A 72,089-nucleotide genomic window follows, 5' to 3' on the forward strand; every position below is an offset into this window, starting at 1 on the left:
GTCTGTGGCTGGTTGGACTCATTGTTGGAATATTCACTATTGTAGTGTTGGGCAGTTGGATGTAAACAGCGCGGAGCGTTGTGCAGTTGGAGGTGAGCCGCCGGCAGTGGTGGATGTGGAGAGAGACGCCAGAGTTTTGAGAGGTTACCATAAGCGGACGATCTGGACATGTGTCCGCCAGGAAAAGGAAATTTGTAAAGATGAATGTCATGATGACTTTCGAACATTATGAAGGTCAATACATTGTTTGTTCTCTATCAAAATCTTTCATTTGCTAACTATGCCTATCAGTAGTTAGTGCCTTCATTATTTAGCTGGAAGTATTGGCGCTCGCTGTATTGCAGTAGTTGGAGTAACGAAGATTTTTTTGAGGTAAGTGATTCATGAAAGGCATAGATTATTGTTAGTCAGGGCCATTCTTTTGTAGGGATTATTGAAAGGCAGATTGAATTGCGCTAAAAAATATTGTCAGTTTAGCGATGATCAGAATGAGTAAGAGAAATGGGTGAGTACGTTCAGTTTGGCTCAGCTGTTTGAAAATCAAATAAGAGTCCAGAATGAGATTTTCACTCTGCAGCGGAGTGTGCACTGATATGAAACTTCCTGGCAGATTAAAACTGTGTGCCCGACCGAGACTCGAACTGGGAACCTTTGCCTGGCAGAAGTAAAGGTGTGAGGACAGGGCGTGAGTCGTGCTTCGGTAGCTCAGATGGTAGAGCACTTCCCTGCGAAAGGCAAAGGTCCCGAGTTCGAGTCTCGGTCGGGCACACAGTTTCAATCTGCCAGGAAGTTTCAAAGTAAGAGTCTTTCCAGCACTGTCATTAATCATTTTTCAAAGGAGACGTTTGAACTTAGCAGTCTCGATGCATGAATAAAAATATTGCCAATAGTAGTGTTGGTGGTTTCCGTAGCTCTTGTTGCAAATTTTACGAGGGAAATTAGGTTACATGAAATGAGAATGGACGCAATTATACACCCCCCCCCCCCCCCCCCAGACCACACCAATGAAACCATCTACCACAAACGCTCCACTGCATCCCAAAACTAAGTTTCCTTTCGCAGCTCCAACACTTAGTGCTAGTGTATGATTACAAACAGTATTACCGAGCGACTGGTTAGCACACTGAATTCGCATTCTGGAGGAAGACGACGGTTCAGACCAGCGCTCCGTCAATCCTGATTTAGGTCTTTCGTGATTTCCTTCCCCTCCCCCAAATCAGCCAATAAGACTGAAACGCCCGCTAAACCCGCTGGGCAGAACAGATGATTAGGATTGTGGAAAGGGCAAATAAGGTGTCGCTCAGGTTCACTCAAAATTGTAATTTATTGCAATTTAATAACACCTTTAAACCAAAACGGCACATAGGCGAACCTTTACAACTACCAGTTTCAACAAGGCAATTATTTCATACACAGTGAGGCTGAGAGCCTCAAGGCAAGGGTGAATAAACAAGATGCAATACAAACGGCTGAAGGCCCACAATGAATTTTTCAAGATTTTAAAATAAATTACCATAACCTTTCAAAGTCAGAAGGGCGCACTTTTTTTTTTTTTTAAGAATAAGGATTTTAAGTGGCTGAAGGCCCACAATTGATTTTCCAAAATTCAAAAATACATAAAATCCACTAAGAGCAAGAATTTTTTAAATCATTGGCTATGATAGATTATAAACAGACAATTAATCACCAGTGAGACGGACAATAAAGAAAACGGCACTCAGAAGCGTCCAGGGAGGTCGGTCTGCCGTCGTTCACTTAGGTGAGACAGGTGGTGAGCCCAACTACACTTGATCCCTCGAAACCCAACCTGGTAACAACCACGGACCGACCGACACGACGATTTGCTTGACACCAATCAGTCCATGAGAAGTCACACAAAAGGTTACGAACGTAATTATCCACAATGAAATAAGTATTATCTGTCAAAACTACACACCATGTTGGACAGCGACAATAGGTGACCAAAGGACGCTGCCTGAAATTACGTTAGTAGCCAGGGCTGGTAACGAAAACACTAACGGCCACAAGGCAGAAAAAACCGCTGGTGCACTTGAATTGTAGTCATCCAATATAGTTAATTCCACCACATGGCGGCTAAATTTCAAAAATACAATCACTCAGTGTTCACAGGAAAACCTCCACAACAGCGAACCACCGAAACGAACCACCACAACATGAATGGACGTGACTTGGGTAGTTGAAACCTGGGTCGGTGAACCACGAAGCTCGCAGCGATCGGACAGCTCCACACACACGCTCCGACACTGCGCAGGGGCTGCCAGCAGACCCAGCCGACTGCACCGCGCGGAGATAACTTCCCTGGTCCGTAGCAACCGACCGGCAAGCCGCAGAATGCCGACAACATCAAATAGTCGTCAGTGTAAATAACGCCAACTACACACACAACCTGACAAACACTGCACGAAGACCTGAACGATACCCAACAGTAACTAAGCACGCACGAAGACAAATCTGGAGTCGATGCACACACACACACACACACACACACACACACACACACACACACACACACACCCGCGCGCGCGCGCACACACACACACACACACACACACACACACACACCCGACTCGTGAACGATCTGCGAGCCGACCGACGATCCACCAAGACCGTGGCCCCCCCTGCGGGTCCGGGGATTAGAATAGGCCCGAGGTATTCCTGCCTGTCGTAAGAGGCGACTAAAAGGAGTCCATCCCCCTCACGGGGGTAGTTAGCGCCTGCGTCCGGAGACGGACGGTTTCACGACCTATAATCGTGGTCTTCTTGGTTTTTCACTTCTCGTTTCTTCCTTCCTTTTGTTGGTTCCTTTCTTTGCTCTTCTCCACTTCACTGTCTTCCTTACTCTTTCCCTTGACTCCTCCTTGCCTTCTCATTGCCTTTTTCTCCTTGCCTTCTCATTGCCTTCTTCTCCTTGCCTTCTCCTTGCCTCCTTCTCCTTGCTTTCTCATTGCCTTCTTCTCCTTGCCTTCTCTGGTCTCCGCCTCGGCGTTTGAGACAGTCTGTCCTCTTTCTCCCTCTCTCTTCTTTTTCCTCTTCTTCCTTCCTCCCTGTGCGTGTCTGAAGGCCGACCCACGCGTTCACACGCGTAGCCGGTGACGGGGTAACGCGTAAGTCCCCGCCCTGGGTAGACATGTAAGGCACGCGCGTACCCCCTGGTAAAGGCCAGGCCCGGGGAGGGGTGATTGCCTGAGCTGATACCTTCTGTCCATGCCGATTGGTCCCTCCGTCTGTTTCTCGGGAGGTGTGACCTGAGGTGTAAACATTCACCTAAGGCGGGAGTGCCCTCTGAGAGGGTCCCCACAAGGAAGGAGCGCGCCATCGGAGACGCTGGCAATCATGGGGGATTCCTCCGCAATGGATTCTACTCCATCGCTTTCGACTTCGACCCACAAACGGAAACGTGACCAGCCAACAGTGACAAAAATACTACCGCCTGCCCCACAGTTCCTCGTAGTTTCTCGATCTGAGGACGGAAAGGATTTTTCCTCTGTCAACCCTTTCGTTATCCAGAAGGGCGTAGATGCCATAGCCGGATCTGTCAAATCTTGTACCAGGTTGCGTAACGGTACCTTATTACTAGAAACTGAGAGTGCCTTTCAGGCACAAAAACTGCTTCGGGCCACACTCTTGTACACGTTCCCTGTCCGGGTGGAGGCCCACCGCACTTTGAATTCGTCTCGTGGTGTAGTCTATAGTAGCTCTCTCGACGGATTGACTGACGAGGAGCTTCAATCTTTCCTCGCTGAGCAGGGCGTGACGGCTGTCCATCGGGTCATGAAAAAGGTCAACAATGACCTTGTACCGACCCGGACACTTTTCTTAACCTTCGATAGTGTTAAGCTGCCATCGCGCATCAAGGCGGGCTACGAGGTTATTTCTGTTCGCCCCTATGTCCCGACACCTACGCGCTGCTACCAGTGTCAGCGTTTCAATCACACTCGACAGTCTTGTTCCAATGCGGCTAAATGTGTCACTTGTGGCAGGGATGCCCATGAGGGTGACTGTCCACCTCCGTCTCCTCGTTGTGTGAACTGTCAGGGTGACCATGCCGCATCCTCCCGCGACTGTCCTGTCTATAAGGAAGAACGCTGTATCCAGGAAATTCGAGTCAAAGAGAAAGTGTCCACCTCGGCTGCTCGCAAGCTATTGGCTAGTAGGAAGCCCACGCTGCTCCCAGCGGGGAAATACAGCACTGTCCTCGCCTCTCCTCGGACTACCCGGGAGGTAGCAACCCAGACATGCGATCTGACCTTCAGCACCACGGTCGTCCGTTCGGCCAGTGCTAAGGTCGCGCGGTCGACGTCTCCTCTTCCTCCCATCACCCCACAGACACCAGCCACTTCCTCAGCTTCTGCTCAGTCGAAGACCCCGAAGTCAGATGCCCGGGCCTTCAGGAAGGAACCATCCCGTGCAGACTTCCTCCGTCCCTCGACCTCCCAGCCTTCGACCGGTACTTCCACCAAACGTCCTTCTAAAAAGGCGCATAGGAAGCACAGTTCTCCTTCTCCGCCGCGGCGCCTTTCTTCTCCTGCGCCACCCAGCGGTTGCCGCCCCAGGCCGTCATCCGTTTCGCCTGGCCGCACCGCTGGTAGCCGAACATCTGGCCGTTCACCGGCGGAGGCAGCTCCCCCTCCCGGCCATCCTCCTGAGATGGCCGATGACCCTATAGACCCCATGGACGATGACTGTCCGCCTCCTGCTAGCGGCGGCAGTGCTCGCTCGAAGCCAGGCCCTAAGCGGCCTTCGAGGTGACCCCTTCTCTCATCTTCCTTTTCTTACGATGGCACTTATTAACTGGAATATTCGCAGCGTTCGCTCCAACCGAGAGGACTTGAAGTTGCTGCTCCGCTCGCATCGTCCGCTCGTCGTAGCCCTCCAGGAAACGAAGCTACGCCCATGCGATCCAATTGCCTTGGCACACTACACCTCTGTGCGTTTTGACCTACCCCCTGTCGTAGGTATCCCAGCTCATGGAGGGGTTATGTTGCTGGTCCGGGATGATATTTACTACGATCCCATCACGTTGCACACCGGCCTGCAGGCAGTTGCCATCCGCATTACTCTCCCCACTTTTACGTTTTCCTTTTGTACCGTTTACGCTCCATCGTCATCTGCCGTTACCAGGGCAGACATGACGCAACTTATTGCTCAGCTACCTGCACCATTTTTGTTAACTGGAGACTTCAATGCCCACCATCCTCTTTGGGGCTCTCCAGCATCCTGCCCGAGGGGCTCCTTGTTAGCAGACCTTTTCAACCAGCTCAATCTTGTCTGCCTCAATACTGGCGCCCCTACTTTTCTTTCGGACACATCTCATACCTATTCCCATTTAGACCTCTCTATATGTACTCCCCAACTTGCACGCCGGTTTGAGTGGTATGCCCTTGCTGATACATATTCGAGCGACCACTTCCCGTGTATTATCCATCTCCTGCAGCATACTCCCTCTCCGTGCTCCTCTCGTTGGACCATCTCCAAGGCAGACTGGGGCTCTTCTCTTCCAGGGCGACCTTTCAGGATCAACCCTTCACAAGCTGCGATCGTCAGGTCGCACACCTCACGGAAGTCATTCTCGCTGCTGCTGAATATTCCATCCCTCACCCTACTTCTTCTCCACGTCGCGTACCGGTCCCCTGGTGGACCGCAGCATGTAGGGACGCTATACGTGCTCGTCGACGTGCTTTACGCACCTTTAAACGCCACCCTACAGTGGCGAATTGTATTAATTATAAACGATTACGTGCTCAGTGTCGTCGTATTATTAAAGAAAGCAAGAAAGCCAGCTGGGCTGCTTTCACCAGCACCTTCAACAGTTCTACTCCTTCTTCTGTTGTCTGGGGTAGCCTGCGCCGGCTATCTGGCACTAAGGTCCACTCCCCAATTTCTGGCCTGAAGGTCGCGAATGAAGTCCTTGTGGCCCCTGAGGCCGTCTCCAATGCCTTCGGCCGCTTTTTCGCCGAGGTTTCGAGCTCCGCTCATTACCACCCTGCCTTCCTCCCCCGCAAACAGGCCGAGGAGGCTAGGCCACGTGACTTCCGCTCCTCGAATTGTGAAAGTTATAATGCCCCATTCACCATGCGGGAACTCGAAACCGCACTTGGCCGATCACGGTCCTCCGCTCCAGGGCCTGATTCTATTCATATTCAGATGCTGAAGAACCTTTCTCCTGCGGGTAAAGGTTTTCTTCTTCGTACCTACAATCGCATCTGGATTGAGGGACATGTTCCCGCATGCTGGCGCGAGTCTATTGTTGTCCCGATTCCTAAGCCGGGGAAGGACAAGCACTTGCCTTCCAGTTATCGACCTATCTCGCTTACCAGCTGTGTCTGTAAAGTGATGGAGCGAATGGTTAACTCTCGATTGGTTTGGCTGCTCGAGTCTCGACGCCTACTTACCAATGTACAATGTGGATTTCGAAGGCGCCGCTCTGCTGTCGACCATCTGGTTACCTTGTCGACCTTCATCATGAATAACTTCTTGCGGAAGCGCCCGACCGCGGCTGTGTTCTTTGATTTGGAGAAGGCTTACGACACTTGTTGGAGGGCGGGCATTCTCCGCACCATGCATACGTGGGGCTTTCGCGGTCGCCTCCCTCTTTTTATTCGTTCCTTTTTAATGGATCGACAGTTTCGGGTACGTGTGGGTTCTGTCCTGTCCGACACCTTTCGCCAGGAGAATGGGGTGCCACAGGGCTCAGTTTTGAGCGTCGCTCTCTTCGCCATCGCGATCAATCCAATAATGGATTGCCTCCCAGCTGATGTATCAGGCTCCCTTTTCGTGGACGATTTTACCATCTATTGCAGCGCGCAGTGTCCACGTGTCTTGGAGCGCTGTCTTCAGCGTTCTCTTGACCGTCTTTACTCCTGGAGTGTCGCCAATGGCTTCCGTTTTTCTGCCGAGAAGACGGTCTGTATTAACTTCTGGCGCTACAAAGAGTTTCTCCCACCGTCCTTACGACTCGGTCCCGTTGCTCTCCCACTCGTGGAGACAATCAAATTTTTAGGCCTTACCTTTGACAGGAAACTTAGCTGGTCTCCACATGTGTCATATTTGGCCGCCCGTTGTACCCGTTCTTTAAATGTCCTCCGTGTTCTCAGTGGTATGTCGTGGGGAGCGGATCGAACCGTCCTACTTCGTCTATATCGGTCGATCGTCCGCTCCAAGCTGGATTATGGGAGCTTCGTATACTCCTCTGCACGGCCATCCATCTTACGCCGCCTCAACTCCATACAACATCGGGGTTTACGACTTGCGATCGGAGCATTTTATACCAGTCCCGTAGAGAGTCTTCATGCTGACGCTGGCGAATTGCCACTCACCTACCGGCGCGATATACTGCTTTGTCGGTATGCCTGTCGGCTACTGTCAATGCCCGACCATCCTTCTTATCGTTCCTTTTTTGACGACTCTCTTGACCTTCACTACGGGTTGTATGTCTCTGCCTTGCTACCCCCTGGAGTTCGCTTTCGTCGCCTCCTTCAACACCTTCATTTTTCACTCCCTGCAACCTTCCGAGTGGGCGAGAGCCGCACGCCACCTTGGCTCCAGGCTCAGGTCCGCGTTCACCTCGACCTCAGCTCGCTCCCAAAAGAGGTCACCCCCGGTTCGGTCTACCACTCCCGTTTTTTGGAACTTCGTTCGAAGTTCAACAACATGACTTTCATTTATACAGATGGCTCTAAGACCAATGACGGGGTCGGGTGTTCCTTTATTGTCGGGGCACAAAGTTTCCAATACCGGCTCCATGGCCATTGTTCGGTCTTCACAGCTGAGCTCTTTGCCCTCTACCAGGCTGTTCTGTACATCTGCCGCCACCGACATTCTGCTTATGTCATCTGCTCAGATTCCCTGAGCGCCATCCAGAGCCTCAGTGATCCGTACCCGGTTCACCCTTTCGTACACCGGATCCAACGCTCTCTTCAGCAGCTGGTGGACGTCGGTACGCCGGTTAGCTTTATGTGGGTTCCTGGCCATGTCGGTATCCCTGGGAACGAAGCTGCAGATGCCGCGGCCAAGGCTGCGGTCCTCCAGCCTCGGACAGCTTCTTGTTGTGTCCCTTCGTCCGATTTTAGCAGGGTCATTTGTCGGCGCGTTGTGTCGCTGTGGCATGCCGATTGGGCTGCACTTCCCGACAACAAGCTTCGGGCCTTAAAACCTCTTCCCGTGGCTTGGACGTCCTCCTCACGCCCTTCTCGGCGGGAGGAGGTCGTTTTAGCAAGGTTAAGAATTGGACACTGCCGGTTCAGCCATCGCCATCTGCTGACGGCTGCGCCGGCGCCGTTCTGCCCATGTGGGCACTTGCTGACGGTTCGTCACATTTTAATGTCCTGTCCCGATCTTAAAACACTGCGCCTCGATCTTAACCTGCCTACTACTTTAGATGCCATTTTAGCGGATGACCCACGAGCAGCTGCTCGTGTTCTTTGTTTTATCAATTTGACAAACCTCGCTAAGGACATTTGATGATGTTTTTTAATGCTATGCCTGTCAGTCTGTCTTTTATTGTGTTTTCCCTTTTAGTTGTTGTTGTCAACTTGTGCCTCGCGGTGCATTCTTAGAGTAGTCAGGGCGCTAATGACCATTGAAGTTGTGCGCCCGAAAACCACAAAAAAAAAAAAAAAAAAAAACCGTGGCCCGGTTCAAGTGAAGCGTGGCGGCAATGGTCGGGCTAGCCGTGTCGTCGCAGAACTCACTGCTCCAACCCGACTGCACCAGTGCCGCATTGCAACTCCCCGACTGGCAGGTCCGGACTGCGCTCCAGACGCGCTCTAACTCACTGTCAGCCCAAACTCGTGACACGAACTTGCCTACGATAGACAACGACCGGGAAGTAATAGCAGCCGAGCAAAGATACTACGAGAGTGGATATATCGATACGCGCTGCTAGCGCCGCTCACGGTCAGGCAAAGCAGCAACTCAGTGACAGTAGTAATTTAAACTAACGTAGTGAGCTGGAAGGACGTTGAAAACAGGGTGTAAAATACATGATGGCGGGAACACGAGCCATGCACGGCCAACAAACAGTATTGGAGAACTGGCGACTACTAAAAGTAAACTCTTAAACAATACAGTTCTATATATAAATTATATAGTGCGGTACATGTACAGTTATCAAGTCACGGGACAAAAAACAAAGTACAGTTGTGTTCGAATTAATTACTGACCGGAAAGCGAAAATTTAGGCGTTAAGGTGTATACAGGGTGAGTCACCTAACATTACCGCTGGATATATTTCGTAAACCACATCAAATACTGACGAATCGATTCCACAGACCGAACGTGAGGAGAGGGGCTAGTGTAATTGTTTAATACAAACCATACAAAAATGCACGGAAGGATGTTTTTTAACACAAACTTACTTTTTTTAAATGGAACCCCGTTAGTTTTGTTAGCACATCTGAACATATAAACAAATACGTAATCAGTGCCGTTTGTTGCATTGTAAAATGTTAATTACATCCGGAGATATTGTAACCTAAAGTTGACGCTTGAGTACCACTCCTCCGCTGTTCGATCGTGTGTACCGGAGAGCACCGAATTACGTTGGGATCCAAAGGGAACGGTGATGGACCTTAGGTACAGAAGAGACTGGAACAGCACATTACGTCCACATGCTAACACCTTTTCATTGGTCGCTTTCACTGACGCACATGTACATTACCATGAGGGGTGAGGTACACGTAGACACGTGGTTTCCTTTTTCAATTACGGAGTGGAATAGAGTGTGTCCCGACATGTCAGGCCAATAGATGTTCAATGTGGTGGCCATCATTTGCTGCACACAATTGCAATCTCTGGCGTAATGAACGTCGTACACTCCGCAGTACATCTGGTGTAATGTCGCCGCAGGCTGCCACAATACGTTGTTTCTTATCCTCTGGGGTTGTAGGCACATCACGGTACACATTCTCCTTTAACGTACCACACAGAAAGAAGTCCAGAGGTGTAAGATCAGGAGAACGGGCTGGCCAATTTATGCGTCCTCCATGTCCTATGAAACGCCCGTCGAACATCCTGTCAAGGGCCAGCCTAGTGTTAATTACGAAATGTGCAGGTGCACCATCATGCTGATACCACATACGTCGACGCGTTTCCAGTGGGACATTTTCGAGCAACGTTGGCAGATCATTCTGTAGAAACGCGATGTATGTTGCAGCTGTTTGGGCCCCTGCAGTAAAGTGAGGACCAATGAGGTGGTCGCCAATGATTCCGCACCATACATTTACAGTCCACGGTCGCTGTCTCTCTACCTGTCTGACCCAGCGATGATTGTCCACGGACCAGCAATGCATGTTCCGTAGATTCACTGCCCCGTGGTTTGTGAAACCCGCTTCATCGGTAAACAGGTAGAACTGCAACGCATTCTCTGTTAATGCCCATTGACAGAATTGCACTCGATGATTAAAGTCATCACCATGTAATTGCTGATGTAGCGACACATGAAACGGGTGAAAGCGGTGACGATGCAGTATGTGCATGACACTACTTTGACTCAGTCCACCAGCTCTCATAACTGAACGTCGGAGGTTTCAAGCGTCAACTTTAGGTTACAATATCTCGGGATGTAATCAACATTTTACAATGCAACAAACGGCACTGATTACGTATTTGTTTATATGTTCAGATGTGCTAACAAAACTAACGTGGTTCCATTTTAAAAAACGTAGGTTTGTGTTAAAAAACATACTTCCGTGCATTTTTGTATGGTTTGTATTAAACAATTACACTAGCCCCTCTCCTCACGTTCGGCCTGTGGAATCGGTTCGTCAGTATTTGATGTGGTTTACAAAATATATCCAGCGGTAACGTTAGGTGACTCACCCTGTATACACACTGCGTGCTCAGAAGTATCTGAAATTGACCACTAGGTGGCACGACAGGCTGACCCGCCAATACAAAAGCAGGTGAGACGGAGTACTGTACTGTGCTGTGCTGTCAGCAGAGGAGCAGAAACAGCAGCGTGCATTGGTCTGGAGAGCTCAGAGACATCGCACGGGGGCTAATACAGTCACTGCGTCTCATGTGACTAACATAACCGTGAGGGACATTTCAAACATTCTAAAGCCGCCCAAGTAAACTGCTGGTAATGTGACTCTGAAGTGGAAACGCGAAGAAACAACCAGTGCTAAGCCAAGACCACGCGCACATCATGTGCTAATGGACACAGACAATCGAACATTGTGGAGAATGACTCAAAAAAAAAAACGCGAGAAATCATTGTAAGGAATCACTCGTGATTTCCAAACCGCTTGTAAAATTTTTCCTATAAAAGAAATTGTAATTATTTTTCTATTTTCCTGATTGAAGACGTACGGAAGTGTGTAAAGGTTTCTCTCTGGCAATATTATCGTTATCATAAAATCTTATTAGCAGCTGCACGACTTGTATCATGAAAATCGTTATTCCGACATGTGAGTATTCAAACATCTTCTGGAACCTGCTACTATCGCACATGTCAGTATTGTTATTGAGAACAAACAAAATTAATTACCCCCATAAATCATGGAAAATCAGTTCTCTCGTGTCTGACCAAGATTTTTAAAATATTCTGTAACATCTCCTAACACTAATTGTTGTACTGTAATGCTGCCGCACGCAACGTAGCAGAATTCCTTAATCTACTTCGTGACCATCAATCCTCATCTTAAGTTTCTCGTTGTTCTCATTTCTGCTACTTCTCATTACTTTCGTCTTCCTTAGATCTACTCTGTCCATATTCTGCACTCATTAGATAGTTCATTCCATTCAGCAAGATTATATACTTGAAATGACTGCCTATATTCAGCTCATCATCCCACAAAAATTCTATAGTTATTTATGAAATACACGGTATACAACCTCCACATTAATGTGGCATTAATCTGCTACAAAATTTTAATTGTTCGCTGCGTCTGCAAAAATACATTTCACGTACCTTCACAAGACTATCTTACAATTGCTCTTCAAAACGAGAAAGACTAACGATTACATTTGAAGGCAAAGAATCTAAATATTTATACCTCTAGCAAAGACAGTATTTAAATTGACTCTTAAATATTCTCACCATGCACGCGAAACAATGTTGTAAGCAGTACCAAACTCTTGGGGTTTCATTCGTCACTCTTCTTCCAGTTCCCCAATGATTCTTCCCTGTGTGAAGTAATCCAAATGTCTTCGAGCCACGTTGTAATGAACACCACGACAGGGCACAGTAAATACTCGCTAACTGACGCACACTCTCTATTTTCGCGTCCCTGCAGCTGTCTCATATTGTGATGCCAGCACCATTTGGCGCTATAGTCACGCGGAAAAAAATAAAAATAGTGCACCCGGAAAGACGACGATTTTGATCCGATGACGGCATATGCAACCAACTGGATGGAAATGGAAATAAGCGTTACGGGGCAGGACCGGCCGCCTTGGTGCAGGTCTTATTACATTTGACGCCACTCTGAGCGACCTGCGTTCCGGATGGGGATTAAATGATGATGAAGACAACACAACGCCCAGTCCCTGAGCGGCGAAAATCCCCCGACCCAGCCGGAATCGAACCCGGGCCCCTTAGGACGGCAGTCCGTCACGCTGACCATTTGTCTACGGGCCGGACACTACCTATTGGATAGTAAATGTACTGATAATGATTTCAAGGTCGTCCGCTAACAGATAGCATAGTGGCACAGCTGCTAGAGCGCCATCTGAGTCTACCTTTTAATAGGGAAGGTCCACAGCCAGAAGGCTCAGTGTGGCGCAAACGTGTGAAGCAAGCAGGAAAGCATGCCACGGAGACGCACTCGTGCTTCCTGCAGCCAAATGAGGGCGTTTGAAGGGGGTCGAATTGCGGCCTTCCGAGTGGCGAGACGCCACTTTCTGAGAACTCAAAAGCTGCTGCACCAGTTGTGCTACCATACTGGTACCAGTGGCCACGAGAACATTCTCACACCGGCAGAGGAGGTACTGGACGTCCGTGCAGGTGGCCACCAGGCTCGTCATGTTGCAAGTGCAGCAGTGGCAGACCGTACAGTACAGCTACCACAGCACGTACAAGAGCTCTTGTGAACACACGCTCTCGTTACGAACTCATTATTAGCAGTGCGACTACGGGCGCACACTCTTCTCGACCGTCTTCCGCTAGCGCCACAGCATCGACGTGCACAGGTCCACTGACGCCGTCAGAGGATCACTTGGATGATGGAATGAAATACTGTGGTCTTCAGCGACGAAAGTAGATTCTGCCTGACGACAAGTGATTATTTGAACGTACGACGTAGAGCTGACGAGCGCTGCCACGTAGAGTGCATTCGTCAGAGACACACACTGGTCCCACGCCAGTCCTTATGGTCTGGAGTGCGATAGAACTGTCGAGCGGGGGCTCCAACTAGCGTTCAGTACGTGCAGAATGTTGTTAGACACGGTTTTTTGCCCTTCTTGCAGAGGAAGTTGATGCGTTGTTCCAACAGGATAATGCTCGCCCACACACTGCTCGTGAAACACAACGTGCTCTTCAAGGCTTGCAGCAACTTCCCTGGTCAGCACGATCTGCAAACTTGTGTCCGGTCGAGCGCGGCTGGGGTCTGATGGGATGAGAAGTGACTCGCGCGACTTGCCAACCGGTAACTCTTACAGAGCAGGCCTGGATACGCCATCTGTGCGACCGACTGGAACCCGGAGTCAAAGCCTGCATTGCCACCCGTGGACGCTGTACCACTTAGTAATATGGATGCTTCAGCATGGGTTGCTCAGAAGAGCTTGTACTATTGATCTGTAAATGTAATCATTTCATGTACTCCATGTGCATTGTTGCGACAATAAATCCTAAGTGTTTCTTTAAAGTCAATACCGCCATTAGACTGTTGTTTATTTGCAGTGTTACATTTACACTATCATGATTTCGGCTTCAAAGTGTCATTATCAAGTGTTTTTATACAGTGCCCAAGATGGCATACTCTCGTATTTAAAATACACTATTAGACACAGTGTCTAAGGGTCGATATTTCTGCTAAAGCTTATTGCTTTGTTTCACCACTGAGTATACCATCTTGACTGATTCAGTCAAGACTGAATGATTTAGTCAAGATGATATACTCAGTGGTGAAACAAAGCAGTAGACTTTACCAGAAATATCGAATATATTGACTGATTTAGTCAAGATTGTATACTCAGTGGTGAAACAAAGTAGTAGGCTTTACCAGAAATATCGGCCCTTAGACAATGTGTCTAATAGTGTATTTTAAATACGAGAGTATGCCATCTTGGGCCCTGTATAAAAACGCTTGATAATGGCACTTTGAAGCCGAAATCATGATCGTGTAAGTGTAAATGTAACACTTCAAATAAACAACAGTCTAATGGCGGTACTGACTTTAAAGAAATATATAATGACTGTGACTCCGCATTATGAAGAAATTATTAAATCCTAAGTGAATTGCGCATTATGAAGAAATTATTAAATCCTAAGTGAATTGGGAACCTACTGAGAGGGTGCACTAATTTTTTTCCGGGTGTTTATGTTATGTTACTTTGTATATCTCGTTCTTACCCTTTGCACTTGTGTAGTATCTTCAGGACATCCTGCTTTCTGATCCGCGTGTACAGACGTGTAGTAAGCAGACCCTGCGCACACTGACCATTGACCTACCGGCGCGACGTACTGCTTTGTCGGTATGCCTGCCGGCTGCTGTCAATGCCCGACCACCCCTCTTATCAGTCCTTCTTCGCCGATTCTCTCGACCGTCAGTATGGGTTGTATGTGTCTGCCCTGCTGCCCCCTGGAGTCGGCTTTTGTCGCCTGCTTCGACAATTGGATTTTGCCCTCCCTACCACCTTCAGAGAGGGTGAGAACCCGACACCACCTTGGCTCCAGGCTCCGGTTCATATTTATCTCGACCTCAGCTCGCTCCCGAAGGAGGGTACTCCGGCTGCAGTGTATTGCTCACGGTTTGTCGAACTTCGTGCGCGACTTGCCAGTCACACCTTTATTTACACTGATGGCTCCAAAACTGACGATGGTGTCGGCTGTGCCTTTGTCGTCGGAGCCAGCACCTTTAAATACCGGCTCCTCGACCAGTGTTCCAGCTTTACGGCCGAGCTTTTTGCTCTCCACCAGGCCGTTCAGTATGCCCGCCGCCACAGCCATTCATCGTATGTACTCTGCTCTGATAGTGCTCTTCAGAGCCTTGGAGCTCCATATCCGGTCCATCCCTTGGTGCAACGGATCCAGCAGTCCCTCCATTCTTCTGCTGCTGAAGGCTCTCCTGTCAGCTTTCTGTGGGTTCCCGGCCATGTAGGAGTGCCTGGGAATGAGGCTGCTGATGCTGCAGCCAAGGCTGCAGTCCTCCTGCCTCGGCCAGCCTCCCATTGTGTCCCGTCATCTGACATTAGTGGGGTTGTTTGTAAGAGGCTTGTGTAATTGTGGTGGGATACTTGGTCATCCCTTCAAGGAAACAAGCTCCGGGCAGTAAAACCGTTCCCAACTGCTTGGACAACCTCCTCCCGATGATCTCGGCGAGAAGAGGTCCTTCTGACCAGGTTGCGGATTGGGCATTGCCGGTTTAGCCACCGCTACCTGCTCTCCGGTGATCCAGCCCCGCAGTGCCCTTGTGGTCATGCATTAACAGTGCGCCATGTTTTATTGTCGTGTCCCCGTTTTAGTCAATCTCGTGTTGTCCTGTCTCTGCCATCTACTTTACAGGATATTTTAGCTGATGACGCTCGAGCAGCTGCTCGTGTTCTTCGTTTCATTACTTTGACTGGTTTGTCCAAAGACATCTAACTGCTTCACTTATTTTATCTGCATCTTTGTAAGAACTTTCTGGTGTCCCCCCCACCCCACTCCCCTGGAGTTCTACTAGATTCTATGTGCTCTAACAATTGTGACTGGGCGCTAATGACCTCAGTAGTTGAGCGTCCTTAAACCCCAAACAAAAAAAAAAAAAAAAAAAACTGCGCACACGGAACTTTGGACAGACGGAGTGACGGTCGACGAAGCTGAGGAGGGGGGAGGGGGGGGGCAGGTGGGAGGTGATATCAAAGCGAGAGGTAGTGCTGCGTGCCGGACATTGCGGGATGTCGGACAGTCGCCACGTGACTGTGTTGCGGTTAGCCGCCATATTGATCCAATTCCGCTTGCGGCATCGTCCCCCTGGGGACCTGTGGCACCTGAGCAGCGTCTGAGGCCCCTCCGCCACTCCGTTCCATCGCAGGGCCTCTGCCAGTCCAGAGGACTCCTCGGTATCGGCCCCTTACTTAGCCTGCGCCTGTCGCTAGTATCTCGCCGAACGCCAAGTCCCAGGCGACTGGAAAAGAACGGACGCGCAAAGTTGCAGACCAGTATCCTTAACATCGGTGTCCCGCGTAATTCTTGAGCATATTCCAAGTTCGAATACACTACATTGCCTTGAAAGAGGAAAGCTTTCACCCACAAAGCACAATGGATTTAGAAAGCATAGCTCCCGCCCAAACTCTGCTTGCCCTTTTCCCATACAATATCCTGCTAACCACGGATAGAGGGCAACAGGCAGACTCCATATTCCTACATTTCCGAAAAGCGTCTGACTCTGTGCCACACTGCAGACTGTTAACGCAGGTACTAACACGCAGTATTGGTACCCACACATGACCGAAGACCGCTTAAGTATATCTTCTTTATACTTTTAACAATACTGGCTGCAAACTGTTTATTTCTTGTTGCTTACAAAAGTTCGCCACAACCTTTTTTCGACATACGTGCCATTAAGAAGCCTTCCTGCTGGCATTACAATTATATATCATTTTATTCTACATTCATTCGATAGCACTAAGAGATTTTGTCTTAGGCCAGTGAACCCTGCAATGCTTCACAGTTGCTAATACGTATTTGAATGGTATATACGTCCTAATATCCTTCATCCTCTCTCTGTCCATCTCTACCCCCTCTCCCCACCCCTTCCCCTCCCTCATCACACTCCCCCCTCCCCACCCATCCCCTCCCCCATCCCCTCCCCCACCACCCCTGCCCCAACCCCCTCCCCCATCCCCTCCCCCACCACCCCTGCCCCAACCCCCTCCCCCAATCCCCCATCCCCTCCCCCAATACCCCCTATCCCCTCCCCCAATACCCCCTATCCCCTCCCCCAATACCCCCTATCCCCTCCCCCAATACCCCCTATCCCCTCCCCCAATACCCCCTATCCCCTCCCCCAATCCCCCCTACCGCCCTACCACCCTACCACCCCACCTCCCTACCACCCTATACCCTCTCCCCCCTCTTCCCTCTCTGCCCCCGCTCTGCCCCCCCCTCTGCACCCCCCCCCCCCATCGGCACACCCCCTGCTGCCCCCCCTCTGTGCCCCTTCTCACCCCTGCAGGTTTGGGGGTAAGAATAGGCACGCGGTATTCCTGCCTGTCGTAAGAGGGGACTAAAAGGAGGCTCAAACGTTTCGGCCTTATGTGATGGTGTCCTCTTGGGTTTGAACTCCATTTTTCCAATTTTCCATTGTTAGTGCATGCCACTTCGGGAAGGACGCCTCACGTGGTGTTTTTGTATTGGTCCATCATGCACCACCATCTTGCATGCTACCTATTGTCGTGTGGCGGGATTTACACCCAACGTCTTCTGGGTTGCCTCCTTCTCATCTTGTGTGCAATCCCCTTCTTAGCGCCCACGACAACTGTGCACCCTTTCAACACCTAAAATCCAGCACGGTAGCCAGTCTGTTGTGGTCGGGTCGGCCGTGGTGGTCTCGCGGTTCTAGGCGCGCAGTCCGGAACCGTGCGACTGCTACGGTCGCAGGTTCGAATCCTGCCTCGGGCATGGATGTGTGTGATGTCCTTAGGTTAGTTAGGTTTAAGTAGTTCTAAGTTCTAGGGGACTGATGACCAAAGCAGTTGAGTCCCATAGTGCTCATAGCCATTTGAACCATTTTGTTGTGGTCGGGTCGTCATGTACCCTCTTGGTGGTAGCCCCCTGACCACGCAGGGATCGCACTACAGATCCCGGAGCTGTTTCTTCCCCATGCATGCCAAGGAGTATGTGCCCATCTTGTCTGGGGCACAGGGACTCCGGGCAACGGGATATCATCCAGGTACCCGTTGCTTTGGCTGGGTGGCGCCCTTGGGGAGAGCCCTCGTTCGGAGTAGGTGGCATTTGGGCGGATGTGGCGCAATGAAGCGCAATAAATCGCACGGCCACCAGCAACTCTAAGTGAGGCAGAGTTGACTTTAATGCTGCGCAATATGACCCTCAGTCGTTCGCTCGTTGGCTGCACAGTGGGAGGGACGCGGATCTAGTGCCAAGCGGGAGCCTTACGTACCACAATACCTTATCTGCAGCAGGGCTGATGGTGACTCCTGTCTTCCGACGAAGCCCGTGTTTATTGTGGAACACCTGGAGGATAAGTTTGGGGAAGTGGCGGGGTTGTCTAAAATGAGGAATGGGTCCATCCTCCTCAAGACATCCTCCCCAGCCCAGTCACGAGCGTTGCTCTTGTGTGATAAGCTGGGTGACGTCCCTGTTACCGTCACTCCCCACAGTAGCTTAAATGTGGTCCAGGGGATTATTTACCATAATGACCTATTGTTACAATCCGACGACGAGCTGAGAGCCGACTTGGAACGACGTGGTGTACATTTTGTGTACATAGAGGACCCAAGACTAACAGGGTGGCCACTGGTGCCTTTATCTTGGCCTTCGAGGGTGCTGTATTGCCCGAGAGGGTCAAGGTAATGGTTTACCGTTGTGACGTCAAGCCATATGTCACTCCCCCGATGCGGTGCTTCCAGTGCTGGAAGTTCGGGCATATGTCCTCCTGTTGCCCATCCAGCGCCACATGTCGAGATTGTGGACGCCCCTCTCATCCCGATTCTCCATGTGCACCTCCGCCTGTATGTGTCAACTGTGGGGAGCACCACTCTCCATGCTCGCCAGATTGCCCCGTTCTTCATAAGGAGCGGAAGATAATGGAATTTAAGACTCTGGACCGGCTTACTTAGCGAGAGGCAAAACTGAAATTTGAAAGGTTGTATCCTGTTTCCCCTCGAACATCTTATGCTGCAGCCACGTTATCGTCGCCCTCGCGGGCGGCAGTTGTCGCCTCATCTGTGCCGCCTTCAGTGGGCCCTCGGGGCCGTGTATTTCTGTCTGCCCCCCTAGTGTCTGGGGGCAAGCCTTCCTCTGTTGCCCCCTTAGCAGTTGGGGGCAAACCCTCTTCTGTCGCTCCCCCCATGCTTACTTCGGGAGTCACATCTGCTCAAAACCGGGGGGGGGGGGGGGCTCGATCCCTCCCCCTCCTTCTCCGCCGGCGTTGCCTCTGCCGGTTCCTCTCTCGCGGAAGGGGTCCCTTGGGGCTCTCCCTTCCTCCGTTTCTTCTCCTACCCAGCCGGATGTCAGCCGGTGGCTGAAGGTTCAGCCACCTGCTGGTCGTAGGGCTTCTGCGTCGTCGTCAGCCTCCTACACTCCTTCAGAGAAGCTCTCCCAGCCCTCTAACCCTAAGGACAGATGCGAGCAGAAGGAACGGAACGTGTCCAATAAGAAGGACGTTTTGGCGGTTTCACTACCGCCTGCTGTAAATAGTTCTGACTCCGGGGATGAGGTGGAGATCCTCGCCTCTGCCGTGGATCTCGCCCTCACGGAACCCTCGGGGGCCTTTCCTATGGACACAGCTGACTCTTCCCCAGTGGCAGCAGTTGGCTCTTAGTCGCCTTCACGCCCTCCCAGTCCCTTCCTGCTTCCATTCTCCAGTGGAATTGCGGCCGTTATTTCCGCCACCTGCCTGAGCTCCGGATGCTTCTGAGTGTTTCCCCTGTTCTCTGCATTGCTCTTCAGGAAACTTGATTTCCAGCAATGCGGACCCCCCCCCCCCCCCCTTCGCGGTTATCGGGGATACTATAACAACCGCGCTGCCTGCCAACGAGCGGCAGGTGGAGTTCGCCTCTTTGTTGACCACTGTGTCTGTAGCTCGCCAGTACCCCTTCTGACGCCTTTAGAGGCAGTCGCTGTCAGGGTTGAGTTCTCGCCGGCTATTACTGTTTGCTCTGTTTACATTCCTCCGGATGGGGAGCTCCCCCGACATGTCTTGGCTGCGCTGCTGGCTCAACTCCCGCCACCATTGCTGTTTCTGGGCGATTTCAATGCCCACAACCCCCTATGGGGCGGGACTGTCTCCGATGACCGTGGTCGTGCCGTGGAGCATGTGTTGGCTCAGCTCGACCTTAGCCTCTTGAACACCGGTGCTCTCACGCATTTCAGTGTGGCCCATGGCTCGTTCTCGGCCATCGATCTCTCCCTTTGCAGCCCCGGACTTGTCCCATCCCTCCACTGGAGAGTGCATCTTGACCTGTGTGGTAGTGACCATTTTCCCATCTATTTGTCCCTGCCCCATTGTCATTCTTCTGGGCGCCTGCCCCGCTGGGCTCTCAACAGGGCTGACTGGCCGGCTTTTACTTCCGCTGCCACCATTGCGTCTCCCCCACAGGGTGACATTGATGATGTGGTCCGTGTCTTGAACATGTCAATCATTTCTGCGGCCGAGGCTGCCATCCCCCGCTCTTCTGGACTCCCTCGGAGGAAGGCTGTACCCTGGTGGTCGCCGGAGATTGCTGAGGCTACTCGCGACCGTAGGCGGGCTCTCCAGCGTCATAGGCGGCATCAGTCTCTGGAGACCCTCATCACCTTTAATAGCCCCGTGCCTTGGCACGTCGTCTTATTGCACGGCGTAAGCAGGAGTGCTGGGAGAGGTATGTCTCATCCTTGGGCTCCCGTGTCTCCCCCTCGCTCGTGTGGTCCCGGATCCGGCGGATTTATGGATACCGGACCCCTATGGGTGTCCCTGGGATCTCGCTGGACGGCGCTGTCTGCACGGACACTGCCGCCATTGCTGACCACCTTGCCGCGCACTTTGCTACGAGCTCTGCGACTGCAACTTACCGCCGCACCTTCCGCTCTCTAAAGGAGCGAGCCGAGCAGACGCCGTTATCATTCCACACGCGTCGTTCTGAAAACTACAATGCTCCTTCAGCGAGAGGGAATTCCTCGCTGCCCTCGCCGATTGCCCTGATACAGCACCAGGACCAGACTGAATCCACACACAGATGCTGAAGCATCTGTCCAGGGACTGCCAGAGACACATCCTCACCATCTTTAACCGCATTTGGAGCGAGGGCGTGTTCCCGTCGCAATGGCGAGAGGGTGTTATTGTCCCCATCTTGAAGCCCGGTGCGGACCCACTGGCAGTGGACAGCTATCGTCCCATTACCCTCACCAACGTTTTGTGCAAATTGCTCGAACGTATGGTGGGGCGGCGTTTGTGTTGGGTCCTTGAGTCGTGCGGTCTCCTCGCTCCATCCCAGGGTGGCTTCCTTCGGGGCCGGTTTGCTGCGGACAATTTGGTGCGGCTGGAATCTGCTATCCGTACGGCCTTTGCCCGACGTCAGCATCTCGTTGCTGTATTTTTTGATCTGCGGAAGGCGTATGACACCACATGGAGGCATCACAACCTTGCTACGTTGCATGCGTGGGGTCTTCGTGGTCAGCTCCCGGCTTTTCTTCAAACCTTTTTATTGCGCCAATCTTTCCTGGTGCAAGTCGGTGCCACCTCTAGTTCCTCTTATATACAGGAAAATGGGGTCCCACAGGGCTCGGTGTTGAGCGTCTCCTTATTTCTAGTGGCCATTAATGGTCTGGCTGCAGCCGTGGGGTCGTCGGTGTCTCCTTCTTTGTATGCCGACGACTTCTGCATCTCATTTAGCTCAACGACTACGGGAGTCGCCGAACGCAGGCTGCAAGTAGCCGTTCGCAAGGCAGCATCATGGTCTCTGACTCACGGTTTTCAGTTCTCTGCAGCCAAGACTCGAGTTATGCACTTCTGCAGGCGTCGGACGGTCCACCCTCATCCTGAACTTTCCCTTGACGGCCACCTGCTTGAAGTGGTGGACACTTGCCGCTTCTTAGGACTCGTGTTTGATGCCCGGCTCACATGGGTTCCTCATATTACTCAGCTGAAGCAAAAGTGCTGGCGGCACCTCAACGCCCTCCGCTGCCTCAGCCACACATCTTGGGGTGCGGATCGCTGCACGCTGCTGCGATTGTACAGGGCCCTTGTGCAGTCCCGGCTTGATTATGGGAGCCTGGCCTGTGGGTCTGCATCGCCCGCCCTCAGTGTTGACGTTGTTGGACCCCATACACCACTGTGGGGTTCGGCTTGCAACTGGCGCTTTTCGTACGAGCCCCATGGATAGTCTACTGGCCGCCATCGACTGCTCGCCGACTATGCTGTCCACGTGCATTGCTCGCCGGGCCATCCCAATCGTCGCCTGCTTTCCGCTGCCACGGTCCTCCATCTGCCCGAACGGCGACCTAGGTCTGGGCTTTCCATTGCTGTCCGCGTCCAGTCCCTGCTGTCGGAACTGGGGTCATTCCCTCTTCTGCCTCCCTTCCGGGTCCGTGCGCCTACGTCTCCCTGGTGTATGCCCCGGCCGTCCGTCCGTCTGGACTTGGCACGGGGACCCAAGGACTCGGTTCCGCCTGTGGCCCTCTGTCGCCGTTTTCTTGCGCTCCTCGTCTCATTTTCGGGCTGTGAGACTGTCTACACTGATGGTTTCCTGGTTGATGGTAGTACTGCCTACGCTTTTGCTCACGCTGCCCATGTTGAACAGCGCTCCTTGCCGGCTGTCTGGGCCCCCCACCTTTGGGGCCCCCACCTCTCCCCCCCCCCTCTCTCTCTCTCTCTCTCTCTCTCTCTCTCTCTCTCTCTCTCTCTCTCTCTCTCCCTCCCTCCTTCCCCCCACCTCTCCCTCCCCCCCCTCTCTCTCTCTCTCTCTCTCTCTCTCTCTCTCTCTCTCTCTCTCTCTCCCTCCCCCCACTCCCTCTCTCTCTCTCTCCCTCCCCCCCCACCTCTCCCTCCCCCTCTCCCTCTCTCTCCCTCTCCCTCCCCCCCACCTCTCCCTCCCCCCTCTCCCTCTCTCTCCCTCTCCCTCCCCCCCACCTCTCCCTCCCCCCTCTCCCTCCCTCTCTCTCTCTCTCTCTCTCCCTCCCCCCACCTCTCCCTCCCCCCCTCTCCCTCTCTCTCTCTTTCTTTCTCTCTCTTTCCTCCTCATCGCAACATCTGTCCATCTCCCATTCTCTTTCTCACCTTGAGCCTTGTTTATTACACTACTGGCCATTAAAATTGCTACACCACGAAGATAACGTGCTACAGACGCGAAATTTAACCCACAGGAAGAAGATGATGTGATATGCAAATGATTAGCTTTTCAGAGCATTCACACAAGGTTGGCGCCGGTGGCGACACCTACAACGTGCTGACATGAGGAAAGTTTCCAACCGATGTGAGACCTGAGTTTCTCCTGGCGTATACAACTTTCAAATAACTTCCGGGAATTCAGCCCGGTAACACTTTCAGCGACCGCTGAAAGTGTTACCTGGCTGAATTCCCGGAAGTTATTTGAAAATTTCCAACCGATTTCTCAAACAGCAGTTGACCGGTGTTGTGTGGTGAAACGTTGGTGTGATGCCCCGTGTAAGGAGGAGAAATGCGTACCGTCACGTTGCCGACTTTGATAAAGGTCGGATTGTTGCCTATCGCGATTGCGGTTTATCGTATCACGATATTGCTGCTCGTGTTGGTCAAGATCCAATGACTGTTAGCAGAATGTGGAATCGGTGGGTTCAGGAGGGTAATACGGAACGCCGTGCTGGATCCCAACGGCCTCGTATCACTAGCAGTCGAGATGACAGGCATCTTATCCGCGTGGCTGTAACGGATCGTGCAGCCCGGTCTCGATCCACGAGTCAACAGATGGGGACGTTTGCAAGACAACAACCATCTGCACGAACAGTTCGACTACGTTTGCAGCAGCATGGACTATCAGCTCGGAGACCATGGCTGCGGTTTATCCTCGACGCTGCATCACAGACAGGAGCGCCTGCGATGGTGTACTCAACGACGAACCTGGGTGCACGAATGTCAAAATGTCATTTTTTCGGATGAAACCATGTTCTGTTTACAGCATCATGATGGTCGCCTCTGTGTTTGTGCGACATCGTGGTGAACGCATATTGGAAGCGTGTATTCGTCATCGCCATACTGGCGTATTACCCGGCGTCATGGTATGGGGTGCCATTGGTTCCACGTCTCGGTCTCTTCTTGTTCGCATTGACGGCACTTTGAACGGTGGACGCTACATTTCAGATGTGTTACGACCCGCGGCTCTACCCTTCATTCGATCCCTGCGAAACCCTACATTTCAGCAGGATAATGCACGACCGCATATTGCAGGTGCTGTACGGGCCTTTCTGGAAATAGAAAATGTTCGACTGCTGCCCTGGCAAGCACATTCTCCAGATATCTCACCAACTGAAAACGTCTGGTCAATGGTAGCCGAGCAACTGGCTCTTCACAATACGCCAGTCACTACTCTTGATGAACTGTCGTATCTTGTTGAAGCTGCATGGGCAGCTGTACCTGTACACGCCATCCAAGCTCTATTGGACTCAATGCCCAGGCGTGTCAATGCCGTTATTACGGCCAGAGGTGGTTGTTCTGGGTACTGATTCGTCAGGATCTATGCACCCAAATTGCGTGAAAACGTAATCACATGTCAGTTCTAGTATTATATATTTGTCCAATGAGTACCCGTTTACAATCTACATTTCTTCTTGGTGTAGCAATTTTAATGGTCAGTAGTGTATTATTGTAAACAAAACCTCGATTGGCAACTGAAGTCTCTTAAAGTAACTTGGTAAATCGGTTGGGATCATCAGTATAAGGAGTACGGGAGGGACCTATCCAGCTGCTGGATCTGCGTGGATAGTAACTTCAGTGGAAGTTTTTCCCACTGTTCTCATCTGTGTACGTGTAGGATTGCAAAGTTTCGCATGATTCAGATTCCATAGTAGTATTCATAAGTCGATAAGCCATAAAAATAACTTTCCTCGTAAAACTGACTCTGAGGAAGAAAACAGAATAGCACATTGTTGTATTGACAATTTTTCTTTGAAATTATATTCAAGAAGAAAGAATAAATATGTAAGAAACAATGTGTGTGTAGTTTGAATGCTTGTGTATCTAAGTTAAAACTGACAGCAATAAAGAAAACGGAATCACAGCGTTTCCTTTCTCGCAGTCTAACAATTTTAAGTGACACGGTGAATATCTTGTCGGAATGTGTCCTGACAACGTTTTCCATTTATATAGCATTGTGCAAAAATTTAAAATAAAATGGTCGAGAACTTTTCCAAATTTTTGATAACTTTTCCTTTTTATGTACTACATATATATTTTATTACCATATGTATTTAAAATATGTAGCTGTGGCCTTCCGAGCATTTATTAGAGTTTCGTTTAAAAACAGGAAATAAATCGGTCACGAACTTTCCGAGACTTTTGGTAACAACGTTAACCAACAACTTGTCATTAAATAATATACACTCCTGGAAATGGAAAAAAGAACACATTGACACCGGTGTGTCAGCCCCACCATACTTGCTCCGGACACTGCGAGAGGGCTGTACAAGCAATGATCACACGCACGGCACAGCGGACACACCAGGAACCGCGGTGTTGGCCGTCGAATGGCGTTAGCTGCGCAGCATTTGTGCACCGCCGCCGTCAGTGTCAACCAGTTTGCCGTGGCATACGGAGCTCCATCGCAGTCTTTAACACTAGTAGCATGCCGCGACAGCGTGGACGTGAACCGTATGTGCAGTTGACGGACTTTGAGCGAGGGCGTATAGTGGGCATGCGGGAGGCCGGGTGGACGTACCGCCGAATTGCTCAACACGTGGGGCGTGAGGTCTCCACAGTACATCGATGTTGTCGCCAGTGGTCGGCGGAAGGTGCACGTGCCCGTCGACCTGGGACCGGACCGCAGCGACGCACGGATGCACGCCAAGACCGTAGGATCCTACGCAGTGCCGTAGGGGACCGCACCGCCACTTCCCAGCAAATTAGGGACACTGTTGCTCCTGGGGTATCGGCGAGGACCATTCGCAACCGTCTCCATGAAGCTGGGCTACGGTCCCGCACACCGTTAAGCCGTCTTCCGCTCACGCCCCAACATCGTGCAGCCCGCCTCCAGTGGTGTCGCGACAGGCGTGAATGGAGGGACGAATGGAGACGTGTCGTCTTCAGCGATGAGAGTCGCTTCTGCCTTGGTGCCAATGATGGTCGTATGCGTGTTTGGCGCCGTGCAGGTGAGCGCCACAATCAGGACTGCATACGACCGAGGCACACAGGGCCAACACCCGGCATCATGGTGTGGGGAGCGATCTCCTACACTGGCCGTACACCACTGGTGATCGTCGAGGGGACACTGAATAGTGCACGGTACATCCAAAGCGTCATCGAACCCATCGTTCTACCATTCCTAGACCGGCAAGGGAACTTGCTGTTCCAACAGGACAATGCACGTCCGCATGTATCCCGTGCCACCCAACGTGCTCTAGAAGGTGTAAGTCAACTACCCTGGCCAGCAAGATCTCCGGATCTGTCCCCCATTGAGCATGTTTGGGACTGGATGAAGCGTCGTCTCACGCGGTCTGCACGTCCAGCACGAACGCTGGTCCAACTGAGGCGCCAGGTGGAAATGGCATGGCAAGCCGTTCCACAGGACTACATCCAGCATCTCTACGATCGTCTCCATGGGAGAATAGCAGCCTGCATTGCTGCGAAAGGTGGATATACACTGTACTAGTGCCGACATTGTGCATGCTCTGTTGCCTGTGTCTATGTGCCTGTGGTTCTGTCAGTGTGATCATGAGATGTATCTGACCCCAGGAATGTGTCAATAAAGTTTCCCCTTCCTGGGACAATGAATTCACGGTGTTCTTATTTCAATTTCCAGGAGTGTAGATTATACCCATGTTTAGATGAAGTGACGTCCATGTATCTTCTAAGTTCTTTTATATACTATGTTGTTAAATTAGATTACTTTCCATATAAATTTCGTGTTCTTTCTTGACAGTCGTAAAGTGCCAGATCGTCCCACTGAAGGTTTGTGTTTACAAATAAATTACGTCTCATGTAGTCAGAGATATTTTTTCACCACAGATGTCGTGAGTTATGTAGATGTATCATCTTAATGTTGTATATTTTTTGTTTATTGTGTTGTGTTCATTCCTTTCCTTTTTCTGTTGTCAGTAAAGTTTTTCCGGATATTTTTTATGTCTGAGGTTTGTCTTTTCGTTAAGGATGTCACTCGGATATCTGTTCGTCTGTGCAGAAATTTCTAGTACTTTCAAAATGTTCATGGGTTGACCAACATATATCATACAAAACAAACAAGTTTTTAAGGAATATGAAAATACGAGTAGCATTTGGCGCCACCGATAACTTTCAAAGAATGTTCAAATCAGGAAAAAGCGAAGTCCATATCTTTTCTAATCCAGATGTGTAGATAAAGATTTCTGCGTCAGTCACCAATCGTTTTGATGGTTCACGCCATCATTAACCACTCAAAATTAGATATAATAGCCGGCCCCTGTGGCCGAGCGGCTCTAGGCGCTTCACTCTGGAACCGCTGGACCCGCTACGGTCGCAGGTTCGAATCCTGCCTCGGGCATGGATGTGTGTGATATCCTTAGGTTAGTTAGGTTTATGTAGTTCTAAATTCTATGGGACTGATGACCTCAGAAGTTAAGTCCCATAGTGCTCAGATCTATTTGAACCATTTTAGACATAATAAAGAGCTAATAATGGCTACTACGAACGCAGTAGATGGTGTGAACTTCCGACATGCCTAGTGGCAAAATAAACAAGTGACTGACGCAAAAAGTGTTCTATTTGTATTGATCAACAGTCGCAGCCCTCATGATGGCGTTTCTTTTGGACAAAATATTCGCTAATCCAGATGCATTAAAAAATTCCTGGGACGACGGCAACGTTTTTACATCTTCTACATGCGATACCAAAAGGTGAAACCATGAACAATTTTGGAAGAACTAGAAATTTATGATCAGGCAAAGAGATATCCGAATGATATCCTAAACGTACATAAAAAGTATCTTGAAAACTTCATTGACATAATATAAAATAATACGGATGAACACACACAACAAAGAAAAAACCATAGACAAGATTAAGATCGCCCATCTACATAATTCAATAATTATGAATGCCTCAGAAGGCAGCAACATTATTGCCTTTATGTGGGTGAAAGCCCATGGTGGAATCCCAGGCAATGTAAAAAGCTGATAAATTGGCAAAGCAGGCTAAGAGCAATGGGACACCAGTAGGTATGAAGTTTCCCTATATGGAATATGGACAACTCGCTTGGAAAAAGGCATGCGAATGCTGGTAGGAAGGATGGACGCAGAGCTCACGACAAAAAGGAAGCGACTACGCTCAAATTCAACCATGAATTGCGAAACGACCTTGATTTGATTACGTTTATGGACCCCGACAAGCAACATCCACTTTGTAACATCAAAATAAGACGCAGATATCCGGCAGAACACCCGACAACCCAAGATGCCAACATCCACCTTAGCTAGAATAAGGCTCAATCATAGGAATTTCCATAGCGTTTACGCTGGCTGCATATAAACCAAACACCAGCCTGTGACGGTGATACTACTCAGGGACATACGAAACAAATACAGAGTGTATAAAAAAGAACTATACCATTTTAGAAAGAAAGATCATAACTATTCTGTTATTAGAGATATGAGCGTGAACAAGGTACTGTTCGAAAGGGCACACTCTCGAGTTTTACATGGTTCCCGCTAGGTAGCAGCAGTGTGCGCCCACTTCAGCTCTAGTGAAAATAGTGTTGGGAAAACAGAAAACGTTCAGAGTTCTAAGTTTTGCGCAGTACGGGTCAGTAATAACTAGTCAGCGTGACTTTCGTACTAGATATGTTGTGGATCCTCCTACAGCACAGACCATTAGACGATGGCACGAACAATGCCGAGAAACAGGTTACTGGTGTAAAGGCAAATCGCCGGGCCGTCCCCGAGTGTCTGACACAGATCGAACGCATCCGCCATAGTTTCACAAGGAGTTCGCCGTGCAGCTCAACATGCCCCCGATGTCCGTCTGGCGTGTGTTGCGTCGACGTTCACACATGAAACCGTACAAAATTCAGCTGTTGCAAGTTCTTCATGAAGGTAACAAACAACAACGAGTGGAGTCCCGTAATTTAGTTCTTGGCAATACTAACGATGACCATTTTCTTCCACGCTTAGTGTTTAGTGACGAGGCAACATTTCATTTAAATGGAAAGGTGAACCTACATAGTGTGAGAATATGGGGTACGGAACAACCACACGAAGTTTTTTGTGCAGATTCGCTGGAAGAGATGTAAGGTCCATTTTTCTTGGCCGAGAACAGTGTTACAGGAGGCATATATCTCGATATGCTTGAAAACTTCTTTTTCCCACAGTTGGAAACTGATTCGAACGACTTCATTTACCAACAGGATGGGGCACTGTCACACTGGCGTCTGGAAATGCGGGAATTTTTAAATCAAAGTGTTACTGAACGATAGATCGGTCGCACTGGACCAAATGATTCAGCCTTACATTACTGGTCTCCAAGGTCACCGGATCTGACTGTACGTTATGGTTTCTTGTGGGGGTTCATAAAGACTCTATGTGCCTCCGTTACCAACAACAATGAACGAACTGGGACATCGCATAACAGCAGCAGTGGAAGCTCAGGACATGCTCGCTGCAGTGTGGGAACAATTTGAATACAGCAATGTCATACGCCGTGCATCTCAAGAGGCCCGTATTGAACACGTAGGAAAAGGTATAAAAAGAAACTTTGAGTTTCCAGTTCATCAAAAAACAAAATTAATTGTACATATTTACTAGTTTCAAAAATATAGAGGTGCCAAATCGGATGATTCTTTTTGATACACCCTGTATTATTTCCATGGAGAAAATGTAGTGAGACGAGGAACAAGTTTTTAGCATCTGTTATCAAGAATAACATGCCGCAACCATTGTCAGTCAAGTCCTTGCTGTACGAACCCAACATTAAAACCTACATTTATGGAATTTGTAATGGACAGTTAACGATATAAAGTCTGATAGTAAACTGCAAGCGACAGGAAAAGCGAAGCTACGCAAAAGAAGTGGAAACTGAGTGAACAAAGGTATCACTATTACGCAGCAGTATCTAGCCAAAGACAAAAAAACTGATGCACAATATCTCCCGTAAAAAAAATCGTTGATTACCTGAAACATAATTTACTTTTAAACTTAAAGCTTTAGTGGGACGATCTGTCGTTTTACAACTGCCAAAAAGTATCGCGGAATTTCCGTAGAAAGTAAATACTTGACCTGTTAACAACATACTACGTAAAAGAACTTTAAGTATTAAGAAGATTTAGGACGTCACTCCATCTAGACGCGAATGTAATCTATATCTATATACTACCACGTAAAGACAAGCTGTAGTTTAACGTTGTTACCAAGAATATCGAAAAGATCGTGACCGATTTACATATTATTTTTGCATGATACTCCAGTAAACGTTCTGACGCACATAGGCTGCACATTCTTTTAATTCAGACTGTACATAAATATCTGCCAGCTGTGAGGACCGGGCGTGAGTCGTGCTTCGGTAGCTCAGATGGTAGAGCACTTGCCCGCGAAAGGCAAAGGTCCCGAGTTCGAGTCTCGGTCGGGCACACAGTTTTAATCTGCCAGGAAGTTTCATATCAGCGCACACTCCACTGCAGAGTGAAAATCTCATATTGAACCATGCTGCCTTTATACTCTTACATAATAGCGAAAGTGTTGCCGATGGAGGATTTAGTGCACGAAATAACCTCTCATTTATGTCCTAGAAGTGTTTGATGGGATTCATACCGTGCGACATGGCCAAATAATTCGCTCAAATTGTCCAGAAAAATCTTTAAACCAATCTTGAACAACAGTGGCCCAGTCACACGACGCATTGTCACGCATAAAGACTGCATACACGGTATGCTCCTAAACGAATGTGCGAGAAGTAGTAAGCTACCTGTTAGTAAGATTTTTGTCTACGTGAATGTTGTTCTAAGCTGATTGGTATGTGCAAGACCATATCTGTAACATTCGACATTTAAATGTGCGGGGAACCTGTCTGAACCACGTAACACGAAACAAAACAACAGTATTATGTAAGAGTAATGTTATCCACTAATATGTCTTACCGGTTTTTGTACTTCTGGGTGTAATATTGCAAACATTTGATACAGGTCTGAGACCGAAAGTGGCCAGTAATGTATTTTATATGCATGGGTCACTAAAGGAATAAAATTGACAGCCTACGGTGGTAAATATAGTCCCGTCATTTATCTTAATTACCTTTCTGCTAAATTAATCACACTTTCTGCCGCCTCAAAAACACGATTCGTCTCCATTATTCCGTAACTTCCGGCCAATTGTTGCTCAAAGAAGTACTGCAAAGATAGCATTTTAAGCGAAAAGGTCTACACCGTTGTCAAAGATATTAACTGATAACTATTTAAGCAAATTTGGTCAATTTAAATTTACAGATTTATAGTAAGCTGAACTGCGCGGTCATCAGCTCCCGCATAAAGTCCCAATCTTTACACAGTCCAATCTGGCAACTTGCACGAATGATGATTAAATAATGAGGACAACACGAACACCCATTCGCCGGGCAGAAAAAATCCCCAACCCGGCCGGGAGTCGATCCCGGGACCCCCGTGATCCAGAGGCAGCAGCGCTAGCCACTAGACCACGAGCTGCGTTCGTGCTGCAGTGAGCCCCACAGACACAAAGCATGTGCAAGTGTGGCAGTAGCTCACGATGCCCTGTGGTAAGAAGGGATAGTGTCCAAACAAAATTTAATTAGCACTTTTAGTTACAAATTCAGCTTCGTCTTCAAACTACTAGTCTACTGATACACGTCACAGGCTAAACCGCGCAGCAGTTTAAAACTAGATTTAATTAAATGCCGAGTAAATCGTCTCAAATGAATTTTTCGTGGCAGTTGCGGTTCTCCATAGTCTTGCCTAACCACATGAGTGCTGACTCGTGAAGAGATTATAATTTTGTGACACGTGGTTTAAGTAACACACAGGGTGGCGCAATCGTCAATTAAACAGTGGTCCCAGGTTATGTTCACGGACGAGTCCATGTATAGTCTGAACAGGGACACCTCCCCCTTAATGTCCTTGAAAGGGACCTGTATGTAGGTCGTGGTTTGATGATGTGGGGTGAGATTATAATTGGTGCACGTACAGCTCTGCATGTCTTTGACAAGGGAACTGTATTACGTCAGGTGTATCGGAACGTCATTTTTGCACCAGTTTGTCCACCTTTTCATTGGTTCAGTGGGTCCCACCTTCCTCCTGATGGATGATAACGCACGGCCCCACCGAGCTACCATCGTGGAGGAGTACCTCGAAACAGAAGATATCAGGCGAATGGAGTGGCCTGCCTGTTCTCCAGACCTAAACCCCATCCAGCACGTCTGAAATGCTCTCAGTCGACATATCGCTGCACATCTTCGAACCACTAGGACATTTCAGGAGCTCCGACAGGCACTGGTACAAGAATGGGAGGCTATACCCCAGCAGCTGCTCTACCACCTGATCCAGAGTATGCCAACCCGTTGTGCGGCCTGTTTACGTGTGCACGGCGATCATATCCCATACTGATGTCAGGGTACACGCTCAGGAAGCAGTGTTGTTTCGGGACGGTTTTCTCAACTTATCACCAATATTGTGCACTTACAGATCTGTGTCGCGTGTGTTCCCTATGTGCCTATGCTTTTAGCGCCAGTTTTGTGTAGTGTCACGTTTTGTACCACCATATTCAGCAATTATCCTCAATTTATGAGCATGAGTGTAGTACGCAGCAAGACTAGTTCTTGGCAGTTTCTTGGCTTGATTTGCCTACATTAACTGTTAAACACTTGTAACAGGCTACCTCTCATCTGCGACAATATATGTCGTACTTTACCTGATCTCTCTGCTTGTGCTTGTTGTGTAGCTTCCCCCTGTTGTCTGTTATCAGTGCGAATACTGAAAGCCCTGCTAAACGTGGTGGAGCCCGATGCAGCAACGGTCGGTACAACGGCAGAACCGCAGGTGAGATTTGACATCTCCAGCTCACTAGAGGAAGAAGGCAAACTGACAGCGAATTTAATCGTTGCTATCATGCTTTCAGTTAATCTGATCATCGCCGGCCGGAGTGGCCGAGCGGTTCTAGGCGCTACAGTCTGGAACTGCGTGACCGCTACGGTCGCAGGTTCGAATCCTGCCTCGGGCGTGGATGTGTGTGATGTCCTTAGGTTAGTTAGGTTTAAGTAGTTCTAAGTTCTAGGGGACTGATGACCTCAGAAGTTAAGTCCCATAGTGCTCAGAGCCATTTGAACCATTTAATCTGATCATCCCATGTCATCACAGGAAGTGGCAACCACAAGACAACAAACAGACTGCCTGTATGTACACCTATCCTAAATGAAACGAATACAATATTTACAATACAGTGTTTATGGAGAGGCACTGAAAAGGAATTTTTCTTATATTATCCAGTACGCAGAGCAATAAAATGCCAGCAAAATGCACAAATCATAAGTGAGGAAAGAATTATTAACATTGTAAACTGTTCAGTAATATCGCATACGGCCTTAGACAATCACAGAGATGATATGTAGAGCAAAACGTACTGCGAGTGCTGTATGCTATAACAATCATGGATGACCCAAATTCGTTCCATTTACTGTATTACAAAAATTAATCACTAGCAGATACATGAAAATTCAGGATTCTATACATAAACTCCAGAAAGGGCTACACTTTCTCCTGTGTTTCTCCTCAAATTCTTGTACACATGTGATTTGCTGTGCCTAATACGTTGACAGTATCTAACACGCACAACGACAAAAATCAATAACGAATACGCTGTTAATCTACTTCTGTACTTCGGAAAAATAACAAATATTGGAATTTAATTTTCTAGTTTCCTATAATTGCAGCAAACAAAGTGTTGTTTAATTTTTTGTGCGGTTGCTGCAAGCTTAAAATATAATACAGTAACGCACACAAGCGTACTGTCGTACTTAAAGTTATCAGTTACTTTCCTTACTTTTTGTATTTGATAAATGCGTGCGCGATTAGCCTTTGGAGAGGCGTTCGTTTAACGCTTCATTTGAAACCAACAATCTACAGAAAACAACAGTTTCAAAATAAGTGTTATATTGTTCCTAGTAATCCCCAGATACGTTACAAACATAAATGAACTTTGAAAATTATAGCCGATTTACTTCTTCAAAAGTGTAATAAAAATACGTCGTTTTACACGCTGAGACACAATAAGCAATGTTGCAGGATGCAATTTTTTTAAAATACCGTGTACTTAGGATTTAGACAGGCCGTTAGATGTCGCCTTTATTGACAGCACGTCGTTTAAAGCGATATCGCCATAAACGGTATCGACCGCACCTGCAACAGCCTGCTGCACTAGAAGTATTGCCCAGTTATACCACAGTATTGCCGTGCGTTGCAGCCACATTGCAGGTCGACGACAGCACTGTTGCGGTCGCACATAGCCGGAGAATACGCATCGAGTAGACGCGCCTTTGGTGCTGCACGCCACTAAAGAGGACATCCCGAGGACACATTTTCGTGTTTGAGCCACTGCACCGCTGCCACCTCATCGGTGGGCTAGTTGTGGTATGAATTGTTTAGTCACACATCCTACGCGAGTGCTGCGCCCCCTCAGCTTGCGAAGCCGTCCTCTGCTGCTGACCTTAAACGGCTGCAAGGAGGAGCTTCGATGCAGCCAGGTTGCGGGTTGTAGCAGCGGCACGCGTGCACAGGCGGCGGCGCCAGCAGCGTCGACTATCGATTGTAGCGGTCACGCGCGACTGCCTCACGCTCTCTGCCGGTCGATACGTTGACGCCGGGGAACCCCACCACTTTGTAGCGAGAGGCGGAGGTAAACAAACCGGCACTGTCCGCACTCTGCTATGGCCGGTATTACACTATCAAATTTCTTTGTCAAATATCTTTGTCAAAGATATTTGATGGTGTAATAGGGAACTTTGTTAAATGTCGTCCAATATTTCATCAAATCTAGGGCCTTGCTGTAGATCTGATCAAAGAAGTCGCTTGTCTTCTGTTCACTGCAGTGTGACATGTTACCACATGGAGCGCTAGCATCGTCTGTAGTGTTTTTATAAACATTGCCGGCAAATACAATTGGTGTGTCCCGACAACTGCAAAATTAATAGAGACGTATGAAACCGATGAGGCGCTTTATAACGTGAGGCACGCTGAATACAAAAACAGATTAAGAAGATTGGAGACCTAGCCTATCCTAGCCTAACCCAACCCTCTCCTGTAGAAAGGAATCGGAGTGTTACGGTGAGCCTGTCTTCTGCAGATGTAGCAGTTCTTAAGTGAATATTGTGCTTTGTGATATGACGATACAGTTCATTGAGCACATATAGAAATGTATGCTCGTCCATTCTTAATTAACTGATGTACGACTTGACGTCCTCCACTATAAGCTGACGTAACAAGTTTTGTTGAATGCTTTTGTCGTGTCGTCGTAAAACCCACGGCTTCACCCGGGTGTGTTTCTTTTTTTTTCCCCCGTTTCTCTTCCGCATGTGCACATAGTGCAATTGTGGTACATGCAACTGCTGCGATTAATCACAAGTTGTTGTTGTCAGCCATCTTGATCTTTGACGAAAAATATGACGACAGTGTAATACCCCTTCTAGTGCTATGTCAAAGATCTTTGTCAAATATATTTGACGGAATATTTGATCACATGTTCGATCACATCTTTGATCAAATCTTTGACAAAGAAATTTGATAGCGTAATATCTGCGTATGGGCCTACCCTCAACGCTAAATATGTAAACGTTGTGTGAGACTAGGGCCTCCCCTCGGGTAGACCGTTCTCAGAGTGCAAGTCTTTCGATCTGACGCCACTTCGGCGACTTGCGCATCGATGGGGATGGAATGAGTCGATTAGGACAATACGACATCCAGTCCCTGAGCTTCTAATCTCCGACCCAGCCGGGAATCAAACCCGGGCCCTTAGGATTGAGACATTCTGTCGCGCTGACCACTCAGCTACCGGGGGCGGACACCCTCGGTACTGTAAGTGACGAAATGTTCTAGCCAGCCTAACAGTGAAACCAGCAAAGCTCAAGGGCGGAACTAAGCTTCCGTAGTCACTGACAAGTGACGTGCATCGACGAAACGTGGACCAGACATCGAAAGAATCGCTACTGCATACTGCCCCTTAACTTCAGAGATTCGGTCTCTCATACTGCTTGAAAATTTTCGAATTCGCTCTCCAAGATAAGTTCTGGCGGAATGATTTTATACCGCCCCCACCCTCGTGTCGGCCGCATTATTCACTTCTCTGTTGATGACCAGCTTATTGACACGTGTTAAGGTCTCCAAGACGGCACCTAGTGAAATGTAGATTCCATAACTGAACATCAGTTTCGCAGACTTAGTTTTTGTGGCTATCGAGGGCAATTTCTATGTGCAAGTTTGCACGGTGAAATTGAGTTCCATCTGAAACTTTTGTACTACAGAGATACCATTTTTTTTTCAGGATCTAGACTAGAATTAAGTTCTCTAACAGTTCGTTTATGTATACTGTCCACAATCTACATATGTAATGTTCCTAATAGATATTTGCCTATCTACTCATTACTCGCGCCCACTAAGCTGACGATTCCCGTAAGAGTTCGGCCAACCTGTGCGCATTCGCACAGACGAAGGTCAATGGCTGGGTAGCCTTTAACTATATATATGAAGGTAGTAACTGTTCTCGAAAGATCAGGTACCATTGATGACCGTGCAGCTTCTCTAGAACATTACATATGAAGATTGTGGGCAGTTGGGAATGTGGGTATCACGGGAAGCGTGCAAGGGATAAGTCCCTGCAGTCGCGCTATTCATCTGTGTCCTCGGTGGCTCAGATGGACACAGCGTCTGCCATGTACCATAAGCAGGACATCCTGGGTTCGAGTCCCGGTCGGGGCACACATTTTCAGCTGTCCCAAGCGAGGTATATCAACACCACCTGTCGGCAGCTGAGGGTTTCAATTACCTTTTATTCTAGAGAAGCTGCACGGTCATCAATGGTATCTGTTCTTTAGAGAACAGTTACTATCTTCATATCTACTTTCGTCTGCCTGTCTCACCTTAACTTACATTAGAGTTACCTCCTCAGGTCGATCCTTGGAACACTTTCGAGCACTACTGTTCTGGTGTTTTTTAGATTGTGATTTTCTTTTGTCTCAAGTACTGTGCGAGTCCTTCAGTCGTCTATTAATTTAGTTTGTTTTAATTTTAAAACAAGGTCCTCAGCCGTCTTACGTTAAAACTTTGAAGATTCTTGTTTGAAGTAATTTTTTTAAAGAAAAAGGAATTTTGCTCAACTGCAAATCCTTGTTATCCAGGCTTTAAGCCTTCAGTTGTTCCATGTTCAGTATGTGGCGTTCAGCCGAGCTTTTATGTCAGATACTTTTAAGATAAGGTCTTCAGCCGTTTTAAATTAAAATTTCAAAATTCATTTGTTTAAAACATTTTTAAATTTTCTTCTCTATTGGAAATTCTTGTTACCCAAGCCTTAAGGCTCAGTTCTTTAATGTCTGGAGTGTGGCCTTCAGCCAAGTATTTATGTAAAATTGTTGTAACTAAGGACTTCAACCATGTGTATTCCTTAAGGTAATTTTAACAACTTGTGTTCGGACCTTCAGCCATATTGTTTTGAATCCTTGTAAGGGCATGTGTGATTAAGTGTTTTTAGCAAAATAAAGTTTGTGTGTTTTGTTCAACTAACAGAAACTGATTTTGGCCCCTTTCCACAACCATAACGTGATACGCTCTGTCCTGCGAAATCAAATTTCACCGATTGTGAGGAACTCTACCCAAAGCCTTCTGGAAGTCTAGAAATTTGGAACGAATTTGAGTTCCCCTCTCGACAGGAGAGATTACTTTGTATGAATAAAGAGCCAGGTGTGTTTGTTGCTCACGTATGTGTGGGGCCTGTAATCAAATAGGACTAACAGGGGATCTTGAAAATATCTACATCTACATCCATACTCCGCAAGCCACCTGACGGTGTGTGGCGGAGGGTACCCTGAGTACCTCTATCGGTTCTCCCTTCTATTACAGTCTCGTATCGTTCGTGGAAAGGAGGATTGTCGGTATGCTTCTGTGTGGGCTCTAATCTCTCTGATTTTATCCTCATGGTCTCTTCGCGAGATATTCGTAGGAGGGAGCAATATACTGCTTGACTCTTCAGTGAAGGTATTTTCTCGAAACTTTAACAAAAGCCCGTACCGAGCTACTGAGCGTAACTCCCGCAGAGTCTTCCACTGGAGTTTATCTATCATCTCCGTAACGCTTTCGCGATTACTAAATGATCCTGTAACGAAGCGCGCTGCTCTCCGTTGGATCTTCTCTATCTCTTCTATCAACCCTATCTGGTACGGATCCCACACTGCTGAGCAGTATTCAATCAGTGGGCGAACAAGCGCACTGTAACCTACTTTCTTTGTTTTCGGATTGCATTTCCTTAGGATTCTTCCAATGAATCTCAGTCTGGCATCTGCTTTACCGACGATCAACTCTATATGATCATTCCATTTTAAATCACTCCTAATGCGTACTCCCAGATAATTTATGGAATTAACTGCTTCCAGTTGCTGACCTGCTATTTTGTAGCTAAATGATAAGGGATCTATCTTTCTGTGTATTCGCAGCACATTACACTTGTCTACATTGAGATTCAATTGCCATTCCCTGCACCATGCGTCAATTCGCTGCAGATCCTCCTGCATTTCAGTACAATTTTCCATTGTTACAACCTCTCGATACACCACAGCATCATCTGCAAAAAGCCTCAGTGAACTTCCGATGTCATCCACAAGGTCATTTATGTATATTGTGAATAGCAACGGTCCTATGACACTACCCTGCGGCACACCTGAAATCACTCTTACTTCGGAAGACTTCTCTCCATTGAGAATGACATGCTGCGTTCTGTTATCTAGGAACTCTTCAATCCAATCACACAATTGGTCTGATAGTCCATATGCTCTTACTTTGTTCATTAAACGACTGTGGGGAACTGTATCGAACGCCTTGCGGAAGTCAAGAAACACAGCATCTACCTGTGAACCCGTGTCAATGGCTCTCTGCCGGCCGAAGTGGCCGTGCGGTTAAAGGCGCTGCAGTCTGGAACCGCAAGACCGCTACGGTCGCAGGTTCGAATCCTGCCTCGGGCATGGATGTTTGTGATGTCCTTAGGTTAGTTAGGTTTAACTAGTTCTAAGTTCTATGGGACTAATAACCTCAGCAGTTGAGTCCCATAGTGCTCAGAGCCATTTGAACCAATGGCTCTCTGGGTTTCGCACGACCGTCTTTTTCGAAACCCGATGCTGATTCCTACAGAGTAGATTTCTAGTCTCCAGAAAAGTCATTATACTCGAACATAATACGTGTTCCAAAATTCTACAACTGATCGACGTTAGAGATATAGGTCTATAGTTCTGCACATCTGTTCGACGTCCCTTCTTGAAAATGGGGATGACCTGTGCCCTTTTCCTATCCTTTGGAACGCTACGCTCTTCTAGAGCCCCCTGCAAGAAGGGGGGCAAGTTCCTTCGCGTACTCTGTGTAAAATCGAACTGGTGTCCCATCAGGTCCAGCGGCCTTTCCTCTTTTGAGCGATTTTGTTTCTCTTTCCCTCTGTCGTCTATTTCGATATCTACCATTTTGTCATCTGTGCGACAATCTAGAGAAGGAACTACAGTGCACTCTTCCTCTGTGAAACAGCTTTGGAAAAAGACATTTAGTATTTCGGCCTTTAGTCTGTCATCCTCTGTTTCAGTACCATTTTGGTCACAGAGTGTCTGGACATTTTATTTTGACCCACCTACCGCTTTGACATAAGACCAAAATTTCTTAGGATTTTCTGCCAAGTCAGTACATACAACTTTACTTTCGAAGTCATTGAACGCCTCTCGCATAGCCCTCCTCACACTACATTTCGCTTCGCGTAATTTTTGTTTGTATGCAAGGCTTTGGCTATGTTTATGTTTGCTGTGAAGTTCCCTTTGCTTCCGCAGCAGTTTCCTAACTCGGTTGTTGTACCGCGGTGGCTCTTTTCCATCTCTTACGATCTTGCTTGGCACATACTCATCTAACGCATATTGTACGATGGTTTTGAACTTTGTCCACTGATCCTCAACACTATCTATACTTGAGACCAAACTTTTGTGTTGAGCCGTCAGGTACTCTGTAATCTGCCTTTTGTCACTTTTGCTAAACAGAAAAATCTTCCTACCTTTTTTAATATTTTTATTTACGGCTGAAATCATCGATGCCGTAACCGCTTTATGATCGCTGATTCCCTGTTCTGCGTTAACTGTTTCAAATAGTTCGGGTCTGTTTGTCACCAGAAGGTCTAATACCCAGAGAAGGGCCATACGAATGGTCACAGGTTTGTTTGATTTGTGGGAGAGTGTCGCAGATATGCTGAAAAAACTGAGCTGGCAGAGTGTTGAAGACAGACACACACACAGTATTGCGAGAAAGGTGCCGGACCGAGACTCTAACTCGGGACCTTTGCCTTTAGCGGGCAAGTGCTCTACCAACTGAGCTACCCAAGCACGACTCACGCCCCGTCCTCACAGCTTTACTTGCTAGAAAGCATAGTTGCGAAGAGTCAAGCACGAGCTTTAAGCGACAACTGTAGGAATATACTGGGTGTTTATTAACAGTGCAGCTACTCACACAGGTCCAGTATGAGGTGCAATTACCGAATGGGAGCGAAACTTTATATATATTACAACGCGTTAACACAGAGCCAATTTCTGCAGGAAAAAAAAGTAGCACCAATTATGGCGACCAATTGCAAGTCTGGCGCTGTATAGCATCTTGTCGTGTCCCGTACTCATACTGAACGAACAGTGTCAATGGCAGTTAATAATAGAATCTACATTATGCCTTACTCACTTGCTTGATCTTTTCTTCTCACTCCCCTTCTTAATATAGAAACATTGTTGGATTCACAGCGCCAGATTTGCACCTGGCGGCCAAAATTCCAGTGTTACCGGGTTCTGCGTTAACGCGTCAGAACTACCACCACGTTTCGCTGTCGTGTGATAATTACACACCACACTGGACTTGTGTGAGTTGCTGCATTTTAATTATAGTCACCCGGCACTGCAATTTCCTAAGTATCGCTCCCGTGGGAAACATTTAAACAGTCGTTCTTCCGCCGCTGCGTACGTGAACGGAGCGGGGAAAAGCGCAAATAACTGGTACAGTGGGATGTACCCTCCTCCGTGCGCTGCACAGTGATCTGCAGAGTACGGACGCAGGCGCAGGGCTCAGTGTGCCGGGGTTCGCTGTGTGCTGCGCATTGCGGCAGGTCGCTCCGCCATCTCTCTGACTGCGTCCGGCCTTTCGTCGCGCTATTTCTTTGTCTTTTTTTTCCCTCAGCTCGCAGTTCCCCGGAAGAAACTCGAGAAGCAGCGCAATGGAGAAGGCCGCCTGCGAAACCCTACCTGAGCCTGGCAGCCGCACCCGCCGTATCCCTGACACACACACACACACACACACACACACACACACACACACACACACACACAACCTGCCTGGGAGGTGAGGAAGGTTTGGTGACGACACATGGAGAGAGGCGGGCGGGGAGGGGCAAGGGTGAAGGGTGAAGGGAACACCAGAGAGGTGGCAATCTGGTGTGAAATACAATGGAGTCTCTATGTACAAAATGCACCTTGGTTCACATAATTTCTCCGTTTGTAGCCCCTGTCGTCGTTGCAATGGTTCCTCATTAGTGATGGCGGTTATCGCTCAAATTATTGGTTTCAGGCTACATCATCTTTTTTTTTTTAAGGCCAGTCTAACCTGACGTAAAACCGCTCAAAATAACTGCTTTCTGAAATAAGCTATCTGCGGTTTTTTTATTCCTGTTACTTCCTGTAATGAGCTTAGAAATCGAACAGACGTTAAAGATATCTAGAATCAAAATAATAAATTACATAGGCAAATAAAAGAATTTAGTCCGTCAACCTGCTTCGCTTGACAAATGATAACCGGTTTGATAATACAAAATATCATATGTATTCTCTAATTGATTCCAATTTTTTGAGACTCCGCTGAAAAATCATTTTGTAATCGGGGATCATATCTCTATTTTGGGCATTACGAGTATCAGCTATAAATGGTGGAAACTTAGGAAGGACCCTCTTTTTCGCGTCAATTTTCCCGTTCGCAAGGGCTGCAAGCAGATAAAGGTATACTATGCAGAAACAAGCAGCAATCAGTTAACTTCTATTCCCATCATAAACTATGAATGAATAATTAGGTTTTCTCTTCATATGATGTCGCAGCTTTGTCGTGGCTTTTCCCGTTCGTAATCTTTTAAAGCATAAGGAGCATTGTACTTCACTCATACCACACTGCGTACAACACTTCCGCACTAGGGATGGAGTCATTCTGTAACACTACTGATGCACGACGACGACAGTGAGAAACTATCACCCAGACGAGATGGGGCAAATCTTGCACACTGCAGGTACACGCATACCATCCAATAGGCCACGTGTTAACAGCTACGCAGAACTAAATCTTATGCCATGTGTTTGTTGCTGGCAGTGATCGCTTATCCCGTTTTCTATTATAAAGCAAACTTTTCAAAGCAATGGAAATTTTACGAATAAAAATTACTGTTTCTAAGAAAGGCTTCATTTAAAAACCAAATAATAGTACTACTCCTATGAGCAACTTATATTTCGGATTTTTAATAGGAGACAAATGTAAGGACGTAGACGCATGTATCACTAGGGGTAAGATACACTGTCCACAGAATAATTAAAGAGACCTTTTGGAGAAAAGAGAACCACCTGTATGAATATCAAGAGCTCAGTCCTGAACAAAGAAGGGAAACTAGAAAGGTGGAAGGAGTAGATAGCTCTATACAAGGGAGATGAACTTCAGAGCAATATTATGGAAATGGAAGAGAACGTAAATGAAGATGAAATGGAAGATACGACACTGCGTGGAAAATTTGACACAGCAGTGAAAGAACTACGTCAAACAAGGCCCCTGGAGTAGGACAACATTCCATTACAACTTCTGATACCCTTGGGCGAGCCAGCCATGAGAAAATTCTTCCATCTGGTGAGCAAGACGTATGACTCAGGCGAAATACCCTCAGACTTCAAGAAAAATGTCATTATTCCAATCCCAAAGAACAGGCGTGAAAATTACCGAACTATCAGTTTAATAAGTCACGGTTGCAAAATACTAAAACTGATTCTTTACAGATGAATGGAAAGACTGGTACAAAGCGACTTCGGGGAAGATCAGTTTGCATATGTAGAAATGTTAGAACACGTGAGGCAATACTGACGCTACGACTTACGTTAGAAAATAGATAAGGAAAGGCAAACCCACGTTTCTAGCATTTGTAGACTTACAGAAAGCTTTTGAGAATGTTGACTGGAATACTCTCTCTCAAATTCTGAAGGTGGCAGGGGTAAAATACAGGGAGCGAAAGGCTATTTACAATTTGTACAGAAACCAGATGGCAGTTATAAGAGTCGAGGGGCATGAGAGGGAAGCAGTGGTTGGGAAGGGAGTGAGACAGGGTTGTAGCCTATCCTCGATGTTATTCAATCTGTATATTGAGCAAGCAGTGAAGGAAACAAAGAAAAATTCGGAGTAGGTATTAAAATCCATGGAGAAGAAATAAAAACTTTGTGGTTCGCCGATAACATTGTAATTCTGTCAGACAGCAAAGGACCTGGAAGAGCAGTTGAACGGAATGGACAGTGCCTTGAAAGGAGGATATAAGATGAACATCAACAAAAGCAAAACGAGGATAATGGAATGTAGTCGAATTAAGTCGGGTGATGCTGAGGGAATTAGATTAGGAAATAAGACAAAGTAGTGAAGGAGTTTTGCTATTAGGGGAGCAAAATAACTGATGATGGTCGGAGTAGAGAGGATATAAAATGTAGACTGGCGGCCGGCCGCGGTGGTCTAGCGGTTCTGGCGCTGCAGTCCGGAACCGCGGGACTGCTACGGTCGCAGGTTCGAATCCTGCCTCGGGCATGGGTGTGTGTGATGTCCTTAGGTTAGTTAGGTTTAAGTAGTTCTAAATTCTCGGGGACTTATGACCTAAGATGTTGAGTCCCATAGTGCTCAGAGCCATTTGAGCCATTTGATGTAGACTGGCAATGGCAAGGAAAGCCTTTCTGAAGAAGAGAAGTTTGTTAACATCGAGTATAGATTTAAGTGTGAGGAAGTTGTTTTTGAAAGTACACTCCTGGAAATGGAAAAAAGAACACATTGACACCGGTGTGTCAGACACACCATACTTGCTCCGGACACTGCGAGAGGGCTGTACAAGCAATGATCACACGCACGGCACAGCGGACACACCGGGAACCGCGGTGTTGGCCGTCGAATGGCGTTAGCTGCGCAGCATTTGTGCACCGCCGCCGTCAGTGGCAGCCAGTTTGCCGTGGCATCCGGAGCTCCATCGCAGTCTTTAACACTGGTAGCATGCCGCGACAGCGTGGACGTGAACCGTATGTGCAGTTGACGGACTTTGAGCGAGGGCGTATAGTGGGCATGCGGGAGGCCGGGTGGACGTACCGCCGAATTGCTCAACACGTGGGGCGTGAGGTCTCCACAGTACATCGATGTTGTCGCCAGTGGTCGCCAGTGGTCGGCGGAAGGTGCACGTGCCCGTCGACCTGGGACCGGACCGCAGCGACGCACGGATGCACGCCAAGACCGTAGGATCCTACGCAGTGCCGTAGGGGACCGCACCGCCACTCCCCAGCAAATTAGGGACACTGTTGCTCCTGGGGTATCGGCGAGGACCATTCGTAACCGTCTCCATGAAGCTGGGCTACGGTCCCGCACACCGTTAGGCCGTCTTCCGCTCACGTCCCAACATCGTGCAGCCCGCCTCCAGTGGTGTCGCGACAGGCGCGAATGGAGGGACGAATGGAGACGTGTCGTCTTCAGCGATGAGAGTCGCTTCTGCCTTGGTGCCAATGATGGTCGTATGCGTGTTTGGCGCCGTGCAGGTGAGCGCCACAATCAGGACTGCATACGACCGAGGCACACAGGGCCAACACCCGGCATCATGGTGTGGGGAGCGATCTCCTACACTGGCCGTACACCACTGGTGATCGTCGAGGGGACACTGAATAGTGCACGGTACATCCAAACCGTCATCGAACCCATCGTTCTACCATTCCTAGACTGGCAAGGGAACTTGCTGTTCCAACAGGACAATGCACGTCCGCATGTATCCCGTGCCACCCAACGTGCTCTAGAAGGTGAAAGTCAACTACCCTGGCCAGCAAGATCTCCGGATCTGTCCCCCATTGAGCATGTTTGGGACTGGATGAAGCGTCGTCTCACGCGGTCTGCACGTCCGGCACGAACGCTGGTCCAACTGAGGCGCCAGGTGGAAATGGCATGGCAAGCCGTTCCACAGGACTACATCCAGCATCTCTACGATCGTCTCCATGGGAGAATAGCAGCCTGCATTGCTGCGAAAGGTGGATATACACTGTACTAGTGCCGACATTGTGCATGCTCTGTTGCCTGTGTCTATGTGCCTGTGGTTCTGTCAGTGTGATCATGTGATGTATCTGACCCCAGGAATGTGTCAATAAAGTTTCCCCTTCCTGGGACAATGAATTCACGGTGTTCTTTTTTCAATTTCCAGGAGTGTAGCCATGTATGGAAGTGAAACATGGACGATAAATGTTTTGGACAAGAAGAGAATAGAAGCTTTCGAAATGTGGTGCTACAGAAGAATGCTGAAGATTAGATGGGTAGATCACATAACTAATGATGAAGTATTGAATAGAATTGGGTAGAAGAGAAATTTGTGGCACAACTTGACAAGAAGGAGGGACCGGTTGGTAGGACATGTTCTGAGGAATCAAGGGATCACAAATGGAGGGCAGCGTGGAGGGAAAAATCGTAGAGGGAGACCACGAGATGAATACACTAAGCAGATTCAGAAGGATGTAGGTTGCAGTAGGTACTGGGAGATGAAGAAGCTTGCACAGGATAGAGTAGCATGGAGAGCTGCATCAAACCAGTCTCTGAGGTGAAGACCACAACAACAACAAACTAGTTATTAGTAAAAAATAGAAACACCCGTTGTAACTGAGACCAAACAAATATCGAAAATACCGGTTATTCAGAACTAAGATATCGGTATCGGTTTTTCCCATCTCTGTTCTCCATTTGCCTCTGCTCCGCTTATATGCTTCCAGATGTAAGTGGCCTGGATGCTAACAGCGAAACCAGTAGTGCATTTACGGTCACTTACCTGTGGATCCGCTTCAAAAAATCTATTTTTAGTTTTTCATCTTAAATCGATGGTTTTAACGAAACTGTAGTTAAAATAATCGGACATCGGGAAGTTTGAGAACCACACCGATGTCGCCGCTGCTTTCACACGTCAAACATTTGTTATTAGACTTCTGTTTGGGTAAGATATTCTATAGAGCTGTCTCTCGACTTGCCAGCACTGTTACAAGATACGCTTTGCGATGCTCTTATGTTTCCCGTTTTATATCTTTGGTTTTCGATATTACACATAACCTGTGGTGTGACCACAGCCTTCTGCACGTGTTCTCAACATCAAACGGACTGGTCACGTTATTTTGTGTCGACGCTGCTTGTCTACAGTCTACAGTTTGCGGTTACAGCGAAACTTGAATATTACACGTATTCGCCTTGTTTGATACACGTTTCTGCACGTTTGACTTTTAGTAACAGCGATGCTGCAGTATTGTTGTTGCTATGGATGTAAGGAGAAGTATCGGAAAGGCGGACCAGTTACTTCTCACATGTATATAACATTCGCGTAATAGTAATCAATATGAGGCGCTTTATATGTTGAAAAATATCGAGACATGCTATGATAAAGTCTTGTATTGCAGAGATAATTCCTGCACCCGGCGGGTCAGGGATATTATCTGCATCGTGATGACTGGGTGTTGTGTGATGTCCTTAGGTTAGTTAGGTTTAAGTAGTTCCAAGTTCTAGGGGACTGATGACCATAGATGTTAAGTCCCATAGTGCTCGGAGCCATTTGAACCATTTTTTTAATTCCTGCTATTTTATGGCCGTGTGTTTACAAGTGCTAGATAAATTTGCGAGGGTGTTTCAGTAAACTGCCTGTCAGTGTATAGATACTGGTGCTATGTTAATACGCAGATAAAATTTATACATGACAGGCTGATTAATTTCCTCCAATTTATGTAGGTCCACAAGTCCTTGTTCATGAGAGAGTTCTCTATACACTGTCACTGGAATAGCAAATATATTGTTGGCTGTTAATTCTTTTATTACTCCAGAATTCGAGCACTGATCTTGTACTTTCCTTTCTTTTTGTCTTTATGGTGTACGCTTTTACTTTTCTGATGAGATGACAAAAAAGTGTTATAGTTATCTCACTTGTCTTTAAAAAGCAGAAGGGTAAATAAACATAAAATTGAAAATAATAATGAATAAGAGGGTGGTGCAAATGGCGTACCGTATTTACTGCAACTATTTCACAGTTCAAGTGAGTTGTTTTTTCTTGGCACTTCGGCATCGCCTACAGTGTCATACGAACGTAATTAATGACAATAGAGATTCGGCAATATGCAAAAGTGCAATAGAAAGCGTGAAAATATCTTGTTGGTTTTCTTTTTTATCCCATTACCGAAAAAAACTTAAATACAGTGGAATCTGAGCTATGATACTGCGGCGAAAAAGCGCAAAACCATAGTTTTTCACATCTTTAAGTCAACTTCAGTTCCTGGTATCAAGTTGTTAAGATTTCTGCAAAATATATACACAAAGTTCCTTGGTACTTCTGTATGCAATCTGTCTACAGCAGCGAAGCAATAACACTCAAAATATGCTAGTCGCAAAGCGCTATACAGCCTAAAACGCTCCGTCCCAAAGTCACATGACTTTAGCTGCAACAGATGTTGCGGACAGAATTCTCGTTCTGCGCATCCGAATCCTCACTCCATAGATATTTATACTCTAAGGGTTTCTTCCGCTGTTTTGTTTATAAACGTTTCTGTAGTCGAAGATATTGCTATTTTGTCATTCACGGAAATTGTTATGCCTCCAGAAGACCATTTCGGTACCGTAAAATATAAGTTTTACAGAAATCGGTTTATTTCACCAGGAAGTAGACACAAACCGACTGGATGTTAGGTAAACTCCATCAAGTGCCTCAAGGCTGAAGCTCAAAATATTTGGAGACCTTGTAAGAGAACTGAACCAGGCAGTATAAATGAATGTGGTTCCATAACTGTTGAACTAAGTGCCATGTGATCGCTGCTAAAGGATATTAAAATGCAGTTTGTTGGATTCGAAACTATGAGATCAGTCACGTTAGGCGCTGTGGCTATGATGGGGCATCTAGCAGTTGTGAAGCTGTACAGTTGCTAGGAGTATACTCCAGATTTAATAGGAGACAATCACTGGTGACAAATGATTCCATGAGAGTGGCTAAATCTGAAAACTGGGTTCTTGAGGCAACTACAGAAGCCAGGATGACAAGGAGAAACAAGAGAAGAGAGGATGAGGAACATACCCACCAAGATGACTGTGTAACTAGAATGTATTAGAAACAACGGAAATGAGTTAGAGATCGAATCTAAATTTGAACTGAATTTCCTGTGAATTAAAATTTTCTTACATGTTTATTTTAAGCACAACAAATTTGATTCAGCTAGAGATCTGAAATTGTTGAGATGTTTACAGATATTATTTGGAGGAAAGTAGACTACAGACACTAATGTACTATCAACAGGAAGAAAAACATGTATCGCTTAATTATAAAAAAGTAATCTTTATTTAAATATTTCTAGAATAAAAACTAGTAATTGAAGTAACATGATGGCAGTCTGCTTTTAAGACAGACATGTTGTTAATGTGTACTTAAAGTTTCAAGAACCGGAGTAAGATGCATAGATTTCTGGTGTCGACTGATAAATAAACAATGTAATTTACTGGTAATTGCAAGTAACATTCCTACTGCCCTACAATTTTAATCCTACTAAAAGGTCACTATTTACAGTTAGAGCCGTGTAAACTTTATGAAATTTGTTGGTATTTTTCCAAATGTTAACAAGCAAGTTACCTTAGGAGGACTAGTAAGTGAATAATTGTCAAAAAACCGATTCTGTGGTTTTCTGTACATGAAAAAGTTTACCTCGAGGAAATTGTGCCAAAGAAATCAACGAAGTTAGTGGAATCTAAAAGTGGCTACACACACGACGACGCCTCAACGTCACGCAGACAGCTCTGTTAAAAACAGAATGTTCTCACTTGTTTGTCATAAGACTTTTTATCCATTAATGTTGGCTAACTTACGAAAGCATCATGGTTGCTACACTTTTGTATGTACAGACATTAATACACATACAAATATAAAAAAATTTTCCGCTGTCTGTGGGAACAGATACCAAAAATTCTTCTTATAGGACTAAACACTTCGAAAATAGGTGTCGGGATACTCCGCTATGTTTCATTGATGTCACACTCTCGTGGTCTAAGGTTGTGGTATTATGGTATTGAAGGGAATGCCTGGTGGACTAAATACACAGAGAGTTTTAATTAATTCGAAGCAGAGAAATCTATGTTGGAGGCCTGCAAAGAAGCAAGAATAAGAAGGAACAGTCTGAAAATAACAGGGAGGAAGAACATTACCAGAAACAAGATGAATATGAAGATCATCACTAATGCATATTAATGTTAAGCATGTTAGACAAGGAAACTAGTTTTAACTTTAGCTCGAATTTCCCTAAACCACAGTTCCTTAATTTTTTTGGTGTACACTGCTTAAAAAGTATTAAACATAGAGGGCTCAAATTTAGTATACGATCTTAAAACATACCTAACTAAAAATCTGAATATATATGCTTTTTAAAGAAAAACAATGAGTTAATTAGTGCTTTTTATAATCTTTAGGAAGTATTTTTTGAACCATAGTTTCTGATAGCAGCATCTGTTTTTTAAAGTTTACTTTAAAGATTAAAGTGTAAACAACTTCCAGAAAATAATCAAGCATCTACTTTGTTTTCATTTCGAGATATGTGATCCTATGCTGTACATAAATATTTAATTGGCAGTATTTGACTTTCGACACAGAACACAGCTCAGAAAAATGTGAGAGACCAAAAGACCTAGTTCATACATCAAAATGTTTCCAAAAGATTTTTTGAAAGATGGTAAATATTACATGAACTAACAACTCTCATTCTTTGAGCTACATTGTTTAGAAAACTGACGAATCTTTTAAGATTTCTCCTTATGTTTACGAATCATTTCCCGTAATAAAGAAACCATCCCAAAATTTGCCCGAAATGGTTTGACAAAACTACAGAGCACCAATATTAGTGTGACCAGAAGAGCAAATTCCACCCTCCTTAATACAAGGTTAGAGTCATAATAATTTCTCTGTCTAATTAGGTTGGCCCCTATTGCACAATAATCTTCGGTGTACGTACAATTTGCTCCAGATGGCTTATAACATAAAACATAGTTCTGCACTTAATCACTGCACACAGTAAGGTCGCCCGCAGGTGACCCCTGGACCACGAACATGGAGCTATGCCCGTTGCACTCCTTCCAGTCTATTGGCAAAACTCACCGGAGACCTGTTAATGCACAGCTACGCCACAAACACGTCTTCACGTGCTCCACAGAGTCGTCCTGAAAAACGGAGTCGGCTTCCACCCATGACGACTAAGATGTTGAGCTCATGGGGGAAAGACAAGCCACTACTATTACGCACTATAAATAATGGCACATGATTTTCTTGTAAAAGAAATACGTTCTCATCATGTATTGTAATGTTACAGGGTGTTGCTGTTATGTTCTTTCATAGTTAACCACTCCTAAGAGTTTTGTAAGTAATCTTTAATTGTATACATAGAAAAGCACTTTTATTTGCCATCGGCTTTATTTCGGTTGTTGAAAGGCCTACGTAACTTGTTCCAGTCAATAGGTATTTTCTATATTTGTATGTGTATTACCTATAGTTCACATCTTTTATAATGCCAGAGGTTTCATCAACTGTAACCCGAGGCTTGGGTTTTCGTTTAGTTGTATTACAGTATATACACACACATCCAAAAAAGTTTTGCATCACCCCGGTTCCCAGAACTCCTGAAGATAGATGTTGACTGTGGATGTTGTATCACAGACACAGTCGCTTTGACTGTTCAGAGATGTCACTAAACCCACCCAGAGATGTAAACAACCATGCATGAACATCGCCTATCAGACGGAGGGGGTCCGACAGCCGATCATTTCCATTCATTCCACCGGGAAGGAGGTACACGGCTCGTGTTGTCTGTAGTTCAACCATGCCTAGACGGTCAATACCGCGGTTCGATCGCGTCCGCGTTGTTACTTTGCGCCAGGAAGGGCTCTTAACAAGAGAAGTGCCCAGACGTCTCGGAGTGAACCAAAGCGATGTTGTTCGGACATGGAGGAGATGCAGAGAGACAGGAATTGTCAATGACATGCCTCGCTCAGGCCGCCCAAGGGCTACTACTGCAGTGGATGACCACTACCTATGGATTATGACTCGGAGGAACCCTGACAGCAACGCCACCATGTTGAATATTGCTTTTCGTGCAGCCACACGACTTCGTGTTACGACTCAAACTGTGCGCAATGGGCTGCATGATGCGCAACTTCACTCCCGACGTCCATGGCGAGGTCCAACCACGAAACAATGCAGCGCGGTATAGACGGACCCCAACAACATGCAGAATGCACCACTCAGAATTGGCATCAAGTTCTCTTCAGCGATGAGTGTCGCAGATGCCTTCAACCAGACAATCGTCGGAGACGTGTTTGGAGGGAACCCAGTCAGTCTGAAAGACCTTAGACACACGGTCCAGCGAGTGCAGCAAGGTGGAGGTTCCCTGCTGTTTTGGGGGTGGCATTATGTGGGGCCGACGTACGCCGCTGGCGGTCATGGAATACGTGAATGCCATCCTCCGACCGATAGTGCAACCATATCGGCAGCGTACTGGCGAGGCATTCCTCTTCATGGATGACAATTCGCGTTCCCATCGTGCACATCTTGTGAGTGACTTCATTGCGGACATCGACATTGCTCGACTATAGTGGCCAACACGTTCTCCAGACATGAACCCTATCGAACATGCCTGGGATGGATTGAAAAGGGCTGTTTATGGACGACGTGACCCACCAAACTCTCTCAGGGATCTACGCCGAATCGCCGTTGAGGAGTGATACAATCTGGACCAACAGTGCCTTGATGAACTTGTGGATAGTATGCCACGACGAATACAGGCATGCATCAATGCAAGAGGACGTGCTACTATTGGGTTTTAAGAGATACCGGTGTGTTCAGCAGTCTGGACCACCATTTCTGAAGGTCTCGCTGTATGGTGGTACAGCATGCAATGTGTGATTTTCATGAGCAAGGAAAAAGCGAGGAAATTATATTTGTTGACCTGTATTCCAATTTTCTGTACAGGTTCCGGAGCTGTCGGAATCGAGGTGACGCGAAACTTTTTTTGTGTGTGTTTTAATAATGTAGTTGGCTGCAGTTTAAGTCCTGTAGTGCTTAAATTTGTATTTATGTTTGTATACCGTTGCATGCAGTATGCGTGATAATTGACAGAATTATGTACTATTTTTTCTGTATTGAGTATCATTCAGATGCTTATATTTTTATCATTAATGTTGCGTAAACATTGCTGTGGTGATTTATAATAGTTACACGTCTCGTATCTTGCAGCTGTGGCCTGAGGTTTAGATTTTATGATATTGCTAGACCGAAGTGTTTGATGTCAGTTGTAACCGGAAGTCTATATTGTGCTACACGCGTATTTCATTGATCTTTTTAAACGTAGGTGTATTATCTAATATAATTTCCTGATATTCCTTGTTTCAACAATTGTATGTGAAGTTCTTGCATTATTATATATATTGTTATATACAACAGTTTGATTTCATTATTTTTGAGCAACCACATATTTTTAACTTTCATGATTTTACATAAAAGTTCATTTTTCCACCTAATATGCGAGTTGTCATCTATTATGGTTGTTGATCTTCGTTTTGTTGGTGACAAAGATGAAACTTCGTATTGTAATGAAAATTTGTAACCCTGACGTTTCTTCATTCACTGATAAGCTCAGTCATCTTAATTGTTACTGACAAGTGTCGTCTCTTCAACGCCATTATTATATCATTGTATGGCTCTTACAAAACATAATTTTTGTGTTACATTTTACTGGATCCACCTGTTTTGCAAGTTAGCGTCGTTTAGACTTTGTTTTCCTTACGCCACACTTCCAGAATGTTGTTTGTTTATCGTAACCACATGGTGCCAATATTGAAACTGGTCTCGTTAACTAGTGTTCCGTCAACGATTCTATTGTAGATCATCCTAAGTTTTTGTACCTGGGGGCTATTAAACTCTTTGGTCAGTTGACGTTACATAGGCCTGAGATGGCAGTCGTCTGTCGTCTGTCGTCTGTCGTCTGTCAACTGTCAGGAGTGTGTGTGCAGCCGGTCTGTGTGGCCGAGCGGTTCTAGGCGCTTCAGTCTGGAACCGCGCGACCGCTACGGTCGCAGGTTCGAATCCTGCCTCAGGCACGGATGTGTGTGATGTCCTTAAGTTAGTTAGGTTTAAGTAGTTCTAGAGGACTGATGACCTCAGAAGTTAAGTCCCATCGTGCTCAGAGCCATTGGAAACAATTTGTGTATGCAACCTACCTGTTTTTTTTTTTTTTTTTCAAGATTTATCAAAATCTGTTTATGTCGCATTCCACATTTTGTCATTTTTGAATTTCGTATACGAAAGTGTCTTCCGTGAAGAATGTGCATTTTTAAACTAACAGATGGCATGATTTTTGTAAACAATGTATATGATGACGATGTCCAGAGGTACAGCACTGACATTTCTATTTTTTTGGTTTATTTATATATAGAATTTTTTCTCTCTTTGTTCAGTCTTCCAGTTGATGATGGTTGATATAACCGAAAGCAATCAAGAATAAATATAATATATACAGACGACGGCAAATAAAAATGCTTTTCTATATGTGAGGGGGATTTTTTAAAAATATGGCGTTTCAGTCTTTGATTGCTATTCCTTATTTTGAGTGACCGGATTCGGGCTAGCTGCCCATCTTCAGATCATATCATATATTGCAGTTACAGAGTAGCTTGTCAGTACAGAACAATCGGTTCGCTGTCATGACAGAACTTCTTCTGCCCGAGGTAGTGCAGCAACTCGGCGTGTCATCGACAAACAAGAAGTCGCTGAAAGTGCCCTGCAGTAAGGTTCATCCATGCTGCCTCTATAGTTGTCCATAATTGCGAAAGTGTAGCCAGTGCAGGATTCTCTGCACGATCTGATCTCGCGGTTATGACCCATTATTGTTCGTTGGGATTCATGCCGGTAGCCAAATCATTCGCTCGAACTGTCCAGAATGTTCTTCAAACCAGTTGTGAAAAACTGTGGCACGATGACATGGCGCAATATCATTCATAGAAATTCTATCATTGTGTGGGAGCACGAAGTCCATGAATGGCTGCAAGTAACCAAACCTAACCATTTCCAACCGATGATGAGTTCAGTTGGACCAGAGTCCATTCCATCTAAACTCGGGAACCCCATCACCACCTGGTACCAGTCGATAGCATGTGATCAGGACACGATTTAACAGTCGTCTAGGGCCCAATTTCGCCGCACTGTCCTAACCGATACATTCGTCGTACGACCCACATTCATCTCTACCGTTATTTCACGCAGTGTTGCTTGTCTGTTAGCACTGACAGCTTTATGCAAATACCGGCCATTAAATGAAGGCCGTCTACCGCTGCGTTGTCCGTGGTGAGAGGTAGTGCCTGAAACCTGGTATTCTCGGTACACTTTCGACACATAATAATAATAATAATAATAATAATAATAATAATCATCCCCGTGGAGGCCCGGGAAAAGAATAGGCCTCCGGTATGTTCTGCCAGTCGTAAAAGGCGACGAAAAGAACAAACCACTAATAGGGCTAACCCCCCTTTTAGTGTGATTAGTTGGTTCAGGACAGAACTAAAGAAGCCTCGGACAAGCGCCGTCATGGTCGGGGACGACGCTTGAACCCTATGCCCGCCCACAATGGTAACGACACTGCTAGCCAACTGGAAAATGATTTAAATCCAAATAGAGGTGTTTTGCAGGATATGCTTCCTGCAACCACCCTAGAAGGAAAACAAAGACAGAGGATGAGATGGTCAGATGAAGTTAATCGACACCTCATGTTCTGTTATTACCAAGCAACAAACCTAGGAACCAACACAACTGGATACAGATCACAAGTATACACAACATTTATTACCAGATACCCAGAATTAAAATTTTTAACAGAACAACGACTAGTTGATCAGATCCGTGTAATAATCAAAAATAACAGGATACCCCAGTCAGAATTAGAAAACATCAAACAAGAAGTACAACAAATACTGGAACAAAATAATGTGCAATTAGAAGAAGAAAATACAGTAATGGACTCAAACATCCCAGAGCAAACAAACAAAGAACAACACGCACCAATTAAACAATCAGAGGAAAACGAAATCTTAAGACAGCCACCAGAACAAGCACAAATAGAACACGAAGTGACACAGATGCTAGATATAGAAGAAAAATTTCAGCTAACATATATAGAATACAAAGACACTAATACAGACATAAGACCATTCTTGCATAGACCACCAAATAACCCACAAGTCGAAACAACAATAAAAACTATCAACACAATCATACACAACAAAATAAATGAAAACACAACTATGGAAGAGTTACAACTACTGGTTTATAAAGGAGCACTCACTACACTAAATATACACACTAGACAGAGATCAGAACCAACCAACACACAGAAGAAACCCACAAAACCAGCATGGCAACACAGGCTACAGATCAGAATAGAAAAACTGAGAAAAGACATCGGACAGCTAACACAATTTATAAGAAATGAAATCTCGGAAAAAAAACGAAAAAGGTTAGGTAAAATCTCACAACAAGAAGCGACAGAGCAATTAGACGAAAAGAAGCAGAAATTACAAGCATTAGCCAAACGACTCAGAAGATACAAAAAAAGTGAAAATAGAAGGAAAAAAAACCAAACATTCAACACAAACCAAAAGAAATTTTACCAGACAATAGATAACACACACATTAAAATAAACAATCCACCAAACATAACAGACATGGAACACTTCTGGAGCAACATATGGTCAAACCCGGTACAACATAACAGGCATGCACGGTGGATACAAACAGAAACAGACACATACAAGATAATACCACAAATGCCTGAAGTGATAATTTTGCAACATGAAGTCACCCAAGCAATTAATTCTACTCACAATTGGAAAGCCCCTGGAAATGATAAAATAGCAAATTTCTGGTTAAAGAAGTTCACCTCAACACATTCACATCTAACTAAATTATTTAACAGTTACATTGCAGACCCACACACATTCCCTGATACACTTACACATGGAATAACTTATCTGAAACCTAAAGATCAAGCAGACACAGCGAACCCAGCTAAATATCGCCCCATAACATGCCTACCAACAATATACAAAATATTAACTTCAATCATTAAACAGAAATTAATGACACATACAACACAGAACAAAATTATAAATGAAGAACAAAAAGGCTGTTGCAAAGGAGCACGAGGATGTAAAGAGCAACTGATAATAGATGCAGAGGTGACATATCAAGCTAAAACTAAACAAAGGTCGCTACACTACGCATACATTGATTACCAAAAAGCTTTTGATATTGTACCCCACTCATGGTTACTACAAATATTGGAAATATACAAAATAGATCCTAAATTGATACAGTTCCTAAACATAGTAACGAAAAATTGGAAAACCACACTTAATATCCAAACAAATTCAAATAATATCACATCACAGCCAATACAGATTAAGCGTGGAATATACCAAGGAGACTCATTAAGTTCTTTCTGGTTCTGCCTTGCTCTGAACCCACTATCCAACATGCTAAATAATACAAATTATGGATACAATATTACTGGAACATACCCACACAAAATCACACATTTGCTATACATGGATGATCTAAAACTACTGGCAGCAACAAATCAACAACTCAACCAATTACTAAAGATAACAGAAGTATTCAGCAATGATATAAGTATGGCTTTTGGAACAGACAAATGTAAGAAAAATAGCATAGTCAAGGGAAAACACACTAAACAAGAAGATTACATATTGGATAACCACAGCGACTGCATAGAAGCGATGGAAAAAACGGATGCCTATAAATATCTAGGATACAGACAAAAAATAGGAATAGATAATACAAATATTAAAGAAGAACTAAAAGAAAAATATAGACAAAGACTAACAAAAATACTGAAAACAGAATTGACAGCAAGAAACAAGACAAAAGCTATAAATACTTATGCCATACCAATATTGACCTACTCATTTGGAGTAGTGAAATGGAGTAACACAGACCTAGAAGCACTCAATACACTTACACGATCACAATGCCACAAATATAGAATACATCACATACATTCAGCAATAGAAAGATTCACATTAAGCAGAAAGGAAGGAGGAAGGGGATTTATCGATATAAAAAACCTACATTATGGACAGGTAGACAATTTAAGAAAATTCTTTATAGAACGAGCAGAAACTAGCAAAATACACAAAGCAATCACTCATATAAATACATCGGCTACACCACTACAATTTCATAACCACCTCTACAACCCTTTAGACCACATAACATCAACAGATACGAAGAAAGTAAATTGGAAAAAGAAAACACTTCATGGCAAGCACCCGTATCATCTAGCACAGCCACACATCGATCAAGACGCATCCAACACATGGCTAAGAAAAGGCAATATATACAGTGAGACAGAAGGATTCATCATTGCAATACAGGATCAAACAATAAACACCAGGTATTACAGCAAGCATATTATTAAAGATCCCAATACCACAACAGATAAATGCAGACTTTGTAAACAACAAATAGAAACAGTAGATCACATCACAAGCGGATGTACAATACTAGCAAATACAGAATACCCCAGAAGACATGACAATGTCGCAAAAATAATACATCAACAGCTTGCCTTACAACATAAACTTTTAAAACAAGAAGTTCCTACATACAAGTATGCACCACAAAATGTACTGGAGAATGATGAATACAAATTATACTGGAACAGAACCATTATAACAGATAAAACAACGCCACATAACAAACCTGACATCATACTCACCAATAAAAAGAAGAAATTAACACAACTAATCGAAATATCCATACCCAATACAACAAATATACAAAAGAAAACAGGAGAAAAAATTGAAAAATACATCCAACTGGCTGAGGAAGTCAGACATGTGGCATCAGGATAAAGTTGACATCATACCAATTATACTATCAACTACAGGAGTCATACCACACAATATCCACCAGTACATCAATGCAATACAGCTACATCCAAACATATATATACAACTACAGAAATCCGTAATTATTGATACATGTTCAATTACCCGAAAGTTCCTAAATGCAATATAACACATACCGTACAGTTAATAGGAAGTGACGCTTGATCAAGGTCCGCGTCACTTTCCATTCTCAACCAGACTTAACGTCTGAGAAAGTAAAGAAATAATAATAATATAATAATAATAATAATAATAATAACAATAATAATGGCGTGTGACGAGGGCCTCCCGTCGGGTAGACCGCTCGCCTGGTGGAAGTCTTTCGGTTGGACGACACTTCGGCGACTTGCGTGTCGATGGGGATGAAATGATGATAATTAGAACAACACAACACCCAGTCCCTGAGCGGAGAAAATCTCCGACCCAGCCGGGAATCGAATCCGGGCCCTTAGGATTGACAGTCTGTCGCGCTGACCACTCAGCTACCGGGGGCGGACACTTTAGACACTGTGGATCTCGGAATGCCGAATTCCCTGACGACTTCCGAACTCGAATGTCCCATCCGTCTAGCTCCAACCACCATTCTGCGTTTAAAGTGCGTTAATTTCCACCGTACGGTTATAATCACATCGAAAGTCTTTCCACAACAATCACCCGAGGACAAATGACAGGTCAACCAATGCACTGTCGTTTTATACCTTGTGCACACGACACTGCCGCCATCTGTATACGTGCATATCTCTATCCCATGACTTTTGTCACTTCATTGTATAAGTTCCTGCGCTACCAGCTGATCTGCATTTTTGCAACAATTTATTCCGGACGCACTGATGAAGCTTTGGGAAGAGCTCGCCTATCGTCTACACATGTGACGAATGGTGCTCACATTGAACAGTTGAAAGGAAAACTGTTTGAGTTCCTCTTTCATTGCCCGCATCTCGTGGTCGTGCGGTAGCGTTCTCGCTTCCCACGCCCGGGTTCCCGGGTTCGATTCCCGGCGGGGTCAGGGATTTTCTCTGCCTCGTGATGGCTGGGTGTTGTGTGCCGTCCTTAGGTTAGTTAGGTTTAAGTAGTTCTAAGTTCTAGGGGACTTATGACCACAGCAGTTGAGTCCCATAGTGCTCAGAGCCATTTGAACCATTTGAACCATTCCTCTTTCATTTGAAGTATTATTTATAACTGTAAGGTTAACATATATTGCCAAGCGTTATAACCTCTATATTCTTTTTGAAACATTCTGTACATAAAGAACAAAACTGGATCCTATATGCTACACTGAAGAACACCTACATTGTTACCGAGCGAGGTATTGCAGTGGTTAGCACACTGTACTCGCATCAGTCCCGCGTCTGGCCATCCTGGTTTAGGTTTTCTCTGGTTCCCCTTAATGACTTCACGCAAATACCGGGGTGGCTCCTTTGAAAGGGCACAGCCGACTTCCTTCCCCATCCTTCCCTAATCCGATGAGACCGATGACCTCCCTCTCTGGTCGCCTCCCCCAAAACAACCCAACCTACATTGTCGAGTTCGCCGCTGGTTCTCCTGATGTGATCGGCGAGGCGAGGTGAGGTGGTCAGACACGCCTCCTGCGTCAGCTGGCTCGCCGTCTCGACTGTCGCAGATTTTCGCGTGAAATTCGATAGCCGAGGATCAGCTGACACCGCAGACTGCAACGCCTTTCATCAGAGGTCCGCCAGAGTGAGTGAGTTGAGTGAGTGAGTGAGTGAGTGAGTGAGTGTGTGTGTGTGTGTGTGTGTGTCAGTCAACGACACCGCAGCCAAGTCCCGGGGTGAACTGCTCACTACGTAACGATTCAACACGGAACCCTTAAAACGCTAATGTCTTCTAGTGCTGACTCGCTCAGTATTTTGGTCTCTCTTCTTCTTCTTTTTCTTTTCCTTTGTGTTTAGTGTGAGAGACAGCCCTTACTCCAGGTCGAGTCGCGTATTTGCATAGAGGGACGGTGGAGGGGGGGGGGGGGGGGGGGGTGACAGATACCAAGTCCAGCAATTGGCATTTGACTTACAGTCAAGGGAGACCTCTCTTAAAAATATGCTTGGAACCAGAGATTAGACTTCCTTTCCTTTAGTTTGATTTTTCCACTTGTCCAAAGTACTTCAAAGGCTAGTGCGTGTATTTGCAACTGAGAGTGAGCAAAGTGCAAGCAAAATTTCCGTACATTTCTCCATCTAATGAACTTAGGTTGTCAGGAACTGAAACTGCCGAAACAGTCCAGGGCCTCCCATATTTTTCTTGTGGGAAAGGGGAACTCGAAAACCCATAGCGATATTTTGTTCATTTAGTTTGGTCTGAAATATATAATGCTATTTTTTGCGGCTCAGTTTATGTAATGCACACTATTGCAATGTAGTCGGAGGTACCATTTAGGTCAAATGTAATCTTTGATAATACAATTCTTTCAGTGGAACTGTGAATTAATAGAGTTTTTACACCTAACTGTATGCTGCACATTACCTTATCCGCTCACAAGGAGGACATCAAAACAAAAGACTACAACTAAAATATCTTACATGCTATAGGGTATGAAGTTTCGATGACAGCTGAGACAGAAAAGTCTGAAGTGAATGTTATTTACAGCTCAGACGTGCGAACACGGACATTACCAGTTCATGTACGGTTTTACCTGCTCCCAACGGGTGGGTGCCGTTTCACCCCCACCCTGTCTTCCCCCTCCCCCCTCCCCCGGTGTCTAGCGAAGTGACGCAGTGATTAGCACTCCTGGACTCGCACTCGGGAGGACGACGGTTCAAACCCGCGTCGGTCATCCTGACTTAGGTCATCCTCATTTAGGTTATCCGTGATTTCCCTAAATCACTTTAGGTAAATGCTGGGATGGTTCCTGCGAAAGGGAACGGTGAACTTCCCTAATCCGAAGGGACCGATGACCTCACTGTTTGATGCCCCTCTCCAGATCAAGCAACCAACCAACCAACCAATCAATCAATCGATCAATCAATCGATCAATCAATCAATCCTTGTCTGAGAGAGGAATAGTAGTGTGGCCTTGCGGTTCTAGGCGCTTCAGTCCGGAACCGCGTGACCGCTATGGTCGCAGGTTCGAATCCTGCCTCGGGCATGGATGTGTGTGATGTCCTTAGTTAGTTAGGTTTAATTAGTTCTAACTTCTAGGCGACTGATGACCTCAGCAGTTAAGTCGCATAGTGCTCAGAGCCAGTTTTAGAGAAATGGATTGTCGGTCGATCGATGAACCCTCTGACAAGCACTTAATTCTGTACTGTGGGGTAATCATGTAAATGGAGGGATTAGTGAACACAGAGTTGTCCTAAAGATTGAACATTGTAATCCCCAAATCCTCGAAAAATAAGCAAAAAATATCCCTATTCAAAAAAGCAGATAAAAATTCACTTGACGCCTTCCTGAGAGACAATTTCCACTCCATCCCAAATAATAATATACCTGTAGACCAGATGTGGCTTGAATTCAAAGAAATAGTATCGGCAGCAATTGAGAGATTTATACCAAATAAATTAACAAACGACGCAGGTGATCCTCCTTGGTACACAAAACGGGTCAGAACATGGCCGCAGAAACAATGAAACAAACATGCGAAATTTAAACAGATGCAAAATCCCCAAGTTCGAAATTAAGCACGACTTCAGTGAGAGATGCTTATAACAGTTTCCACAACGAAACTTTGTCTCGAAACCTGGCAGAAAATCCAAAGAGATTCCGGTGGCATGTGAAGTATGTTAGCGGCAAGAAACAATCAATGCCTTCTCTGCGCGATAGCAATGGAGATACTATCGAAGGCAGTGCTGCCAAAGCAGAGTTACTATACACAGCCCCCCGAAATGCCTTCACAAAAAAGACGCAGTAAATATTTCAGAATTCGAATCAAGAACAGCTGCCAGCATGAGTAACGTAGAAGTAGATATTCTTGGAGTAGTGAAGCAAATTAAATCACTTAAAACTAGTCTTCTGGTCCAGACTGTGTACCAATCAGCTTTCTTTCAGAGTACGCTGATGCATTAGCTCTATACTTAGCTATCATATACAACAGTTCGTTCGACGAAAGATCCGTACCCAAAGACTGGAAAGTTGCACAGGTCTCACCAATATTCAATAAAGGTAGTAGGAGTAATTCACTAAATTACACGCCCTTATCGTTAACGTCGATATGTAGCAGGATTCTGGAACATATATTGTGTTCGACTTTGTGAATTACCTCTAAGAAAACGATCTATTGACAAACAGTCGCCGCGCGGGATTAGCCGAGCGGTCTGGGGCGCTGCACTCATGGTCTGTGCGGCTGGTCCCGGCGGAGGTTCGAGTCCTCCCTTGTGTGTGTGTGTGTGTGTGTGTGTGTGTGTGTGTGTGTGTGTGTGTGTTTGTCCTTAGGTTAAGTAATGTGTAAGCTTAGGGACTGATAACCTTAGCAGTTAAGTCCCATAAGATTTCACACACATTTGAACATTTTTTGACACACAGTCAACATGGATTGAGAAAACATCGTTCTTGTGAAACACAACTAGCTCTTTATTCACATGAAATAATGCTGAGTACTAGTCACAAGGGATTTCAGATCGATTCCGTATTTCTGGATTACCGGAAGGCTTTTGACACGGCACCACACAAGCGGCTCGTAGTGAAACTGCGTACTTATGGAATTTCGTCTCAGTTATGTGACTGGATTCGTGTTTTCCTGTCAGAGAGATCGTACTTCGTAGCAACGGACGGAAAGTCATCGAGAAAAACAGAAGTGGTTTCTGGCGTTTCCCAAGGTAGTGTTACAGGCCTTTGCTGTTCCTTACCTACATAAACGACATAGGAGACAATCTGAGTAGCCGTCTTAGGTTGTTTGCAGATGACGCTGTCGTTTATCGATTAGTAAAGTCATCAGAAGACCGAAAAAAATTGCAAAACGATTTAGAAAAGATATCTTAATGGTGCGAAAAGTGGTAGTAGACGCAGAATAACGAAAAGTGTGAAGTCATCCACATGAGTGCGAAAAGGAATCTGTTAAACTTCAGTTACACGATAAATCAGTCAAATCTAAAGGCAATAAACTCAACTAAATACCTAGGAATTACGAGGGTCACTCCAAAAGAAATGCACACTATTTTTTTAATCCATCTTTTATTCTACATGTTTGAAAGTTTTACAGTGTGTAGATACATCCTTTAGGAACAAAATTTCATTTCTCCGCATAATTTCCATCCCTCTCAACTGCCTGACACCATCTTGGAACCAGCGCCTGTATACCCGCACGGTAAAATTCTGGAGCAACCTGTTGGAGCCACTGTTTGGCAGCGTGCACAAGGAGTAATCATCTTCAAAGCTTGTTCCACGAAGAGAGTCTTTCAGTTTCCTCAGTTTTCAATTCGTTGACTGTGATGCGTCTGTCAGCATTCTCCAATTCGTTAACTCTTTGCACATTGTCTGTAGTGTGTGCAGTAAGAGGCCTGCCGCTGCAAGGACAATCCTCAATATTGCCGTGCCCGCTTTCATCACGTAACCTGCTTGCCCACCGACTAACTGTACTACGACCGGTAGCAGCATCTCCATACACATTTTTCAACCTCTTGTGGATGTTTCCCACTGTCTCGTTTTCACAGCAAAGGAATTCTATGACAGCACGTTGCTTCTGACGAACGTCAAGTGTAGCAGCCATCTTGAAGACATGCTGTGACGGCGCCACTCACGGGAACAGATTGAACCAAGTTTCAAAACAAGTGGGAGGGATGTATCTGCACACTATAAAACTTTCACACATGCAGAATGAAAACTGTATTTTTACAAAAATAGTGTGCATTTCTTTTGGAGTGACCCTCGTACAATTACAGAAAATGTTGTGGGGAAGGCTAGCCAAAGACTGCGTTTTATTGGCAGGATACTTAGGAAATACGACAGATCTACTAAGGAGACTGCCTACACTATACTTGTCCGTCCTCTTTTAGAATACTGTTGCGCGGTGTGGGGATCCTTACCAGATAGGACTCACGGAGTACATCGAAAAAGTTCAAAGACAGGCAGCACGTTTTGTATTATCACGAAATATGAGGGAGATAGTGTCACTGAAATGATACAGGATTTGGAGTGGACATCATTAAAACAAAACGTTTTTCGTTGCGGCGGTATCTTCTCAACAACCTTCTCTCTGAATGGGAAAATATTTTTTTTTTGCTTAAAAGACACCATAGTCGCCGTGGACTGTATAAAATATTTACTGTTACTACTGCAATTTCGGCCTTATGGCCATTTTCAAGTAACACTGCAAAGTTACATTCTGTCAGAATATAAAACTATCTGACATGAGTACATGTCGTCGTCAAAATGCAGCATTTTGAATGTGAGAGTCCCACAAGATCTGATGAGTACGACACTTATTACAACGTAATATGTTGTTAAATATATATTGAACTGTCGCTGTTACCATCGTTCTAATAATCTATCACACATACAAGTTCACGTGCACTGACAACATTTTGACGACGACATGTACTCATGTCAGATAGTTTTATATTCTGACAGAATGTAACTTTGCAGTGTTACTTGAAAATGGCCATAAGGCCTAAATTGCAATAGTAACAATAAATATTTTATACAGTCAACGGCGACTATGATGTCTTTTAAGAAATATTCTATGACTGTGAATCCCAACCATTAGCAGTTAATGGAAAGTATTTTGTTGACGCCGACCTTCATAGGGAGAAACGACCATCACAGTAAAACAAGGGAAATCAGAGCTCGTACGGAAAGATACAGGTGTTCGTTCTTTCCGCGCGCTATACGAGACTGGAACAATAGAGAATTGTGGTTCGATGAACCCTCTGTCAGGCACTTAAATGTGATTTGCAGAGTGTCGATGTAGATGTAGAACATACAGGGTGTTTCAAAAATGACCGGTATATTTGAAACGGCAATAAAACCTAAACGAGCAGCGATAGAAATACACCGTTTGTTGCAATATGCTTGGGACAACAGTACATTTTCAGGCGGACAAACTTTCGAAATTACAGTAGTTACAATTTTCAACAACAGATGGCGCTGCAAGTGATGTGAAAGATATAGAAGACAACGCAGTCCGTGGGTGCGCCATTCTGTACGTCGTCTTTCTGCTGTAAGCGTGTGCTGTTCACAACGTGCACGTGTGCTGTAGACAACATGGTTTATTCCTTAGAACAGAGGATTTTTCTGGTGTTGGAATTCCACCGCCTAGAACACAGTGTTGTTGCAACAAGACGAAGTTTTCAACGGAGGTTTAATGTAACCAAAGGACCGAAAAGCGATACAATAAAGGATCTGTTTGAAAAATTTCAACGGACTGGGAACGTGACGGATGAACGTGCTGGAAAGGTAGGGCGACCGCGTACGGCAACCACAGAGGGCAACGCGCAGCTAGTGCAGCAGGTGATCCAACAGCGTCCTCGGGTTTCCGTTCGCCGTGTTGCAGCTGCGGTCCAAATGACGCCAACGTCCACGTATCGTCTCATGCGCCAGAGTTTACACCTCAATCCATACAAAATTCAAACGCGGCAACCCCTCAGCGCCGCTACCATTGCTGCACGAGAGACATTCGCTAACGATATAGTGCACAGGATTGATGACGGCGATATGCATGTGGGCAGCATTTGGTTTACTGACGAAGCTTATTTTTACCTGGACGGCTTCGTCAATAAACAGAACTGGCGCATATGGGGAACCGAAAAGCCCCATGTTGCAGTCCCATCGTCCCTGCATCCTCAAAAAGTACTGGTCTGGGCCGCCATTTCTTCCAAACGAATCATTGGCCCATGTTTCAGATCCTAAACGATTACTGCATCATGCTATCGGGACATTCTTCGTGAATTTGTGGCGGTACAAACTGCCTTAGACGACACTGCGAACACCTCGTGGTTTATGCAAGATGGTGCCCGGCCACATCGCACGGCCGACGTCTTTAATTTCCTGAATGAATATTTCGATGATCGTGTGATTGCTTTGGGCTATCCGAAACATACAGGAGGCGGCGTGGATTGGCCTCCCTATTCGCCAGACATGAACCCCTGTGACTTCTTTCTGTGGGGACACTTGAAAGACCAGGTGTACCGCCAGAATCCAGAAACAATTGAACAGCTGAAGCAGTACATCTCATCTGCATGTGAAGCCATTCCGCCAGACACGTTGTCAAAGGTTTCGGGTAATTTCATTCAGAGACTGCGCCATATTATTGCTACGCATGGTGGATATGTGGAAAATATCGTACTATAGAGTTTCCCAGACCGCAGCGCCATCTGTTGTTGACAATTGTAACTACTGTAATTTCGAAAGTTTGTCTGCCTGAAAATGTACTGTTGTCCCAAGCATATTGCAACAAACGGTGTATTTCTATCGCTGCTCGTTTAGTTTTTATTGCCGTTTCAAATATACCGGTCATTTTTGAAACACCCTATACGTACTACGCTGGTATGTCGCCGTGACCGCGTGCCAGTACAGACGAGTGAAGACGCCGAATAGTTGGCCGCCCGCTGTACGTCGGCAAGACGGGCCAGGGGCTGTTCTATATTTGTCCGGCAAGCCGCCAGGGGTCAACTCGGCGCGTCCACGGGAGAGAGGCGCGAGGAGGAAGGGCCGGTGACGTCACGCAGGGTCCGAGGGCCACAGTGCTGCGGCACCGTCCGCGCTGTGGGGACATCACAGACACTCCGTCTTCCGTAGTCGACGACAGCTGGTGACCCACCACACAATCCTCTTAACGGTCTGTCTCCATTTTTCCCGGTAGCTGGCCCCATGTTTTGTGTATCTTCTCCTTTATCGTCTCTATTCATTGTCTCAGTGGTCTTTTTTTTTTTTTTTTTTTTTAATAATGCCCTTGAATATCTGAAACTAGCCTTTACAAATTGCTTCAGGTACATGAATATGTCACTCACTTCACCAAAAGAAATAACTTCCACAATAAAATTTTTAAAAACAAAACAAAGCATTCTAGTGGTTACGATGAAATATCAACAAAGTTAATTAAGGCATGTCCTCGTGAGTTTAGTACAATTCTAAGTTAATTGTGAAACCAGTGAATTATAACTGGGACATTTCCTGACTGGCTAATGTATGCAGATGTTAAGCCTCTATTCAAGAAAGGCGATAAAGAGATACCATCAAACTACAGACCGATTTCACTTTTGCCAGCAGTCTCAAAAATTTTAGAAAAAGTAATGTACAGGCAGCTTCTCAACCATCTGATCACAAATAACATTATCAAGAACACAGTTTGGATTTCTGAAGGGTTCTGATATCGAGAAGGCTATTTACACCAACAGTGAAAATGTACTTAATTCATTAAATAACAAATTACGAGCAGCAGGTATTTTCTGTGATTTGTCAAAGGCATTTGATTGTGTGAACCACAACATCCTTTTAAATAAAAAAATTCTATGCTGTCACGGGCAGTGCTGCAAAATGGTTCTAGTTATACCTCGCTAACGGGAAACAAATGGTGTCAGTGCAAGGGACTAGTGAATTAAGTCATCAGTCATCATCAGAATGGGAAGAAATTACATGTGGTGTCCCACAAGGATCCATCTTAGGGCCATTGCTTTTTCTTGTGTACGTTAATGATCTCCCATCAGTTACACTGTCAGAAGCAGAGTTCGTTTTGTTTGCAGATGACACAAGTATTGCAATAAGTAATATGTCTAGTGTAGTTCTAGAAAGATCTGCTAATGATATGTTCATGGATATTAATAAATGGTTTAAAGCTAACTCACTGACAAACTTCGGAAAGACTCAATATATGCAATTCAGAACCTGTAAGAGGTTTCCACCCAGCATGTGCATAGAGTATGAAGAAGAGCAGATAGAAGAGGTTGACAGGCTTAAATTCCTGGGATTACAACTTGATAATGCCTTGACAATGCCTTAGCAAATCTGTATTTGCAATTCGAGTGTTAGCAGACATAGGCGACATAAAAATGAAAAAGTTTGCATATTTTGCCTCCTTTCATTCCATAATGTCATATGTTATAATATTTGGGGTAACTCTTCAAGTCAAACAAATGTTTTCAGAGCCCAAAAGCGTGTAATACGTATTATTTGTCGAGTAAATTCACGGTCGTCCTGTAGAAACCTCTTCAAAGAACTGGGTATACTAACTACTGCCTCTCAGTATATTTACTCATTAATGAAATTTGTCCTAAATAATATATCTCCAACAAACAGCTCAGTTCATACATACAATACCAGGAACAAAAATAATCTGCACAAGGACTTAAAAGCACTTACTTTAGTTCAAAAAGGGGTCCACTACTCAGGAACACTCTTCTTCAATAATTTGGCAGCAAACATAAAAAATTTAGTTACAAATAAAGATCAGTTTAAAAGTAGCCTGAAAGACTTACTAGTGGTCAACTCCTTCTACTCCATTGGCGACTTTTTTAATAGGAACAAATGATGTATATACTCATACTATTAGTATTGTTATAATTGACATGTTCCACATCCACGAGGATCTCCTTAGCACGGATCTATGGAACGAAAAATAATCTGATCTAATCCCTGCAATCCTTTGCCTTGGACTTTGGCTCGGATGGACATTTTTTCCAAGTTGTCGTCCTGTCGTCTAATTCTGTGACCAAAGAATTGCGGCATTCGCTGAAAACATATACTAGATAACCTCTTCTCCATCTGAGTTCTTGAAGGAGTGATTTGTTGATCCGAGTTACTAATCACAATTTTCCGAACCTTCTTGATCAAAGAATCAAGAAAAACTGCCATCGTGAGTAACCTAGAAGCAGACGTCTTCGGCGTAGCGAAGCAGCGTAAATCATTTAATAAACGCAAGGCCTCCGGTCGAGATTGTATACCAGGTTCATTGTTCCTAGAATGAAATTTTCACTCTGCAGATGAGTGAGCGCTGATATGAAACTTCCTGGCAGATTAAAACTGTGTGCCGGACCGAGACTCGAACTCGGGACTTTTGCCTTTCGCGGGCAAGTGCTCTACTAACTGAGCTACCCAAGCACGACTCACGCCCCGTCCTCACAGCTTTACTTCCGCCAGTACCTCGCCTCCTACCCTCCAGACTTCACAGAAGCTCACCTGCGAACCGTGCAGAACTAGCACTCCTGGAAGAAAGGATATTGCGGAGACGTGGTTTAGCCACAGCCTGGGGGATGTTTCTAGAATGAAATTTTCACTCTACAGCGAAGTCTGCGCTGATATGAAACTTCGGAATTAAAGCTGTGTGGACGGGCCGTGACTCGTACGTGGGTAGCTCAATCGGTAGAGCACTCGCCCGCAAAAGGCAAAGATCCCGAGTTCGAGTCTCGGTCCGGCACACAGTTTTAATCTGCCAGGAAATTTCAGGTTCATTGTTGTTTATCCAACTGTGATACTGTCAGCAACCTCCGGTATGTTCACATCTCAAAAGCATCAACTCTTTTTGTGGTCCCCTTGAGTTATTGTCCATGCTGCAGTGCCATAAAGAGAAACTGGAAACACCATTAGTTTCAGCACTCGCAAGGGGCTGGACAAAAATATGGAACGCCACGAGAGATGAGTGGTTGAACGTAAATGTCAGTCTGTAGGCTGGTCTTGTAGTTCAGTGAACGAAGGAAAATTACGGGGGAGACTTCGTGTGAACGCAAAGTTTTGCGTATTGCTAGGAGGGAGTGTCGTGACAAAATACTAACAGTCGTGTCAGGTGAGGTGTGAGCGACCGCTACGGTCGCAGGTTCGAATCTTGCCTCGGGCATGAATGTGTGTGATGTCCTTAGGTTAGTTAGGTTTAATTAGTTCTAAGTCTAGGGGACTGATGACCTCAGAAGTTAAGTCCCATAGTGCTCAGAGCCATTTGAACCATTTTTTGAGGTGTGAGCATTGGGATGCAGGTAATGTTTCCCATTACAAAATTAAAGCAATAACACTCATGAAATGACTAACAGGAACACGGATCACTCACGAAAAATATCCATTTTAAATTGCTTTATATACGGGCTGTATCAAAAAGAATCATCCGATTTAAAAATAGCATAGCTATTATGTTATTTGAGATAGGTACGTGAACAACGAACTCTTGGAAAGAGCAAGCTCTCGAGTTGTACTTGGTTACCGATAGGTAGCAGCAGTGCACCCAGTTCAGTTCTACCCGTAGTAAAAATGGTGTCGGCGCAACAGAAAGCGTTCTGTATTCTACGTTTTGCGTGTCGGTAATAACTGTTCAGCATGACTTTCGTACTAGGTATAGTGTGGATCATCCTACAGCACAGAGCGTTAGACGAAGGCATGAACAATTCTGAGAAACAGGTAGTCTGCGTAAAGGCAAATCGCCGGGCCGTCCTCGACAAAGACGACGTTCACATCCGCCATAGTTTCACAAGGAATCCACATAAATCCGTTCGCCGTGCAGCTCGACAGCTCAACATGCCCCCGATGTCAGTATGGCGTGTGTTGCGTCGACGTTTACACACGAAACCGTACAAAATTCAGCTACTGCAGGCTCTTCGTCAAGGTGACAGAGTTCTGTAATTCCGTTAAATGGAAAAGTGAACCGTTATAATGTGAGAATATGGGGTACGGAACAACCACATGAAGTTGTGCAACATGAGAGGTACTCTCCAAAATTTAGTGTGTTTTGTGTAGTTCCACGGGAAGGGGTCTATTGTCTATTTTTCTTGGCCGAGAACACTGTTACAGGAAGCACATAGCTCGACACGCCTCAGAACTTTATTTTCCCAGAGTTTTAGAATGATACGAACAACTTCATTTACCAACAGGACACCGCCACACTGGCATCTGGAAGTGCGGGAATTTTTAAATCAAAGGATTGCTAAATGATGGATCGGTCGTACTGGACCAAATGTTTCAGCCTTACATTACTGCCCTCCAAGGTTACCAGACCTGACTGTATGTGATTATTTCTTGTGTGGGTTTATAAAGGACTCTGTTTATGTGCCTCTGTTACCATCAACAATGAATGAACTGAGACATCCCATAACAGCAGCTGTAGAAGCTGTAACTCAAGACACGCTCGGTGGAGTGTGGGAACAATTTGAATACCGCATTGACATATGCCGTGCATCACGACCGGGGTGTATTGAATTTTTGAGTTTCCAGTGCATCAAAAGACAAAATTCATTGTCTGTGTTTATCAGTTTTAGAAATATATAAGTCCCAAATCGGATGATTCTTTTTGATACACCCTGTACTCGAGCCTTGACTTTCCTCTACAGTTTTCACCCTTCCCTACCAATTTGATAATGACTAAATGTTCTATTCCGTGACGCATCAAGATGTGTCATAACAACCAATCCCTTGTTTTAGTCAAGTTGTGCCAAAACGTATTTTTCTCCCAATTCGCTACAGTACCTTTTCACTAGTTATTCGGTCTGTTTATCTAATCTTCACCAATGTCTACAACACCTTATTTCAAAACCTTCTATACTCTTTCTTGTTTGGACTGTTGTTCGACCACGTTTCACTTCCTCACACGGCTACGCCTCAGGCAGATGCATTCAGGAAACGATTTCCTAATATTTAAATTTATGTCCGATGTTAACAAATTGTAACGGCGGAAATGCATATCCTCCTATTTCCATCTATTATACTATACAATTTTTCCTTATTTTGTTACCTGAAGATAT

Source organism: Schistocerca nitens, chromosome 12 (assembly GCF_023898315.1).
Source record: "Schistocerca nitens isolate TAMUIC-IGC-003100 chromosome 12, iqSchNite1.1, whole genome shotgun sequence".
Lineage (NCBI taxonomy): Eukaryota > Metazoa > Arthropoda > Insecta > Orthoptera > Acrididae > Schistocerca > Schistocerca nitens.